Below are 72,089 nucleotides of genomic sequence, written 5' to 3' on the forward strand. Positions count from 1 at the left end.
CAGTTGGGGGTTCGGTGCCTTGCTCAAGGGTCTCACTTCATTCGTGGTATTGAGGGTGGAGAGAGTGTTGGTTATTCACTCCCCCCACCTACAATCCCTGCCTGACCTGAGACTCGAACCCACGACCTTTGGGTCACAAGTTTGACGCTCTATCCATTAGGCCATTTTGAGGCATTCTCTGATGGCTAATCAGAAACATTGGTATTAATGTGTCAACAGGATCTCAGTATGAATGGGACGGAGGACAGCACTAATGATATAGCCAATCTTCTGGGAATGCTGGATCCCTGGTATGAACGTAACACTCTGAGCCTGCTGGAGCTTCCCGTTAATGTGGTGTGCCAGGTGATTCTTTCACATCCAACACAGACTCATTCACATGAACAGAGAGTCCATGCATATCTAAATAATCAGTAAGAACAACAGTAAATCTTTTGTTATATGGCATGCTTTTGACACTGCATGCACGCACACACAAAAAACCCACATCCCATAAAACCACTCATATGAGGAACTTGAGTGTGTGAAAGTGTGTTTTGAATTGTTTTGATTATCATCATGGCCAGCAAAACAAAAAAACAAACAAAAAAATCATTTCTTATCAAATTACTGATGAAACATATATTCACACCAAATGTTCTGTCCATAACAGCAAACATCCAAGATTGAGTCAGACTTATCTGAGGGTGCTGGTGAGGAGCATTTACCGATATTTGCTGACCTGGTGCTCTATTACTGCCGTCATGCCGCCCGCCCGGCCCTCATTCAGCTGTATCAAGCAGAGGTGAATTAAAAAAACATGTCATTTCCTCAGTTTGTGGCAGTTTCGGTCATAGACTTTAAAACTGTACCTTAACAGTTACATAGACTTTGAAGTTATGAATCTGTAATGTCTTATAGCGTGCCAGGCAATATGCAGGGCACCTTTTTTCAATGTGCTATGGATTCTGTGTGCTTTTATTCAAATTTGTTACTTTAACTGCAAAAATTGTTTAAGATGGGCTGAATTCCTACAAATATAGTAGTGTAAGTTATTTTAGCACTTCATGAAATCTACAGGTTAAGGTTGCTTGGTGTTAACTAATGACACGCCAGTATTTCATTCATCTTTTCTGCACTGTTTTCTAACTTGTCTTGCATCTTATACTGCCATGATGTAATCCAGTGGTTTCACAAAAGTTTATACCTTACTCTTGGCTGTAGTTGACACTAGCTGGAGGAGAGAGACGGACTGAAGTGTTTGTTCACTCTCTGGAGCTCGGACACACAGCTGGTACAAGAGCCATCAAGGCCATGGGTGAGTGTGAACAAACACCAGCATATCAGATCAGTTATTTTTTTCAAATGTGAACGCAATCACCAGGATCATTTTACTTTTTAATGTTATATAATTGTTTTTACTGTTCACCTTGTACATGTGCCGTTTCTCTTTAAACCCTGAAAAATCACCCTTCCATGATGCTGTCTGCAGTGTTTTTATGGAGGTCAAAGCGGCACATGACACAGTACTGTGATAATTGAATTGCTGACATAAGTCTTGAAATAAGTCATGCGATAGAGCCTTTAGTGTGTGTGCATTTCTCTTCACTTTATCCTTGTGCAGCTTGCTATTATTTGCAGAATTAACTGATTTATTTATTTATTAATTAAACATTTATTTATGTTTTGGTACTAGCAGGTTTTCACTTTTCAGAAATTATTTTGGATGAACAGAAGCAGCTTTAAATTCAGACTAACAAAAATGTTTATAAAACTTTTTTTAAAAATGAAGAAGGAACAGAAGGAACATTTCAGATCCTGTTCTGTATTTTGTTTGCAGTAGTTAAGGTGACTCACTTCTTTTCTAAAAAAAAAAATTCAAATCTGTTCTTATTTTTCAGGTGCTGCAAGTAAGAGGTTTGGCATTGATGGAGACCGTGAGGCTGTTCCTTTATCACTTGAAGTTACTTACAATCGAGTAAGATTAACTATTCCAGTGTTTGGAAGGATTTTTCAATGGTGCAAGCATGCAATTCTCATTCGCCCCCTCTCTTTTTTGTCTTTATATACAGATACGAATCAGTGGCAGGAGTCAGAAGACATGGGCAGAAAAGTCATGCACCTCTATAAACCTGCTAAAAGCCTGCAGGAATCTTGAGGAACTAGGTAGAATATAGCTGTGTTCTCATTACAGACGGAACTAATGTTGATTAGGGCTGCCAGTTGTTTACATTTGAATGTAATAAATTGCATAGAAATAAATTACAAAATGGCATTGAAATTACAATCAACTTGCTCAACATTGGGCCAACGGGCTTATTATCATAAACATATTTGCACAGCCTAAAAAAAAAAGATAAATTTCAATTTCAATGTGTAGGCCTAAAATGATTTTCTTTTAAAAAACTTTTCTTTTTCTTTAGATTCTAAAATGGAGTGCCTTCATTTGACAATGACAGAAGTGCTGAAGAGACAAAACTCTAAATCAAAGAAAGGCTACAATCAGGTGAGCAGGAAGGAAGTATGGGAGAAAACTGAGATGTAGTTTAAACAGCCCCGAAACTAACTTAGCGCAAACACCTACTCTCATGTGGTTTCTGCTGCAATGTGTAGCAGTCGACAAACAACAGCATTTTTTACCAAGAGCAAACATTTTGGTTTTTATTTACCTGTTTCTGTACCAGTTTACACGAGATGGCTAATGTTTTTACACCTTGGTGTTTTTCTGTGTCTGTCGTACTTTCATTTTTACAGTGTCAGTGGTTAATCAGTTATACCACACACTGACTGTACTTCATCTTGTTATGTTGTCATTTGAAAAGAAAATATACTGTTGGTTACAAATTTGTTTAACAAGTGTTTGAAATAAATGAAGAATAGTGAAAAGCGTGAATATCATATGGAAATATGCTTATGTCCTATTGCAAGACCTATTTAAAAGACATTAACAATGTTAATATAATTGCATAGATTAAGCTCAAATGTTTACGAATATGAAAGTTTTTTTTTTTTTTTGATAATTCAAGTTGCAGTGTTTTAGCATTTATTCAGATTAATTTTTTTGCGTTTGTGTTACAGCAACTGACCACCACACAGGTAAAGGTGGATAAGGTTCAGGTTAGTGGAACTTGCAACACCACCTTCGCAGTTTGTCTGGACCAAGATGAGAAGAAAATTTTACAGAGTGTGACCAGGTACAGTTTGTATTTGTTGGCTTTTTTATGCTGATGTTTGGCTAAAAAGGACATGCAGTATATATTTCCTGCTCAGCAGTGGTAGACAGACAAGTCAGACTGGTTTTTACACCTGCTCCGTGTGAATTGAGCCCATGACCTTGGAATTGGTAGCACCATGCTCCACCAGATGAGCCATAAGAACATATTAAATTGCAAGATTATAATTAAGTACTTGTACTTAAGTAAAATTTAAAATGAGAACTTCTACTGAGTAATATGTCATTGAGTTTGTGTACTTCGACGTTCACCACTGCTATGCAGTATAAATAAATAAAAATTATTCATTATATTAATTTTATTCATTATTTCATATCGTAGCATATTTTTTAAGCGATAATGCATTAAATTGATCAAAAGGGACAGATAAAACATTGTAAAGCACACGGTTATAAAACAAATCTTCAAACAAAATGCTGTTTCTTTTGAACTTCAATTCAAAAGTCTATTCAAAAGTGCTGGAAAAGTTTATATCACTGTTTCCACAAAAATATTAAGCAGCTCAACTGTTTTCAACTTATGCATTGAGCATCAAATCATCATATTAGAATGATTTCTGAAGGGTCATTGATTCTGAAGCCTGCTGAAAATTCAGCTTTGCCATTTTCATTTACATTTGAAGTGTTTTAGCCTTAATTTTGTGTTTTAACGTGTGGAATACTCCTTGCATTAAGCCAGCAAAACAAAAAAGAGGAACAAAACCATGAAATGTCATCTTCATGTTTTACTCTGGAATTGAAACGAGACTAAAAGTGACTCAGTGACCACTGCTGTTTGTCACAATGAAATAATTCTGTCATAGAGTTGTCATAGAGACATTCAAAATATTTGTTATAAAAATAGTTTTGTGGCCAACAACCGGTAAAGTTTTTCAGTGCATTACTATTAGAATGTAAACCCAGCTGAACATTTATACAGTGACACAAACAACCCCAAACTTTTGTTTTTCTCTTTGCAGATGTGAGGTATCAGTTTGTTATAAATCAGATAGTTCGACTGACTGGACGAAAGGAAGGGTGTTCTCATCTCAAACCTTCTGTTCTCTGCTTTGTCTGCCTGTTGCTACTTTCAGTGGACCTCAGCCTTGAACCCAGAGACTAGGCTTGACCCTTAGACTTCAGCCTAATAGACGTCCATCTACGTAGTTTTCATATTTCTGAGATGAGGATAACTGGTTGTTTAGCCTGAGGTACATCCTACTGAATATATTTTAGTGGACAAGCTGAGACAAATTTTATGGACTTATGACTAACATCTGAATCAGGTTATGAAACAAAACCTGAGTCATCTATAATGAAGGTTTGGTACTTTGAAGGGGATGTTATTACTGGATTGAACTGGAACTGGGCCTGTCCTGATTCTTACAAAACCAGCGTGGATGAATACCCTTGTTAATGCGCATATTAACTACCATTTAAATAAGCACTGGACACTGTAATAATATGTTTGTATATATGACACAGATATTTTATGTAGCTATAATCGAAATTCTCAGGAAATATATCAATACTCCTTTACAGTCTTTCATTTTTAATTGTTTATTTAAACTCATTTCTGTCTGGTCAGAGAATTGAGACAGTGGTGCCTCAGATTTTAGTCCTTAAAAATCGAATGTATTCCGTGATTATTTTTGTATAGGTTTATATATCTTCTCTGCAGGATTAGTTTTGCTGTGTTGTGATCTATCTGAAACCTGTTTGCTTTGAATACCTCTTATTGTAGTTTAGTGGGTTTGCCAGCAGAGGTCCTTATAAACCATTTTATGAGTTTATCTTGTGGCTGGAGGCTGAACAGTGGTGGATAAATACCTTCATCACTGGCAGTGAAAACCCCAAACGGTTCAGTCAGTGTGCTGTAAACCTGGAACAGTTTGTAAGTGAAACTAGCTGAAATTTCTTTCTTTCTAAAATGTGTAAATCTGTTCTCTTAAATTATCAGAATAACTGTCAATTTTCTCTCTGATTGTTTTTGAAACACTTAAAAATTTTATGTGTTAGCAATATTATGGAGTATTGGAGTACAATGTACATATGTATGTGTTTTTATTAAAAAAAAGAAAATTGAGCAAGTTGAGGGATTTTACACTCAGATTGTTTTAAAATACTGTCCGTCTGTGTTTATTAAACTTTGTAAATGCATTCTATTTGCAATAATACTACATTTAATTATGTTGTGACAATATGAGTGTTGTGTACAGAGTGTTGTGGGTACAGACTAATGATCAGTGCTACTGAAATGTACTGTTCACTGTTATGCAAAATGTCTTTTTTATTATTTTGTCATCCTGGCATCCAAGAGAACTAAAGCGGTACTTTCCATGTAAATTGTATTCATAAAGTGCATTCACTGGCTTTATATTTGAACATTGTAACATGTCAAAAATATATTAAATAAAACCACTTTTTAAAATAAATTACTACTCACAAGTCAGTGTGTATGTGGTTCCATAATGACTAACAATTATATTTTTGGCTTGTGTCATCAGAATGCCCTGGTTACCTACATTTTTAACACCTTTTATGGAGGTGATTTTTTTTAACGAGACCGTCAATTCAAATGACATAGACTTTAAATGCTTGCTTTTGGTGTTCCACTACAATGGAAACTATAGTCCTACAGACTGTAGAGGCATTCTCATGATCAAATGTCAGGTTAATAACTAAACAATGACTAAACAATGACAACTCTGTCTCCTAAAACAATGTTCCCTGAGTAGGCCAGTTTTGCTGAGGGTATTTATGAACTGTTCTTCTAGGATATATAGTTCCTTTGTTAATAAAGGATCGAAATGGGATGATTCTGAAACTATTTGTATTAGAGTTGGCTCTGGATCCCTGTCTTCACCCTCACTCTCACCCTCATGTAGTTATCAGAATGTCTGTTCTTATTAACAGTAACAGTAAATTGGTACGTCTCACAAAACATGGCAAGAACATGTTCAAAATCAAAAGACAGTAATAAGACATGAGATTTTGCTTGAAGAAATTGAAGCCAATTTTATGATGAATTAGATTAAACACATTGTCCTCTCTGTTCTCATTACCTTAAAAGTGGCAGAAAGTGATTGACTTTATGAATAATGAGTCATTGAATAATCCATTCAACCATTTCTTTCAAAACATTGGATCATTCAGGAAAAAAAACACCATTTACTGCCCAGAGTCAGGCAACGGTTAATGGTAAAAATTGTTGACTTGACAGTTATTCATTCATTTTTGTAATGGCTGCCCATGCGCAACATCCTTTCATCATGTGAAAGCTCTTTACAGGAAATACTAAGTTGAACTTCAGCTGCATCTATAGGCTATAGGCTTTGATATCTATACAGTATACATAGATATCTCTTTAGCGGCTGCTTCTACGAGCTGCCATCCTCCATACTAGAAAGGTCAAAAAGGGAATGTCCTACATGATGTCCTATATGATGTTAGTTCTACATGTGGTAAATAAACAATAAAAAAGAATGTTAAAGCTCTTAAAATATTGATTTGTGAACCCCCTACCACAGATATGGGTTTTTTTTACTACTATGATTGTGGCAGTTTGTGTTAAACAGCTTCTGAAATGTTGTTTGGAACATTCAAATGCATTATCTACATATAGATATCTATGGCATATGGTCTGTACAAGAAAGAAGATGTGAATAATTGGCTTTTCAAGTGTTCTTGTCCAAGTTGGTATTCTTCTGTCATTGTGTCAACATAGACTAGGAAACAGATATAATTAAAACTCCTTAAAAACAAGCTTATTTTATTTGTATCCTTATCTTCATATGCAAATACAAAAGATTATCAGTGAAAAGAAATGTGGAAAAACATGTTCAGTTGCTAGTTTTTTTTTTGTTCATAACGTGAATACGATTTCAGAGCTTCAGTCATTTTGTAGCACAAAAATATATATATATAATCCTTAAAATGCACCATAAAAACAGTGTTCTCAGTGTTTCAATTCATTCATTTTTGTCTGTTAAAAAAGGTGTGGTTTTAGTGTTACTGTACAGCAGGAAGGCTCTTTCATAAATGCATTTGAATGGACTATGAATGGAATGGGTAACCTAGACTAATTTTCTTGCAGGAAGCTGCTCAGTGGTCTCATTCCTGCTCATGCACCACACACCCCTTCTCAGGAAGAAACAATATTTACGTGTGTTTTTTTTTTCTCTGTGTGGTCAAATAATAACAATAACATTGATGCTAAAACAAGATCCAAGTTAATAGTCTCCTCCCATGTTTTGAGCCAGTGTTTCCGGGCTTGTATTAGTGGTGTGGAAGACACAAGTCACAAGATTTGGTGCTTGTTCTGATTGCAAAAGTAGGATGTAAGGAGGATATCATATACATAATATGTTACATGACATAAGAAACATAAGAATTATTCACTGTTTTAAATATCTCTCATTTACTTGTTGCCATAAGCCCTGGTTTATTACCTGGATGTGAAGTGTAATCATCCTACAGTTTTGATGCTTGTTGGTGCATCTACAGTTTAGGATACTGTTAGAAGAGAATGAAAGGAGAAAGGTTGAAAGCAGCGGTCTGTTTTTGTGAGTGGATTTATAGGCCTACGTCATGCTTCATGCTTCAGCTGCCTGTGGTTTACTTCCCCTTCAGGTCAGGTATGTCTGTGCCAAAGTTTTGAAGTTTCAGTCTACCCAAAGGCATCGAGAGGCCAACCTCTCATAGGTGCAAGTTCACTATGTAAAAATAGAGTTTGTTTCATCTCAGAGTCTTTGTTAAACCAGATACATCATGAAATATCTTAGACCGGTACTTATTAATGCTTGATTATCTGTTGACATGCAGATTATTGTGCAAACCCTGAATGCATAACTGCATACCAATAACTGTTACTGTTTTTGTTTTAGTGGAGCAACTGTGATTCATGTATCTTTTCTGGTGCAATTCATCTGCAGTGATTTATTTTATCAGTATTCTTCAAAATATCTGCTTTTGTGTTCCGCAGAAGAAACAAAGCCATACAGGTTTGAAACAATGTAAGGGTAAATACATATTTTGAATTTCCATATATGATATATAAAGTTTTTGGTTGTGTGGCCTGTCAATTGGAAGGAACAAAAATGGAGATAAAAATAAAAATATTTTCAAATGTATTCCGAAGATGAATGAAAGTTTTATGGATTTGCAATGACATTAGGGTGAGTAAATGATGACAGAATTCAAATTTTTGGGTGAATGTCCTTTAGCCGTAATTAGGTATTAAAAGTGAAGCTGATAAACATTCCTACCAAAAAGGAATAAAATTATTATTATTATTTGGTATGCTGTCAAACAAATAATCTCAAATTCTTGTTGGATGTTTGCCAAGGTCATTCCATAATAGCAGCTTTCATGTCACTGAATACTCTATATGATCTGAGACAATAGATGACTTTAATATTGAGTGACTGACCCACTTCACACTTCCCTCTGCAGACTTGCCTGGTCTTTTGGCAGGTTTACTAAATGTTCCTGTCAGTGCATAAATCTGCCTTTGGCTCTATTGCATTTGGCCAAGATCATTTAAGGTAGGCCTCCCTCCCCCTACACAAACACATTTCCCAAGTCCAGAGAGGTATACCTAACCGCTGATGTTAGCGGCAGGCACTGATCACTGTCCACCGCTTCCTTATATTGTCTAGCAGTGAATACAGGATATCTGAGTAATTAATACTCCATAACTGTAAAACAACTTTCTGGGGACCAGTTTATTTCAATTTAATATATAGCTTTGTTTATTTGTCTTGTTTAGGTTACACTTAAAAGTTTACACTTAGTTCACCCAAAAATGGAAAACACTTTACAATATAAAGTTTAACCATAGTTAACTACATTTGTTAGCATGAAAAATGAAAATACTTCTAAAACATTTATTAGTCTTAGTTAATGTTAATTTCTAAATTACTTATGCATTATTAAAACCAAACGTTGTATCTGATATTATTTAATGAACCTAAACTAAACATTACATTTTGATTTTAAGTATAATGTTAACAAAAAATTATAAATACTGTAACAAATGTATTGCTAAATTAAAATTAACACATTAACTGATATTATATGCGTCAACTAATCGGACTTTATCTTAAAAGACTTGCCGTTTTTTTCTTTAAAAAAAAAAAAAATTGTAGAAGGTAACCGTTTAAGTGACACCATGGCCAAAAAAAAAATGTGGACAGAAGCATTTGTAAAAATATCTTCTTGTGTGTTCACAAAATAAATAAAGTCTTACAGGTTTGCAATGACATGAAGATGAGTAGATGCTGGCTAAATTTTCATTTTTGTTTGAACTTTTCTGTGTGTTTTGGTAATTATAGTTTATTATACGCACAGTGTGTGAGGAGTTGCAAAAGGTTTTCCTCAGTTCTGTTTCCCAATATCTTGCTAGCAATGAAGCCAAAGCCCAATTCTTGCTGTTCTGACAGAAAGATCATTGTCCAGTATGGTGCATGCAAATCAGAAGGGTTCTTCCTCTTGGTGAGAGTGAAGTGTGTACTGGGGAGGTGCTGCCACTGTCCCAGTGTGGGGATTTCCACAGCTCTGCAGGCTGTCTTCCCATCTGAAGGTGTTTTTCAGAGAGATATCCTGTTTTGTGAGAAGTCTGTTGTGGAGACGCACAATCGGAAGTCCCTGTTTTCTTTCCCACTGTTTATTTTTTATTTTTAAGTACATCCAGGTCTTAACTTTACAGTCATGTTAATTAATTATGAAATGTTCTACATGTATGTCTGCCATCTAGAATTTAACTTAAATGTTAATTATAATATTTTGGCCATTTATATCATATCATAGGCTTCACTTTTATGTAAAGGTTCTTAAAAGGGCAAAAAAAAAAAAAAAAAAGGCAAAAGGTCTTACAGTCTAAGATTACATTTGAATTCTTCAATTAAAGATATATTTTAAAACTGGAAATGAACAAAGTTTAAAATTGTAAAAAATACTCCACCGTTTTTAGGTCACCAAAAATAACCAAATGTATGATGTTAATCATGTGGATTCCTTTGTACAAAAAGAATATCAGATTTCCTAGTTTCCATTGAACCACACAAGTTGATCTTTGGAACACTGTCAAATGTTCATGTCAAATCAAGCCTTTCTGTCATTACAGAACTGTCTTGCTGACAGTATGAAACAATTTTATTAATTGTATTAAATTAGAAAACTGTTAAATAACAGCATTTCACTATTGGTATCAGACTTAGACTCCACTAGCAGCATCAGTTATCAGAGGCAGTACAATTAGTTAAAATGTGTCTCAGAGGAAGTTCAAACTCATGCACCACAAGCTCATCTGTTGATGTTCAAGTTCATCACAAGTTCTGGCTGTTTACTTGCCACTGACAAAATTATCATCATATGATTACTTAGCTACTTTAGGTCTGTCACAAGTATTTGTCTTTAAAATAATAGACACTATAATGGTGCGTGCTGTCTGGGATCGATTGCTTCTGTCTGTCATGCTGCTGAGAGGTTTGCGATCAACAACAGTTGTAAACGATTTTTAAACGATTCTTCAATCATGGTGAGCAATGGCTTCTTCTTCTGTTATTGTTGTTTGCACTGTTTGCCACATGTACAGTTTATCTCTCTCTGTCGGTGACGAGGGATTCACATGTGATAAATGCAGGGAAATAAATAGGCTGACAGAGAAGATTTCAGAATTAGAGACACGCATCCAAACTTTAGTTGAGGATAGTAAGAATGTGAGGGCTGTAGATACTGCGTTGGATGCGACTAGCTCAGGGAGTCCTGTACATTGTTCGGTTCAGGTAGAGCCCGTGCGGCAGGGAAACTGGGTGACTGTGAGGCCGCCTAGTCGCGGGTCAAAACACCACTCTTCTGTTCCGATCAAAACATCAAACAGGTTCTCCCCACTCAGTGATGCACCCACTGAGAAACCTGATGAAAGTGCTCTAGTTATTGGCGATTCTATTTTACGGAACGTGAAAATAGAGACACCAGCCACCAATAGTGCAATGTTTACCGGGAGCCAGAGCGCCTGACATCTTGCCAAATTTAAAAGTGCTGGCTAATGCTCCCTGCTTACCAGGGTGATGAGATACATAGCAGACTGTCGTCACTCAATGGCTGGATGTCTAAGTGGTGCCCGCAGAATAACATAGGTTTCATAGACAATTAGAAGAATTGTTGGGGCAGACCTGACCTGTTGAAAAGAGATGGTCTTCATCCCTCTTGGGGTGGTGCCGCTCTTCTCTCTAGAAATATGGCACATAGTCGTAGAGTTCGTACTTGACTAACTGGGGCCCAGGTCAGGAAGCAGACAGACTGGCTAAACCTAATTCTCAGCACATAGAGACTCTTTCAACTAGATATCACACTATAGAGACTGTGTCTGTTCCCTGAACTAGAAAATACAGAAAACATCCAAACCAAAGTAAGGGTAACAATTTAATTGATGTTCTACAAATAAAAAACAGATATAATACAGATAAACAAATGATAAAGCTTGGCTTATTGAATATTAGATCCCTTTCTACAAAAGATTTAACATCGCAGGGGATTTATTAATGATAAATCCCCTGCGATGTTTGTACTGGCTACTGTATACAGGCCACCAGGGCACCATACAGACTTTATTAAAGAATTTGCTGATTTTCTATCTGAGGGGTAGTGCTGGCTGCCGATAAAGTCCTAATTGCTGGTGATTTTAATATCCATGTTGATAATGAAAGAGATTCGTTGGGATCAGCATTTATAGACATTCTAAACTCCATTGGTGTTAAACAACAAGTTTCCGGACCTACTCATTGTCGAAATCATACTCTAGATTTAATACTGTCATATGGAATTGATGTCAGTGGCGATGAAATATTGCAGCAGAGCGATGTTATCTCATATCATTATCTAGTTTCGTGTATATTCCATATAGCTAAAGCTGTAAAGCCAACTCCTTGTTACAAATATGGTCGAACCATCACTTCTACCACAAAAGACTACTTTATAAATAATCTTCCTGATTTATCTCAGTTCCTCAGCATATCCAGTAGCTCAGAGCAACTTGATGATGTAACAGAAACTATTGACTCTCACTTTTTTAGCACTTTAGATACGGTTGCTACTTTACGCTTAAGGACGATTAAGGAAAAGAGTCCAACACTGTGAGCACACTCAGGCCCTAAAGAGAGCAGCCCGGAAAATGGAGCGCAGCTGGAGGAAAAACAAAATTAGAGGTATTTCGTATTGCTTGGCGGGAAAGTAACCTATCCTACAGAAAAGCATTAAAAACTGCTAGATCTGCTTACTTTACGTCTCCTTTAGAAGAAAACAAACACAACCCCAAGTATTTATTTAATACAGTAGCTAAATTAACAAAAATATAAAATCAGCAGGTGCAGACATTACCCAGCAGCACTGTAGTAATGACTTTATGAATTTACTTTCAAGATCGGAACTATTAGAGATAAAATTGTAACCATGCAGCTGTAAGCCACAGTATTGCATCAGATAGTGCACTATAGATCCCCTGAGGAACAATTCCACTCATTCTCTTCTATTGGAAATGAAGAATTGTATAAACTTGTTAAATCATCTAAACCAACAACCTGTATTTTAGACCCTGTTCCATCTAAGTTCCTAAAAGAGGTGCTTCCAGAAGTAATAGATCCTCTTCTGAATATTATTAACTCATCATTGTCATTAGGATATGTCCCAAAAACCTTCAGACTGGCTGTTATTAAGCCTCTCATTAAAAAAACACAACTTGACCCAAAATAATTAATTAATTACAGACCGCTCTCGAATCTGCCTTTTCTGTCAAAGATATTAGAAAAGGTAGTATATCACAACTACGTTTCTTCTTAGAGAAAAATGATATATGTGAGGATTTCCAGTCAGGTTTTAGACCATATCATACATTATTTATGTAGTACTGAGACTGCTCCCATTAGAGTTACAAACAACCTGCTTTTATCATCTGATCATGGTTGTATCTCTCTATTAGTGCTACTGGATCTTAGTGCCGCGTTTGACACTATCGACCACAACATTCTTTTAAATAGACTAGAAAATTATGTTGGCATTAGAGGAAGTGCACTGGCATGGTTCAAATCATACTTATCTGACCGCCATCAGTTTGTGGCAGTAAATGAAGAGGTATCATACCAATCACAAGTGCAGTATGGAGTACCTCAAGGCTCAGTACTTGCCCTCTTACTTTTCACGTTTTACATGTTACCCTTGGGAGATATCATTAGGAAACATGGTGCTAGCTTTCACTGTTATGCTGATGGTACCCAGCTCTATATTTCTTCGTGACCTGATGAAACTTACCAATTTGCAAAACTAACGGAATGTATAGTTGATATCAAAAACTGGATGACTAGCAATTTCTTACTGCTAAATTCTGAAAAAACAGAGGTGTTAATTATTGGACCAAAAACTTTTGCATGTAATAACCTAGATCACTGTCTAATACTTGATGGCTGCTCTGTAAATTCTTCGTCATCAGATAGGAACCTAGGCATACTTTTTGATAGCAATCTTTCCTTCGAAAAACATGTTTCTAACATTTGTAAAACTGCGTTTTTCCATCTTAAAAATATATCTAAATTATGACCTATGCTCTCAATGTCAAATGCAGAAACATTAATTCATGCATTCATGACCTCGAGGCTAGATTATTGTAATGCTTTATTGGGTGGTTGCTCTGCACGTTTAATAAACAAACTCCAGCTGGTTCAAAATGCAGCAGCTAGAATTCTTACTAGAACCAGGAAGTATGACCACATTAGCCCAGTTCTGTCAACACTGCACTGGCTCCCTATTAAATATTGTATACATTTTAAGATCTTGCTAATTACCTATAAAGCCCGGAATGGTTTGGCACCTCAGTATTTGAGTGAGCTCTTATCGCATTACAGTCCTTCACGTCCGCTGCGATCTCAAAACTCTGGCCATTTGATAATACCTAGAATTTCAAAATCAACTGCGGACGGGAGATAATTTTCCTATTTAGAGCCCAAAATCTGGAACAATCCACCTAACACTGTTTGGGAAGCAGACACACTCTGTCAGTTTAAATCTAGATTAAAGACCCATCTCTTTAACCTGGTTTACACATAATACACTATCGAATTTCTATAATTCAAATCCGTTAAAGGATTGTTAGGCTGCATTAATTAGGTCATCCGGGAACCGGGAACACTTCCCAAAACACCTGCTGTACTTGTTACATTTTTAGAAGAATGGCATCTATGCTAATATTAGTCTGTTTCTTTCTTATTCCGAGGTCACCGTAGCCACCCAGATCCAGACTGTATCAATATCAGATGGTGGATCAGCACCTAGAGATGACCTCTACAACCTAGATGAGCCCCAGAGACTGATCCCCAGTGAAGACCCTGTCTCCAAGACGGCCATCGGGACAAGACCACAGGAACCAGATGAGTCCTTTGCACAATCTGATTCTGCTTTAGCCTAGATTTAACCTGCTGATTTTGTTTGGCCAGAGGAGAATGACACTATTTCGACAAACTATTTCCCGTCTAAATACTGTAAAGCTGATATAAAGCCATCCAGCTTTATATGAAGGTGATGTAAAGCTGCTTTGACACAATTTGCATTGTTAAAAGCACTATAGAAATAATATTGATTTGACTTGACTTGATAATAAAACACAACAAATTGCTGTTCAACTATTTTACTTTACTTAACATTACACAGCTTAATCTATAGGATTTACACAGCTGGGTACAGCAACTAAAAATAGCATGCACAGGAAGTGGTTGTTGTTCCTGTTACAGTTCTTAGAACTCCGTGTGTCTAGTCCAGATGAACCCTTTAAAAGATCTAACTGCATACAGTATGTCAGCTAACTTTTAAAGCTAGGCAATGCAGGGCTGATCTTATGAGGAGTTCTGTGAGTTTTCATCTCCAGAGATTCTGAAAAGTCTGCAGCACTAAAGCTTGACTGAGTGTGCCATAATATAGTCAAGTACTGCACACACACACACACACACAAACACACAAATGAACAGTTGCAAAGAAGGACAGTGATCTTGAATTAGTCTGCCATCCATTCTCCTTCCATCTCACTAACATAGCATACACGCACACAAAACCACTGTTTCCTATTCCTATTTTCCGTTTATCTTAATTTTGTCTTGTACTCTACACGGAGTTGTTTGTTCAGATGTTCATACTGACACATAAGAGAAAAGAAACTGTTGAATAAAGTTTCTAGAGCACAACAACTATTCTTGTAGCTTCATAATATTATGGTTGAACCACTGATGTCACATGGACTATTTTAACGATGTCCTTAATACCTCTCTGGGCCTTGACATGTCAGTTGCGTTGCTGTTCATGCAGGGGCAGAAAGCTCTCGGATTTTATAAAAAATATCTTAATTTGTGTTTCGAAGGTGAACAAAGGTCTTACAGGTTTGGAACGACATGAGTAATTAATGTCAGAATGTTTGGGTGAACTATCCCTTTAAGGTCTTATGTAAAGAGGTGTGTCCTGAACAAGTGTTTGAAGGTGTTGCCAGGGTTGCCACCAGTGTTGGGGAAAGTTACTTTTAAAAGTAATGCATTACAATATTGCGTTACTCCCTAAAAAAGTAACTAATTACGTTACTTAGCTACTTTTTATGGAAAGTAATGCGTTACGTTACTTTTGCGTTACTTTTTAAATATGAGCAGGGCTTGATCGTTTTTAATACAAGAAATTACATTAATACAAATGTAAAAGCCCTGTATCTTGTGAAGGAAAAGTAAATTCACGTCTGTAAAGTAAAACTCAGGATAAGAAGGTTTAACACTCTTCGGCAATAAAAAAACAATGAAGTACAATTGTTAGTTTATCTAAATTCATTTTTGCTTATTAGTATGGTTGAACTGGATCATCAAAGGTCAACAGCAAAGACATTGGTTAATAAAATGGGATTAGATACATTTGTGTTGTTTAACATATTTAATTATTGCAGTTTGCGTCATATTCTGAGTTTGCATTTCACTGTTTTAATTCATTTTGATGAATACTAAATCTGTTTTTTGCGAGTGGGATGAATTCATGCACATTCACATTTAGATCTTAGCCATCTTGTTGGCAAAGGCTATTTACACTAACTCCGCCCACTAACGTGTGATGGAGTTAGTCAACAATAAAAAAATAAGTTAGTTCAACATCAGTTTCAGTGGTGTAGATGGTAAGGCGTAAGCTTTTTGACGCGATCGACCCGAGTTCGAGCCCACCTTTTGCCAAACATTTTTTTTCTCCCTTTTCAAATCTCATATCGCATCAGAAAGGCATTTATTTTCAATAAAAATTAAGGAAATAATCAAAAAGTTGAAAATAAAGTATCAGGTAGGGTTAGGGTAGATTTAGGGAGGGCTTTATTGTCCCAATAAGGTGACATCCATTTAATAAATTTGAATTAAAATTGTGTTTGCTATTGCGTACTGTTTTATAATGTACTACAATACTGAGGTGCGGATAATTGCTACTATTTGCAATAAGTAGTATAAATAGCAGAAATCTATAGCTATTTGCACTTAGTGTAAATAGCATATCGTTAAAAAATATTGCTATTTTCACTTGGTGTAAATAGAATCCATTGCTATTTGCACTTAGTGTAAATAGCATCTGTCACTAAAAAAATATGCTATTTGCACTTGGTGTAAATAGCCGCTGCCAAAAAGTAACTGGCATTACTTTTTTGAAAAAGTAACTCAGATATTTTCTTGTAAATTAAAAAGTAATGCGTTACTTTACTAGTTACTTGAAAAAAGTAATATTATTACGTAACTCGCGTTACTTGTAATGCGTTACCCCCAACACTGGTTGCCACAGCTATCCTATTTTGAAAATACATTAGCGGGAAACATTGTAGAGCCGCTGGTTGCATTTTTTGGGCTACTTATGTAATGTCCTGCGACCACCAACGTATCTGTAGACAAAGTAAAATGAAAATACCTGCTTTTACCAATTAGTTAATGAATACCTGGCAACCTAAGGACCAGTGTTGTACAAGTTACTTCCAAACTGTAATACATTATAGATTACTTGTTACTGTTATTTAAAAGTAATTCCTTACCTTACAATATTACTGTCTCAGAATTGTAATGCGTTACATGACTCCTGTATTACTTTTGAGTTACTTTCACCAAAATAACTACAGAAGTAGAACTTAACATTCTAAAATGACAAAATGTACTAGAGCCCTGCACACAGGGACGAATTATGATGCAGAGGTGCCCTGGGCATGGACTGATTATAGGCCCCCCTCAGTTGAAATTGCGGTCATTTTTCTTAAGTTCAAATAGCAATGGATTGTATCTACACTAAGTGAAAATAGCAGTATTTTAGCGATATGTTATTTACACTAAGTGCAAATAGCTATAGATTATATTTACACTTTGTTAAAAAACTCAGATCAAAGGAAAAGCGATCTCTGGCATTCATTTATTAAGCCAGTTTCTCTGTCAATAATGAATAAATAAATGAATTAATGAACAAATAAATAAATATATTTTACATAAATGTTTAAAAAACGGTCTGATAAAATGAAAATGACTTCAAATGTTGAGTAATATTAAATGTAGAATTTCCAAATAATATGAAAATAACCAAATAACAGCCTTTCATCAACTTGCATATAACCATATTTATCTGTAAATTCACAAAAAGAAAACTCCCTGTTTCCACAAAAAAAGTTTCACCTTTGATTAACAGTACACCACTCCAGAATGTCATTTGCACAATGTCAGGACTGTCTGATTTTCTATTACAAAATAAAAGCCCATATATGACCAGTTTTGTCTTTGATTTTAGGTAGCTCTAAAAAGGAAACTCCCTGTTTCCACAGAACAATATCAATTCAGATTGACAGTCCACTGTCCCAGGGTGTCACTCAACCAGTTTCAAGACGATCTAATGTTGCATTACATAATAAAAGCACTCCAAATCTCATATTCTACCGGATCTGCCTGTGATTTTGGATAGCTCTAAAAAAGAAACTTCCTGTTTCCACAGAAACATTTCAATTCAGATTGACAGTCCACTGTCCCAGTGTGTCCACTTTTCCTGCAGGTGGATACAGGTGGCCAGTGTAAAGGGGTCTTTAGTATAAAGGGGGATACCCGACAAAGATGTCGACAAACTTCCCCTTGTGGTCGGAGATGGTCTGCAGCTGGACTGAATGGAACAGCTTCCTGTTAAAATAGCATGGGGCGTCACTTGCTGGTGGTTTGATCCGGATGTGGTATCCGTCTATTGCACCAGCTACCAAAACTTGAGACCCAGCCCGTCTTATAACCCCCCAAAAAACTGCTCATGTTTCAGCTATTAAAATAGTTCAGTTTTGTATGTAAAGGCAAAGAGTTTATATTTCGTTTCGGTTTTTTTTATTAAGTTCATTAAGAAAAAAGCATTTTTTTGTTAATTAAATAAGTTTTTTTCTTTCTTAAAGTAACGACCAAGCGGCCAGCGGCAGACCGGCAGGCTGATCATAGCTTATGTTTGATCAATTTAGCCTTCTCAAATCATCATGACTTGCCTAAAATAAAATCTATAAATATACTAAAACAGTTCAAGCATATAACAATGTTTAAACGTTAAACCTAGATAAATGTGCGCTGCATCAGTAGTTTGTGTGGAGAGTGGAAGCTAAAGCGCAGGACATGGAGGTGTGCAATCAATTAACATTTTTTTTTTTTATGGAAACAACTTACGCCATAATTTTTGCTCATAAAGGTATGAGTAATACATCATTCATAACTGTAAAGGGTCTACTTTTATTTGTGTGCACTCACAATATCAACAAAACGTTGTGCTTTTATCTTGAACAGGAGCGCTTCACAAAAATGAACCTAAAGTCAGCGAATACATGCCTCACCGACATGATAAATATATCTATAGAAAGCTTTAAATTACTACTCAACGAAATAAATAAAAACAAAAACAAAAACTATTTAATATTATGGTTATCCGTGAAGATGCACTTCTCTCTAAAGGCGCGTCTAACGAGGAGATGGCGAATCCTTACTATTTCCCCCGGACACATTCACCGTAATTATTTTTGCTGGGGCTTTTGCTTTATTGCGTGTATTTGAATGTAGAACTCTTCAGCTGTGCTGACAGCTCGCTGCTGCTGTGGGACACTAAACACCGTCGAGCCGGTCTTGATAGTCGCGGCAGCACGGACTCATGTTATTTCATCAATAATTGATGGATGTCTAAAATATAAAGATAAGGAGAAGCCTAAAACAGGCCCGAGGCCCGGCCCGCGTCTGAACTATGATGTGAATCTTGGCTTGACGCCTGGGCCTAGGGACATAAAAAAGTCAGGTCCGACTTTAAATTAAATTTGAAAAATAAATAAATTTGGGGCTAAAAGTGTGTTGTAACGCAAGCGTTACTGAACATGTACCGAGTAAAATATTAATGAAAATTGAGTTGTAATGCCTTACACTACCTAATCCGTTACTGTAATGCATTACCTTTGTAAGTTAACGCGTTACTCCCAACACTGCTAAGGACCGCTGAACGATCGAGTGAAGGTGAGATAGTATGTATGAGGGACACATTGTTGTCACTTTTACAACCTAAGGTACGTGAGTACATAGGGAAATTTAAAGCACAATAATTGAGTTTGGCATCGTAGATTAATCACAGACAAAAAAATTGTATGTAAAGAGTATGTACACTATGAAATGGTCTTGACTGACACCAGAAAATACCAGTTTTTCATTTATTGTATGAAGATGTTTCCAGTCTACAATGTTAAAAATAATTGCAGGGGGCACAGACAATAAATTAAGGCAACATGCATTTTAATCAGCTAAATCTCTAACCTGCCAAATGCTACTAAAAGCCATAAAGGTTGGCCATATATTATGATTTGACATAATTATCTGTAAAGATGCTTTTATGGATGGCTATGTCAGCATATGACATTGTAACAATGTTTTATTACACTTTAAACAATTTATCATGCTGTGCTGAATATCAAAGAGAGAGTAAAAAAAATAATTAAAGGAATAGTTCACCCAAAAAATGAAACTTCTGTCATCATTGACTCACCCTCAAGTTTTCCAAACTTATATTAGTTTCTTTCTTTTGTTGAACTTAAAAAGAAGATAGTTTGAATAATATAGGTAACCAGACAGTGGCGACCAGCAACTGTTAGGTAAATAGCCTATTCTTCAGAATATCTTTTGTGTTCAGCAGAAGAAAGAAACGCATACAGAACAGCGGCAGAGTGAGTAAATGATGACAGACTTTTCATTTTTTGATAACACACCAAAAGGTAAAAAGTCAGTAGGAAATGGAATAAAATACAGATTAAATAATTAAATATGCAGCCTACATGTAAACATGTCTAGCTAAAATCATCTTATTAAGAGTTAAAACGTAGAATAATCAAAATTTAAATGTTTATTTAGGGCCTTTATGGGAATCCCGCAGCTGTGGACGAAGGAAAATTGGGCTGGTTTGTGTCCCTTTTGGGTGAGTTTTGAGTCAGCTTTTGGCTGGAACTTTTTCAGGGACCTGGCAACCTTGCATGTCTGTCTATCAACCACAAGAGCAATACTGCTGTTAGATAAAGATGTTGAGACTGTCAAACCTAGATGTTTTTCTGATCAAAATGATCAGTTTTACAAGTATTGAACAATGGTACAAAAAATGGTGCAAAAAAACTTCATAAACTAGCCTCGAGAAGCATAATATAAAAACCAACATATATGAGTATATCAACATATATCAGAATCAGAATCAGAATGCGTTTTATTGGCCAGGTATGTTTACACATACGAGGAATTTGTTATAGTGACAGAAGCTCCACAGTGCAACAGAAAGACAGCAACAGGACAGGACAGATCATAAAAGAAAATTATACAAATATACAAATAGGCAATGTACAAAACAGCAAAAACACAATATATAATTTAGACAATTATGTACATAAAAGTGTCCATTATAAGCAAAGGGAGGGGAAAACCCCTTTTAAAAATCTAGTTTAAATATGTGACAAGTTTATAGAAATTAAATTGTTGTACTTCATATGGTTTTGAATAACTTTACTGTTTGCATTTGATGACTAAAAATGTCATGCGGTGTAACATCAAGTAAAATTGATTTTATATTGTACTTAGCCTTCTCCCTGAATGTATGTGAACATGTATGATGTCCATTATTAAATATTCCTTATAAAAATATTTGAACAAAAAATATATATATATTTTTATTAATGTGGTGCAGAAACATGCATTAAAATGTCACATTATAAAACTTTATGAAAATAATGATTAAAATATGTTCACATACATTCAGGGAGAAGGCTAAGTACAATATAAAATCAATTTTACTTGATGTTACACCGCATGACATTTTTAGTCATCAAATGCAAACAGTAAAGTTATTCAAAACCATATGAAGTGCAAAAAATACATTTCTATAAACTTGTCACATGTTTAAACTAGATTTTAAAAAGGACTTTTCCCCTTCTTTTGCTTATAATTGACACTTTTATGTGTCATTCATCTTCTTAATAATCTCCTCACCTTTCTGTATTATAGAGGTATTATTCTCTAAGTAGAAGTAATGACATAAAGTGAGAAAGTAAAAGTTTCTAAGCATAACTTTTTCTCTCTCGACTGACACTAAATATATCTCAGCCGTGTGTGGTCCGCCCCCACATTTATGGAGACAGGATATGTGTCAGGTCCTGTCATCTACTGTCTCTTTGAGAGTAAGGGCCAAGTGAGCGACAGGAAGCCTGTGGTTCAGCGAGCTGCTTTCTGATAAAGCGCTCTTGACCCTGTTTCTCTTCACTTGTTCAATGCCTTTTTGTGCAGGATCAGGGGCTTAATCTTTGCATGCTAGTTTTTCTGGTCTGCAGATAGGCAACCACACATGAGTGTGCATCACGTTGTTTGGCTATGAACGTTCATGCTGAACTTGTCCAAAATCTGAATCAGGGTGTTGGTTATAATTAGAATGATAAATTAAACAAACATATTGAAAGGACTTTCCCTTCAGTGTGTCCACACACCCACTCTGCACACTTCGTTCACACATTCTGCCACTCTTTCTCCCCTGATCCTCCTTCTTAACTTTCCTCTGCCGTGCCTCTGTCAAACTCTCTCTCTCTCTCTCTCTCTCTCTCTCTCTCTCTCTCTCTCTCTCTCTCTTTCTCTTTCTCGTCCCTCCCTCACATTCACTCAGCTTTGAGTCAGAGTTGCTGTTGTCCTCAGTGACAGCCGCAGCAGTTAGAGGAAGTGTTACACAGTGTGCAGCTCTCACTCCGACTGTTTGGCCAGCACAAGTTTTTATACATGTGCCATATGATGTAGTAGTCTCACAAGGACGAAAGGTAAGGCAGTAGACTTATTTTTCTTCAGTAGACTTCCACATTTTATTGCACTAGCAGACAGTTGCTTACTGGAGGTAACCTGTTAAATGTACTTCTTAGCACTGAGAAACCAAGCTGTCGGAAAGTTGTATACTTACGAGCGGTCACTAAAAAGGGCCCTTTGTTTAGTTTCATTTATTTGGTGGATATGCTTTTTTGCACTCCTTCTGGCTTTTTATCGTAGTATTGGTTTTTTGTCTCCTTTTCCGTTTCCTCTTTCTAGTTTCTAGATTCTGACTTAAAAGTGTCTTGGCAACGAAGCAGTTAGTTGCATTGCGTTGCTGGTCAGTTATAAACCGTGTCTGAGTGGGTGAAATGAAGGGGAAGTTTTCTTGTGTAATCAGTACTGGGTAAAAGTGCACCTGAGGCTGTTAGCCATGGTTATGTGCGAGTGTGTTTGCTTTTTGGAAAACAACCTTAGCTATCAATTACTGTAAACAGTTTACTGTTGCATATAATCATGCCCAAAATAACTTGATATTATCTACTGTGTTTTATAAGCTCACAATTATGCAATTTAAGTAAGATTCAATTTCAGCATCATGAAGTGGAAAATAGAAAAATGAGTCAGATTAATGTGATCAGCACGTTAAATGGATAGTTCAGCAAAACATTTACTCGTGATCGTGTCATTCCAATCCTGGATGCATTTCTTTCTTCTGTGGAGCACAAAAAAAATGTATTTTGTAAAATGTTTATTTTCTTTTTTTTGTTTTCATTCAATGCAGTCCAATGTTGTTGTTCCACAAATAATGTTCTTTGGTGTTCTGCAGAAGAAATAAATGGAACAACATGAGAGTGAGTAAATGATGGCAAAATTTAGTAAATTATAAATGTAATGTGTTAATTTTCTCTTTAATTTTATTTAGTCATTTTCTGAATATTTTTTGTCTTTGTGTCAGCAGTCACAGTGGTGTTTTTTTTCCGTTTACCTCATTATGTAAGGACCAAGTCACAGCATGGCATCCTGGAGAAATTCTATCAGTATTAATGTTGGGGACTCGGCAGGTAAGATTTACACCTTTTGGAGAAACTTTAGGTAAATTATAAATAGCAAAAGTAAAAATTGTAATATTTGATTATCCATTTGATACATAAAAATGAACAGTACCATTTAAAATTTGGGGACAATAACTTTTTTTATGTTTTTGAAAGAAGTCTCATGCTTACCAAGGATATAAAACAATAATATTGTGAAATATTATTACAATTTAAAATAACTGTTTTACATTTTAATCAATTATTAAAATGTAATTTATTCCAGTGATGGCAAAGCTGATTTTCAGTAGTCATTACTCCAGTCTTCAGTGACATTATAACAGTTAAAAACAGTATTTAATGAACTTTGACCCCAAACTTTTGAACGGTAGAGTATCTTACATGTATAAATTGATTTATATCAGCGTTCAAATGCTATGTTATTGGCTTCTCTTTAAAAAGCTGAATATGCTGCCATTGAATCCGAAATCTACCGTAGCCTGCTAACCATTATGAGAGAAACGGACACCGAGCAACCGGCTGTCAACAAAGGTATGACTCACACTTAAAGATTACACCCAACAAAAGAACACACCTGAAGACCAAACCTAGATGCAGTTAATTGCCATACATGCTATGCAAAGAAAAAAAGACATGGTTTCTTTAAGAACCACAATCTGCAATCTAATCATTACTGTCATCTGTTCATGTTGCGTATAAAGGCCATGTCAAAAACTCACACTACTCTGTAAGCATCAGTATCATACAACAACTGGGGTGCCAGTTTCAAGTGGCAGTATCTATGCATAAAATTTGTTACATACATATTCTAGTTTGGTGTATATAAGAGCTGTTTATTTTTGTTCATTCTGCAGGGATGCTGAGATGGACTTTACATAAGAAAGTGCAGGACAGTTCTCTCAGAAGTCTGGCTTTGGTGAGGGTGGCCATCAAGGAACTAGAAAGAGTGAGTCAACAGTTTCTATGGCATAATGCTTGTTGAAATATAGCATTACAATTCCCATTTTAGTAGCCGACGAAATAATTCAAGCATGTTCAGTTAGAATGACCTAAATGCTATAACTATATTTAGTGTTTATTATGACAATGCTATTTGAAGGTCTTACCTGAGAAGCTTGAAATGATTATCTGTTGCTACTGTCAGTATAAAGAGTTCATTTATTATAATAATAGTTAACAATTATAGGATAATTAACTACTAATAACAGTTAATTAACACATAAATAAAGATGATTTTACTTAATTTCACAAAGAACAGCTGTGGGCTGTGAATGACTTATAGAATGATTTATATGAATTAGTGAATGATTGGATGGATAGATAATAAGCATAATTTTCCTTCTTTTCATATACAGGCTGAAAGAACTGACTGCAAGAAACATCTCATTCCTCTACTTAATACACTCATATATGCTGTTATGCAGGTAAGAGAAAGGATGGCTCCTCTTATAGCTTTTAACTGACCTTAATTTTACTTTTAGGCTAGTGATTCACAGCTGGTTTTGAATCAGGATCCAGATATTTAATCAAGTGGGGATTAAAGACAGCTCCAACATTGTTTATTGCACAACATTTCTTTGAAATCAAACACTGAAATGTGTCAACATATTGTGCTTTTTATTTTTTTATTTGAACTTATATAGCATATTTAGCAAACATATCAGAACAGACCAACCAGATGAAAAGCACTATTTTAGACATTAAGACTCATTTACCTGGTTAAAGATGTCTTGGAGGGGAGTTTGAGGGTTTGTTCACTTACACACAGAAGTGTCATTTCAAGAAAAATGTTGCTCAGTTCAATCAATTTGCACCCTCTGAAAAACATTTGTTTTAAAAATAAATGTTATCACTATCCATTCTTATCAGAATATAATTTGCTAAACAAAAACTGTAGAAGCCACCAACGTCAGGTATGACATCGCTTGTTTCTTTGCAGACAGTATACATACCTGATGACCTCTATAAAAGAGTTTATGACTTCTGCAAGAGGTTGTTGACTCTGCCTCAGCCATACTGCACCGTGGGCCTTAGTTATGCTGGGCAAATGAAAGCAGAACGACTTGCTCCAGGTTTGTTACTTTCCTCAAACAAATAAGCATCTCTCCTGATCTTAGTTTTAAGTCATTAAAGTCATAAACAAGAAAACATGATCCCTGTGATTCTAATGTGTAGTTTTTCTTTTCTCATAGGCCTTTTGTATCAGAAAATGATAATTGCAGAACAAAATCTGAAAAATGAACACTATCCTCTGCAGGAGAGGTGAGTCAATGTCTCCATTTCAATGTGATCTCAAAACGATTGAATACTTCACTAAAGTCCTATTTAAAATGTTTAAATGTTTTTTTAATCTTTATATAAAAAATAAGTGGCAAATGTAGCACACACTGTTCAGGGACCTAATCTTTCTTTTTAAAGTGTTGTTTATATTACTTTTGCATTTGACAGTATATCTTTGAGTGGAGTTTCTGTGCTTACTCATTGTTGAAACCTGTAATACCAGATTTGTCAACTTTGGAACACTTTAGAATGAGGGTTTTTAATTATTTAAAATTATAATCATAGTTAAGACTAGAAGGGAACAAGGAAACGATTGTTGCCAGGGCTTGTTATGAGACAAAAACAAATGATTTGTTTAGTTGGTCTAGGTGTGCCTTTTTTCTAATGCAACACCATAGTAATAGTAATAGTAATTATTTGTGAAGTCAACAGTTTTATTATGTTGTGAATCCAAATATTTCAAAGTCTGTAATTTTTAATGTTTTGAACTGGTAATAAATTGCTTCCAGTCTACATGAGTTTGAGGTTGATGCGGCTGCTGAAGTCAGCAGGAAGCTTTATCAAATAAACCTCATGTTAGCCAAGTTAGAAGTGTATCAGATCTATGTTTCTCTCTCTCTCTCTCTGTGAATAACTGTTCATGAGTTTTTGATGGCTGTGTTCTGTGCCATGTTCAGGGTGTTTGTGTTTGCGGATCCTGCAGTATTTTCCGAGTCTCTCAGCACTGTTATGAAGGCTGACATTGAGGCTCAAGGAATGTTCCGGAACCCGTTGAGCTTAATGCGCTGTGTAGTGCAGCACAGTCTTCAGGTGGCACTGGGAGAGGATTGTCATGGGCCTTCTCTCAATGATGCTTTGCAGGTCAGTGATGTTGTCTAGAAAAGCTAGTTGTGGACTAGCATAGCCAAGAAGTTCACTAGCAAATCTTAGATCTTGAAACTGACTAATGAATATCTAATTATCCAAGTAATGCATACAGAGTTAAAACATTATGATGCTGCATAAATCAGTTGAGAACCTTTCTGCACTTTTTTCATTGTTTGTTGAACATTACTTTTACGTAACTCTTCAAGGGACATGGTGCAACATGCAATTTGCTCTTGCCTAGTCAAAATTGTCCCTCTGCTTTTATGTTTATGTGAAGAGAAAGGATTAATTATTCTAAATGAAAGGGAAATAGTCTCTACCTACATTTAACCTGTGTATAACAGTCTAAGTACTCTATAAATGTAGTTGTGAGACTATACAATGATGGAGACAAAGGGTGAGCATTTATTGCAGGTCAGCATGTCTCTGTCTCTGTCCACACGTTAGCTGTCTGCAGTTTATTTTCAGAAAACTCAAAGCAACAGGACAGGACATCCCATGTGTGTCTGTCTGAATTATGGCTGTATGTTTGTGTGTGCATCTGCATGTGCGATTTCATGCTGTGTGGCTTTCTGTGTAAGTGTTTGTGTGTCTGATTATCTGTCTGTGTATATGTCAGAATATGGAGCAGGATGTGGAGTCGTACTTTAATGAAGTGCTTGCAACAGTAAACCAGAGTACAGACAGTAACAGAGGTGATCGGGGTCAGACTAGACAGAAACTACAAGAGTTATATAAACAGATCCTCCGTGACACCAAGAAAGGTACACTATAAAACTATTATATTCTATTCTATTCTGCACTCTTTCTATATTCTTATCTACACTCTCTCACAAACACAAACAAACACTCTTGACCAACTCCATCTGTACCAAAATAACATTTTTTCTTTAATAATAGATCTAGATATTTTTTATTTTTCCCTCCTTTTTTGATATCCAACTTGTGTAGCCGGATCAGGAAGCAGGATTTGTTTGTGGTGTCATTATGACCGTTTTGGGTTTCAGGTCTATTGTGCAGCGGCTCCCTGTGCAATGTTCCGCTTCCCAATCCGGAGATGAGTTTCCATCAGTGGTGGGAAGAGGAGGAGCTTTGTAAGTGGGATTCATTTACTAAAATGTTTTGGCAGGGGCTAATTGTACTAATAGTGTTGCAACATAATTATAATTAACAAGTAATAATTAAAATTAGTTGCTATTTACAAAAAGTTCCAGATACTATTTGCACCTCAGTGTACTTAAAGTAAAACAGTAAACAGTATGCAGTAATAACATATTTATTGCATAATGATTAAAATCATAAATGAATGCTTCCTTGTTGGGGCCTTACTTATCCCTATCCCTAAAGCCTCCCTATACATACCCCTAACCTGCAGATCAGTAAAGGTGTCCTCAGAGGACAATTAAACAAGCTAATATGTGATAGGAACAAGTTTGGAATTGGAAAAAAGTGGATTCGAACTTGTGCCAAATGTGAAATTGAGTGTCCTTAACTCTCCATGCCTTTGTCCCAGCTACTGATTTGCTTTCTTTTGTTAGTGTGTCTGTTAGTGTTAATAGCAACCTGGTCTCATGGCATAAACGTACCTGGGGGCACTTTTTAGCAAGACCGTTTTTATGTTCCTTACTGCACCTTTCGCCACAGTTTCAAAGAGAAATGTCCACTGAATGGCGCAAAAACATGGGTTCAAGACGTAAACCCTGGCACATTTTTATTACGTTGATTTGGGTACGTATTGCTGTGTTTTTATTACGTTGCTTCAGGTAGGTATTGCGGTAGGTATTAATGCTCTATCCTGTTGGAAATATGCCCTACACCAAACCCAACCCTAAACCTACACGATAGTGTTGACAAATGCAAAACTGATATAAAAACGCATTTGTGGATGCAACCATGCTGTGTGAACTTCCTTATATGCAGATTTGAACTGTTTTGTCGAACCGTGGTTACATGGGATTCGAACCGGAGCTCCTCACCTCTCAAGTATGTCTCCATCTATGAAAACCCATAGATATGAAGCTGGATATGTGGGATGCTAACGTTCAAAAGCATCAGTTTTCAAATCTCCCAGCATATTAATATTGTTTTGAAGCCATAACATGATGTTCTTCAATTGTGTGAAAATTACGCTTTATTAATCGAAACTCTGTAAATTTGTGTGAAAAGGAGTTTTACTGCCTCTAGTGTTCATTTCTTTTGGAAACTGCAGATATGTACTTATTGGTACGTATTTCACATCTCGCTAAAAAGTGCCCCCAGGTACGCCATGCCATGAGACCAGGTAGGTTAATAGCCTTTGACAAAGATTGATTGATTGATTGATTGCATTGAATGCATTGATTAAATGACTGCAGACTTTGGTATCTTGGTAAATCTGAGCATAGTTTGTGACATTGTTGAGATCTCATACTCTAAAGAAGATACCAATGAGACTACTTAACAGTGAAATATATGTTTGTTTGTTTTTTTTCAGGAAATATAAGTACTTTTAAAGTCAGAGATAAGACATTAGAGTACAGCAAAAAAAAAAAAAAAAATTATAGACTAGATTATATAGAAATAGATTTCAGCATACATGAACTCATCTAAACCCAAGAGAGTTGAGGCTATTCACTAAAATACAACATTTCTTTTCATCCTGTCTGCCCACAGGGAGAGAACTGGCCAAATTCATCCGTTCTGGATACTTCAGTGAAAGCCTGATGAGTTCAGAGGACTTCTATATGTCTGACTTACCCACAGACCTCAACTCAAACATGCCACGGTACTCTGTCATGTCTACGGACAGTGGTATAGAGCGTGACATGCAGGGAACTGAGGCATCTGACATGGAATTTCCTGGTGGAAGAACCTTAAAGCCTGAAATTACCAGTGGACGACTCTCACGGCGTGGAGGAATTAAGGTGAAACCGTCTGTCACCGACAGCATGGCTCTGATGCAAGACGCACTGGAGGAGACAGGCACCGCTGGCAGCAGTGGCACACTGCAGAGGAGAGCGGGAAATAGTAATACCACCTTGCCCAAGGAAGAACGGGACTACACTGCTAAAATAGTGGTGATGGGAGATGATCGGGCAATGGGAAGGCTAGCCAGAGCATACTACTGGTTAAGGTATGAGACATTATGTCATCTGTGATATTTGATATTTCACTCAAAGAGAAATGAGAGTGCTAATGATGTGATATAACCATCAAGTAAAAAGTAATAACATATTTTTACAATATATATATTTTTTTTAAAAAGCACATTACCAGTATTGTAAATTAATTCAGAAATGTCATTATATTTTCGGGAGTTGCATCTCATGACATTTTTTAACATGAACTAACCTTGCCATATCACAATCATGTAAAAGATCTGATATTTTAAGAGACTTATTGAATTTAACACATAATCATGGGGGTCTGAAGTGGTCCTTTTCATATCATTTTCTTGTTTTATGCTTTTTTGCATGTGTTCTGCACCACATTATTTTGTTGGTTATACCAAATTATATTTTTATATATCAATAAGAGTGATGTTTTTTTCTTCTTAGAAATAATGATAAAAGATATCACTGAACTACTTAAAGGGTTAGTTCTCCCAAAAATGAAAATTAGCCCATGATTTACTCACCCTCAAGGTGTACATGACTTTATTATTAAATTCCTGACTCTTCCAAGCTTTATAATGGCAGTGGGTGGGTGTTTTCGTTCAACAGTCCAATAAAGTCCATCCATCCATAATAAAAAGTGCCTCATATGGCTCTGGCGGGTGAATAAAGGCCTCCTGTAACGAATCGATGTGTTTTTTAAAGAAAATTATCCATATTTAAAACGCTGTAAACCGTTTTCTCTAACTGTCGTACGAAAGAATCTGTAGTCTGAAAGAAGAAAGTCATATACACCATAGATGCCTGAGAGTGAGTAAATCATACGCTAATTTTAATTTTTGGGTGTACTAACCCTTTAATAAGGTTTCTCTCTTCAGTTATTTCATCCTTTTAATGAGGCTTATTCATCATAATTTTATACAGTTGTTTGGACAGTTGTTCCTGACATTTTTGGAGTTACTTGACTTGAAGGGGACTATTAATAAGGGGAATATTAATAAGCCTAATATAGGGGAATATTAATAAGTTAATATTCCTGAAAAAGGCTTAAAACGGGAACAACATTCAAATGAACTGTCGATTATATGTAACTTGGCTTGTGGGGTTGGTATAGAGTAAACAAACTGTACAGACCCTACAAACTGATCACTTCAGTTATTGTCTGTCTATTGAAGAAGCCTCTTATTTCTCTGTAATTAGGAAGTTTTCTGTATGTTTCCTTGTTCTAAGACCATCAGATCCCTAAATGCTTTCACACCTTTGCGTTTAGGGTTCTGTTATGATTTATTATTTAAGGTTCGACAGCAACATTTTGGCTTTGCTTCACAGGAAACGGGAAGCCAGGAGACGATTTCTAACTATGAAAGTCAACATACAGATGTACTACATCCCTGTTACTCGCCAGTCATCTACAGCCTCTCCTGTGAAAGTAAATACCCTTTCCTTCCCTTTACGTGGAAACTTCAGCTAGTGTACTGAGATGAATACTTGTGCATTGTGCAGTGTATTACTTTCATTTAAAAAAGTGTCTTCCATTTTAGCAGAACTAGCATTATTTTACAGAATATCTGTTTTAGGAGAATGTGGCCTCTACAAGCAATAACATCTGTGCTCTGGGCTCTTATCTTGGAATGGTGGATCTGTGGTACGATTGCAATGTCTGTAGTCTTGGCCAGATGATTCCTGATCTTGCAAGAACGGTATGTCAAAAGATGGGTAAATATTTAGCATATTTGCCTTACTTGGGTAAGAAATATGACCATACATGTACAGTATTTTTTGCAGATTAAGACAGTCAGTATGGAATGAGGAAGTTTGAAAGTTTCTCTTTCAGGTTTTTTTTTTTTTTTTTGTTGAGCATTTCCTTGTGTAAATGCAAAACTAGCAACTGTTCATTGTGAAAAACATGTCTCTCTTGCCAATTTGGCTTACACGTTCCTTTTTTCAAATTTGTTAGGCTGTGTAGTGATTTATATATTAAGAAGTTTGTGAATAAATGCCAGAGTTTAATCCCAAATATATTTACATTAGCATGCTCATGACATATCTGCAGATAAGCAGATTTTTTAAATACTTAAGAGTACACATTACAGAAAAAATACTCTAAAAAACTATACTTAAGTGCAAATTTAATGTAATGTTTTTGTCGTAATTGCAAGTAAATGAAAACATTATGGTTATACATTATAGTTATATTAATTAGTTTAATTATAAATTATCGTTTATATTAAATGCTGAACTTAAGCATGCTTTTTTGAGCCACTTAAGTAGGATTTAAGTACATCTTTATTTGTAATTACATAATTACTTCTATTGTCCTGGGAATATGGCTAAATTGTACTGCCTAACGTGATGACAAGCATTTATGGTAAAGTAAAATATATTTTAATGTAATTTCTATTTAAACTTTTACGCCATGTACTTAAATTTGTAATTACACATTTGTAATGATGAATGGTTTGACTTTATAACAGTGCACTTTGTAAAATTGTACTTTAGTGGGTTACGAAAGTCACGAAGGTGTATTCTCTTTAAGTACACTTAAGTGGCCTTTTATTTCTTTAGTGTATTTTATCTGCAAGTACAGTTTTTTATTTTAAATACATAAGTACACTATTCAAGAGTCATCAAACATCACTCCCAAATGAATGATGTCATTATAACTTTAAATTATAATTAACTTAAAATGCAAATGGTTTTGCTTTGTTTTGTTTTTAATCTTCCAGTCCAGCACTGGCAAACCACAAGAATCTGACCTTTTCTTAGCAGACATCATCTCGTATTACGTGCGTATGGGACAGCAGCCGGTGCACTTCAACATTTACTACATTAAGGTGAGAATGAATGCCCTTTTGTACTGTTTTACGTAGTTAGTTTTTTTTTCACCTATGATGGCACGAGTTTCAGGTAAACTTTAGTCGCCAAGTAAGTTTGCATGTAGAAGAAACATGTTTTTTTAATTTACTCTGAAGTTTGTAGCAAATATTTTATGTACAAAACAAGCATAAAGGTTGTTTAAGCAATAGAAAAAGAAGAGAAAGTACTGAGCCACAGTTGAAGCTCAGAAGGTCAAGCTGTTTAGGTCCTTATTTAAGCTGTTGAATTATCTACAGAACACTTTCTGATATATATCATACCATTCTTGTTTATGCATTCCATTTTTGCAGATTTACTTTTCCAAAAAGTCCCATGAACCTGTGGAAGACGTTTTTGTCACAGAGCTGGAAGTGGATTTTCCAGAGTTTAGAAAGGCCCAAGCTACACATAAAGGTATTCAATAACCAAATTTGGGATAAGTACAGTCATTGACACCCCAAATTTAGGCCAGCGGTTCATTCATCCAGTATTGACAGCCAACATTCTTTCCTTAGACCCTGTCAAACAGAGGAAGATGCCTGCCGAGCTGTGTGGGGCACTGATCTCGTTTAGCTATTTAAAAGTGAGTATCACTTATGCTGTCTTTGTTGTTATTTTTCATGTACCTAGTCACATACAATATGACTGGTGTTGCTGATTGGTCGGATTCCAGTCAGTAACGTTCTTAAGTCACAAAGAAACATTCAGGATTTTTTCTAGAATTAAAAATGAAGTGACCAGCAAATCTTAGTTGACCTCATATGGCCCTTCACATTCCTTTTAGGTGTCGCTAAGCAACAGGGAGGTTGAGAGAGGGTTCTCAGTCAGAACCACAGGCGTCCAGATTTCAGCAATACCACAAAACAAAACTGAAGGTAAAGTTACATGATTTGACTGAAAATGTATTTGTTTTTGTTAATCAATTTATATAAACATGAACTTCAACCTGAACAATTTTTTAATAAATGACTATTTTACTTCCCACTTTGTAGATCTCAACTGTCTCACAGTCACTTTCAATGACACAAAGCCAAAGAGTATCACGGTAGGTCTGGCTAAGCCAAAACTGCACAAACCGAGAAAACTACATGCTTTTCTTTCTTTCTTTTTTTTTTCTTATTTTGGAAACGGTATACATATACATGCAAGACATTGACAAATATGGACAGAGCAAGAGCAGAGGATCTGTAGACACTGTGATCTACAGCAAATAGAGAACAAGAAACACTTTCTGCTGATTTGTCCTAAATATCACAATGTGAGGGAAACATTTCTCCCAAGATTTGAAGCCCTGATCTTGCATTTACTGAACTTAGTGATACTGAGAAAATGCCCTTCTTACTTGGAGAAGATGAGAACACAGCTGCACTAGCTGCAAAATATGTATTATCCATTCACAATGTTAGATGTTAAACATGATTAACTTGAAACTGACTTACTTTATCTTGTCATTTATTTAGATAGATTTTATTTATTATTATTTATGTTGTTATATATATATATATATATATATATATATATATATATATATATATATATATATATATATATATATATATATATATATATATATGTTAATGCTTTGGCAACATTGTGTTACACAGTCATGCTAATAAAGCCTAATTGAATTGAAATAGATAGATAGATAGATAGATAGATAGATAGATAGATAGATAGATAGATAGATAGATAGATAGATAGATAGATAGATAGATAGATAGATAGATAGATAGATAGAAAGACTGACAGACAGAGATAAATAATCTGTATGATTTTTTTAACTCTCTAGTTTTATGTTGTTGGACTGTAACCGTGAAGTGTTTTAGCTTGGCTGTCATGAGAAGTAAATGCAACTTATATCATATTAAGTTCAGATATTTATGCTGTGATTTGTTTCTTTTTTTAGGAGACAAAGATCAGAACATGCAATTTTAAATTGAAGATACCAGACAAATCAACTTTCACAGTACGTTTGGACAAAGACTTTCGAAGGACATTTATGAACGTTGAGAGGTGAGAAATCAGTGCTTTTCCTGCTCATGTTATCATTTTAATTAAGAGGTCCATTGCTTACACTACCATTCAAAAGTGTGAGGTTATTTGGGAAAAAAGTCTCTTATGCAGCCCTATACCAAGGCTGCATTTATTTGTTAAAAATACAATAAAAACAGTAGTATTGTAAAATATTATTGTTATTTTAAATAACTGTTTTTTTATTTATTTTCATATATTTAAAAATGTTATTTATTCCTGTGATGGCAAAGCCAAATTGTCAGCAGCCATTACTCCAATCTTCAATGTGACATGTTCCTTCATAAATCATTAAAATATGTTAATTTGGTGCTCAAGTAACAGTTTTTATTAGTGACACATTTCAAAAGTACAGCATATTATTTGTAATACAATTGTTTGTAACAGCAAAAAAAACAATTGCTGACACTATGGATTAATTTAATGCATCTTTGCAAAATAAAAGTAAAAACCTCTTACTGACCCCAAACTTTCGAACAGTAGTGTATTCTTAAAAAAATAGATTAACTTGATATAATAATAGAATAATTAAGACATAGAATTAGAAGAAAGAATAAAAAATGCCGCCTTCTGGTCTTAGAGGGATACAGATTAGGTGAAACATTGATTTCTTTGCATTGTACTATATTTTCTAACACAGCATTGAGGTTGCTCCATGTCGAGACCCTGGATATTACATTCAAAAATCCTTGATGTCAGAAGGCAACAGTGATGCTGGACTGAGCAAATACATGAGCAAAGGATTGACTCTGCCCATTAACACATTTGCTGGAATAATCGACTAAACGAACAAGGATCGGCTTGCTGTCAACATAAAGGCCAGTTCTGGACTCTTGAAGTATGTGTATTGTGTTTTAAACAAAGCACTGTGCAGTAGTGTCACCATGTGATCAAATGATCAGCTAAGACACTTCAAGCAGGTTTTACTGCAATATATAGTTTTATCTGTGAATCACAATTTGATCGGTCCAGGAAGTATTTTAATGTTTAACACAGCTAACTCACAAACACTAATGCAGTCATGGTATTGAGTTTCTCAAAGACGTAGGATTTACTTGAACTTGTTTTCTGCTTTAACAATCAACCTGTTCCTTAATATGAACGCATTAAGTGCATGTGAAGAAGACAATCCTCTACACGCTGCCAGTCTTTCATCTGGATTTTCCAACAGAAAAACAGAGTAACTGTTTATTACAGTATAATGCAGGTGCAGTGTATGTCTGTATAACATAAAATATATGCCATTTGACCAAGTGTTTCAGAGAAACTGACATTACCTTAATGATTTGCACTTCTTTGATACATTCATTGTTTTATGCTTTTATTTTTATCCCACTATACATGTTTACAAATTTAGGACCATCTATAAGAAGGTTTTATAGCATCAAAAACATGTTTAAAATTAAAAAGCATAAATGATATGTATTTTAATTATTATCTATGTGATTGATATGTGGATTGTTACACAAAAGGTTCAAGCTTTGAAAGGTTGTGTTGTGCATGTGTTGAGGTCAAGAGTCAAAGTCTTTCTTTAACACAATAATTAGTGGTGCCAGTATTTTAATGTTCTTCACATCAATCTCTGTACAGTCTGAATTATATTTTGGGGTTCTTTTCCAGCAGTTCTGATCTGATGCCAATAATCCCAGTCTTCCAGTTATGTCAAGCATTTATTTTAAAGAACAAACATATAATCACAATAATATGATTAGCCAACCTAACTGAGTTCTATTTCTTTTAAATGTATGGCATTAATTTGCACAATTGTTGATTTGATCTGTGGTTTTGTATATATTGTGATTTTGTAAATACATATGCTAAATAAATGTAGCATTTTCAAATTATTGCAAAAACTTGGGTCCGGTTTTATTAACACAGATGTTTAAAACTTTTACATTTTTTAAGAAGAAGAAGAAGAGCATTAGGAAGTAAACTTGGAGGAACCTTGACGGCACAAAAATGTTGTTGTTGTCGTTGTTTTTGATGACCACAAGATGTCGCCAAGGAGTCGGGAATAGCAGGTAACTGCTGCCGCTGCGTAATGATGTCTAGTTATCCACAGCCGTCGCTGTTTTCCTCAGCAACGAGAACCGCTGGATCCGCTGCATTATTTTAGCAAGCTCTCTTGCTTTGCCTTTCTCAAATAAGTCAGGATATTTGTATAAGATTAGGCTTCAGTGGAGTGTGATGGATGAAAAGCGCAGAGCATCCTGTCAGTATGGATCCCTGGAATGCACGAAATGGAAAACAGATGTGGACCAAACAGGTATCCCTACACCTGTCTCTGTTTCAAAACTTGTCAAAACGTATTGGTTAAAGGTATAGTAGGCTATCACACACTTGCAGTCTCTTCTCCATTGGGGTTTATGCAGACTGAATGCCAGGTGGAACTTCTGTTGTAAAGAATGAGTTCAGGTTGATAAGTGTTATGCTGAGATCTGAAAAAAGCTGTCTCGTAATTTAGCCATTAATCACTTAAATGCTCTACATGGAGATATATTTTGTGTAGACTGCATGCTGTGGTGACTTTGAAATGGAAAGGAGATTCGGGATAGAAGAACATGCCTTTTCCAGAGCTCTTGTTGAGTTTACAGTGTCATACTGGCTTTATTACATTTGCTAAAATGTGTGCACCCCTCTGCTCTCGCACCACAGCACCTTCTGCTGCTTTCAGAAGCTGGGTTACTGAACCTTACTAATAAAGTTTTGCAAAATAAACTTATGGAGATCATCAGGGTAAAGCAAATGTGGTCCATAAAAATCAATTCCAGGACTTCGTTATCAACTGTATAATTAAAAAAAAAAGCAACTGTAGGCCTAATAGTTAATAATATTGTTTTTTACAGAAAAAGACTAAAAAATGCTATAGTAAAAACCTGTCAATGTGTTAACCGTTACCACATGGTGAAAAATTGTACTGTATTTTATGTAATTTTATGTAAATCGCTGAAAATTTGCGTTTTTGGAAATAAGAACTATGAGTTTATATGTAATTTATGGTGAAAAGGAAGGACATTCCTGGAAGTCCCTGCGTGACACATCACAAATTTTATTTAAATGTTTTTTTTATTTTTTATTATTCTTTGACTTGTTTTTATTGCATGTCTAACCAAGAGATTCATTTTGCAGTACTTCTTGAGTTCTTATATGCACTGTACTGTACCACATTAATTCTACTGCTTTCTTACTCATTCGAGCACATTTGAAGGATTTTCCTTTAAGAATGTCTAACCTGACATAAAAAAGCCTCAGTGCTTGAATGGAGTTATTTAACTTGAACATGAAGGAGCAACTTGCCTCTTGGCACTGATTTTTGAACAACTCTTTTCGCAAGAATATTTGATTTAAATGTTCTAGTGTCATCTTAGTTCAGTACTTGTCCTGAAGAGACCTATTGCTCCCATTCAGTCGGTCACGTTCGACGTACGTCGGACTGACCGACGAATAGAAATCTCGCTAGAGAGGTCAATCTGCTTCGAGTGTAACTAAAACGAGCCAATGCACATTGGCATGCAATCATATGCAGCAGCTGCTCACCTCGCAGCGCGGGTATATAATGAGCAGCAGGTGCGTTGCATCTTCAGCTTTTCGCTTCGGAGCCAAACAGTTGTTCTCTGCGGGAAGTGATCTAAAAGAGTCTCTACAGGACGATCTCTTTTGTGTGTAGTGCGGGCGTACAGCACAGCAGCGGGGTCGAATTCTCTCTGTTTGTTTTTCTTCCCTTTTTTTGCCTTTTGGAGCAGCAAGAGCTGAAAAGCCGTTCTCACGGCTGGTAAACGTTGTGCTTAGAGAGTGCGTAAAAGCTGTTTTTACAGCTGGTAAGAGAGCGCAATTCTTCGAGAGACCGAGCACACGACAGGCTGCACAATCCCTTGGCTGTCTGTGTTGCCGCGGCCGTTCCCCTGCGTGCTTCAGCACTGATTAAAAGAGCAAAGTCCCTAAAAGAGCTTACACAAGTAGAGCTTGCTTTTTAAAGATGACATTCTAATTGTATGTTTCTGGATGCAGTCGTTACCTGGCGCCGGGGGATGGTCACGAGCGCTGCATCGCGTGTCTGGGCTTAGCGCACGCTGAGGCAGCATTGGTGGATGAGTCATGTACCCATTGTGGGAAGATGACCATCTTGGAGTTGCGGTCGAGACTCCAGTTCCTGCAAAGGGGCGGAGTCCCAGTGCCGCTGCCTCGTTCCAATCCTCCTCAGAGGGTTGCTACGAGTGGTGGCACTGGTGATCTGAGGAATCCCCCTAGGAATCCTCATTCCTCCTGCATTCCGCAGCCAGTAGAGCTGCCGGGGGAGCACGGTAGGCCATCTCAAAGGTGTGCACCATCCGTGTCCTTCGTCGCTCCTCCCGATGACTGGATGCCGATAGCTGCATCGGAGGGTGAGTCCGACTTTTCTGGAGATGACGCGTCGGCACAGTTGCCTCCTTCGGGTTCGGTAGCTGTGTCCGATATGGATCTGGAAATGATGGCTATGCTTTCCCGGGCTGCCAACAGGGTCGGGCTCGTGTGGAATCCTCCACCGTGTCCCAAGCCCTCCACCCACCGCGGTTCCTTTCTTCCCAGAGGTGCGTGGAAGGCACCTTTTACTGCCTGAAACCGTGCCGGTGGGTCCTCCTGCCTCACCACCCTTGATGGCAGTGTGGTGAAGGGTTACATGTGCATCCCCCCTGTGGAGCGGGCTGTTGCTATGCAGCTGTGCCCTAACTCCACCTGGCGGGGGGAGCAGTCTCTCCCTTCCCGGGCCTGTGAGCACTCGTCGGACCTTACCGGCAAGGCTTACCAGGCCTGTGGGGAAGCCGCTTCCACCTTACAAGCTATGCCGTTGTTGCAGGTCCATCAGGACAAGCCACTGAGGGGCCTGCACGAGGGTGGTCATGACCCGCAAGTTCTTCAGGAACTTCGTGCCACAACGGACCTCGTGCTTCGGGCGACAAAGGTTACGGATCAGTGGATCAGTGGGTCGTGCGATGTCCACTTTGGTGGTCCAGGAACGCCATCTCTGACTGTGTCTGGCCGACATGAGGGATACCGACAAAGTCAGGTTCCTTAATTCCTCCGTGTCCCAGACCGGCCTCTTCGGCGACGCGGTTGAGAACTTCGCCCAGCAGTTCTCGGCTGTACAGAAGCAGTCTGAGGCGATCAGTCACATCTGGCCACAGCGGTCCACTGCTGCATCCACTCCACCGCCGGCAGCACCTCAGCCTGCTCGTCGCCTAGGGCGACTCGAGATGGGCACCCAAGCCTCTCCTGCACCCCCTGTCCAATCGTGGAACCAGGTAAGTGTTGCACAGCACACACAGACCCCGCTATGGGCTGCCTCCCAAAGAGAGCCCCCCGAGCCGCGTCCCTAAGTTCCACCTCGCTGCCCCACTGCGGGTACGCCTACGGTCCCGCTTGTGCAGTCTCTGCGAGCCTGGTTAGCGCTCCCAGTGAAAGCTGTCGATGCCCACGTCTTGTGTGCAGAGATCGTGGTCCTACTGGCGAAGGATGCGATAGAGCCGGTCCCTTTCGGGCTGGCCCTGTCTCCCCACGTCTTCACGAAAGTCGTGGAGGGAGCCCTTGTTCCCATGAGAGAACAGGGTGTTCGCATCCTCAACTATCTTGACGACTGGCTCATTCTTGCTCAGTCTAGGGAGCGGTTATGCGAACACAGGGATTTGGTGCTCAGTCACCTCAGCCAGTTGGGCCTTCAGGTCAACTGGGAAAAGAGCAAACTCATCCCAGTGCAGAGGATCTCTTTTCTCGGAATGGAGTTGGATTCGGTCGAACAGTCAGCACGCCTCACAAAGGAACGTGCTCAGTCTGTGTTGAAGTGCCTGAATATATTCAGGAGCAGGACAGCGGTCCCACTGAAACTTTTCCAGAGGCTCCTGGGGCATATGGCAGCCGCAGCGGCAGTAACCCCGCTCGGTTTGCTTCATATGAGACCGCTTCAGCACTGGCTTCACGGCCGAGTCCCGAGATGGGCATGGCAATGCGGCAATGTGGCCGAGTGGCAATCACTCCGGAATGCCGCCAAACCTTCAGCCCGTGGTCAGACTCCTTGTTTCTTCGGGCAGGAGTGCCCCTAGAGCAGGTGTCCCGGCATGCGGTGGTCTTCACGGATGCCTCTGCCACCGGCTGGGGTGCCACGTACAACGGGCATGCAGTGTCAGGGGTGTGGACGGGCCCCCAACTGCATTGGCACATCAACTGCTTAGAGTTGCTTGCAGTACGCCTTGCCTTGGGCCACCTGAAAGGGCCGCTACGGGGCAAGTATGTGCTGGTCCGTACGGACAATACTGTGACCGTGGCGTATATCAACTGTCAAGGGGGTCTGCGCTCTTGTCGCATGTCGCAACTCGCCAGCCATCTCCTCCTTTGGAGTCAGAAGCATCTGAGGTCGCCATTCATGTCCATGGTGTGCTCAACCATGTGGCAGACGAGCTCTCACGAGCTGCGCTGCCCAGGAGAGTGGCGACTCCACCCCCAGGTGGTCCAGCTGATTTGGGGAGAGTTCGGCGAAGTTCAGGTAGACCTGTTTGCCTCGCCAGAAACCTCTCACTGCCAGTTGTTCTACTCCCTGTCCGGGGGAACACTCGGTACAGATGCACTGGCGCACAGCTGGGCCCGGGGCCTTCGCAAATATGCGTTTCCCCCAGTGAGCCTACTTGCACAGACCTTGTGCACAGTCAGGAAGTGACGAGGAGCAGGTCCTGCTAGTTGCGCCCTATTGGCCCAACCGGACCTGATTCCCGGAACTCACGCTCCTCGAGACAGCCCCTCCCTGGCGAATTCCTCTGAGGAAGGATCTTCTTTCTCAGAGACGGGGCACCCTTTGGCACCCGCGTCCAGACCTCTGCAAACTCCATGTCTGGTCCCTGGACGGGACGCGGAGGTTCTAGGTGAGTTACCCCCTGAGGTACTTAACACCATCGCTTCGGCACGTGCACCGTCTACGAGACACAATTATACAGAGTATAACCAGCAGTGAAATGTAGGATAACCAGCAGTGAAATGTAGGGTTATCCTACCAAGCACAAGGCGTGCCCTGCCCACTCAGGTTGTATGCCCACTCTATGAGAGGTGTGGCATCCTCCTGGGCGCTGGCTCATGGCGCCTCGCTGACAGATTCTATAGCTTTCGTGTCAAGCCGGTCTCCTCCCGTGTTCTCACCTCAGGTCAGAGGCACGGAGAGGTCCCGGCTTAGTGTCGGCTTGCTGCGTTACATGCGCTTATTGCTCCAGAGAGTCCCTACAAGGCAGACCCTCTTGAGTCCTCCGATCACCCTTCGGCAGCCAGACGTGGCAGAGCGTTTGGCGCCAGGCGTTTACTCCATTGTATCCTTGAGAACTGGATTTAGGCTGGGTTCCATATGTATGACCTTACAGGGATCCCATATGTGTTATTCCACAGGTTGCTCCTAAACTAAGCCCGTGTCTTTCCCTCTGGGAGAACCCACCGCTCGTCAGGTTGGAGTCACCCCAGTACTTCCATATGTAGTACAGCCCTACGGGGTTAGTCCATATGTACTTCTCCACATAACTCCTTCGGGGACGGATGTGGCTTCAGCAGTGGTTCTTTCCAGTGAAAGGGTACGCTTTCCCAGTGTTATCCAATAGTCTCACTGAATGGGTTTTGGCGAACAGCAGTGATCGACACTCTCTGTGTTTGCCCTGTCCCATCGTCCTTAAGCAAGGGGGTACAGGAGGCTTGCTACAGAGCGCTGGAAGGGGGCAGCTCCTGTGGCGCTTTGGTAGGGATTCCTATTCGTCCGTCAGTTCAACGTACTTCGAACGTGACCGACTGAATGGGAATGTCTCGGTTACATGGGTAACCCTCTTTCCCTGAAGGAGGGAACGGAGACGTACGTCCCGTCGCCACAGTCGCTGGACCCCGCTGATGCTGCCGCCTTACCTGTTCGGCTCCTCAGCGAAAAAACCTGAAGATGCAAAGCACCTGCTGCTTATTAGATACCCGCGCTGCAAGGTGAGCATCTGCTGCATATGATTGCATGCCAATGTGCATTGGCTCGTTGGTCAAATTCATAAATCTATCAGAGAAGATATTTTTTGCATGTTGTTCCCATTTTTCTCTTTTAGATAATTTAGTAATCCCAAAAACTCTAATTTAGATTAAAATGTCCTGCTGCAATAGGAAAAATAGGGGTCAAGCAACCTGTTATTGTTAACTAAAAATGAAATAAAAATACATTTAAAAGTTAAATAGATATATAAAACAACTTTAAAAAAATGGCAAAAGAACATAACAAAATTACTTAAATTATATATAAAAATAAAAGCTAATTAAAAAATATTAATAAATACTAAAATAGTATATAAAAATTACACTGAACAATATTTTTTTTTTTCTGCTGATGGCCACGTATATAATTCCCATTGTCAATAAAAACTTATTTAATTAAGATCAATATTAGTTTTAAATTTAGGTTAAATATATATGAAAGTATAAAGGAAAGTATGTATTTTAGGTGCTGGTCACCATTTTTTCAACAATTTTTATTTAAAATTGTTAAATGGTGTGACCAATTGAATTTTTTATAGTATATACATTTTATGCAAGATGATTACATTTTAGAATACATATAGCATGCATAGGATTATTCAACCTCCCAAAAGTGTTTCATATCAAATGCAAAAAGAAAGAAAGAAAGAGAAAGCAAGCTGCTGGAACAGAGAAAACAGGTCCAAATGGCCGAATTTTGGTTGATTAATTAGTCAATACAGTGGTTTGTTATTAAATAACAAATGAAGACACATTTTATTGTTTGAAACAACAAAAGGCTTTATACAAATTAAATATTTTCTCTGAATATTGCCTTATTGAGTGACCACTCAGCCGAGTAAAGCTGACAGAACGTATTAGCCTCTGCCTAGCATAACGGTTACCATGCCACTCATGAGAAAGAGACAGTGCACAATGCCACTGGAGACATCAGCAGTGACATAACCAATTGTAGAATCAGGGGAAGAGTTATGCTAGGCCTCCTAAACCCTTGCAAGTAATAATTTGTTGTCTGACAGCCGAGGCGGGTAACCAGGACATGCTGCAATTTTCTGCTGCTGCTAAAGCTTTGATTTATTGGTACTGGAGGAATACGGAGGAAGTCACTGAAGAGGTTTTGAGAACTTCTTCAAGAATAGGAAGAAGGTAGTAACGATAGACCTGAAGGAATTGTAGAGGTTTAGTTTTTGCTTCCTTTAATCGTGATATATAAAGAAGGTGGTTCTTCAGTGGTTGTTTAGCTATTTTTAAATTTGCTACAGGAAGGAGGTGTAACGATGGTGAATTGATTTCAACAGACTGGTGCATCTTGAAATGTACCTCACTTTTCGGAAATCCTCCACAAGCACTGCTAATCTTGAGAGAGATGTTGCATTAAATTTGATATTTTCTGTAGAAGGCAATCTGAGCTGTATTCAGCTATTTGTGGTCGTAATCAGTGTGGCTTCAGTCCAGATCTTCTTGTTTTCTGTGTTTTCAGAGGCAGATGTGGTCTCAATGGCAGACTCTACTATCACAGTGGGGGACATAGAGGGGGAACTCTATAAGATTGAACGGATCAGAGACATTTTGATCAGAAGGGAATCTGAGCTAAGATACATGTGAGTAAACTGATTTTTACATGTTAATATTTATGATATATACCAGTCGTGTATGGTGGTGTTCTGAAATGTTCCGATTTTTTTTTTTTAAATCAATATAAATTCATGTCCAAGTCACATTTTCTTGGTTAAATAATCATTACTTACACTATCAGAAAAAGGAAAACAAAAATCAATTATATTTTATATTTTTACATTAACATTGTCATCAATATTCTATTTATTAAAGCCAAGTATGAATCGTCTCGGTTACGTACGTAACCCTCGTTCCCTGATGGAGGGAACGGAGACGTTATGTCGTGACGACATAGGGGATTTACTTGGAAGCCCCAATCATCTCTGACTTAAGAGAAAACGCCAATGAAATTGGCTAGTGGATTTTGCATACCTGAGCCACTCCCCGTGCATACGGGTATAAAAGGGCGACAGGTGCATCCACTCATCCGGTTTTACCCGCTGAGGAGCCGAGAACGTGTCCCTGGCAACCAGCGATGGTTCAAGATTGTGGCATGGGGACATAACGTCTCCGTTCCCTCCATCAGGGAACGAGGGTTACGTACGTAACCGAGACGTTCCCTATCTGTCGGTCACTACGAGTTATGTCGTGACGACATAGGGGTCATATGGAAAGCGCCACAACCTGAACCCCGTCACGACCTTGTGCATGCAAATGTTGACAAGCTAGTGCGTGACAGACAAATGCCATGCGAAGGTCGCAACCTTCCCATCGCCCCAGCGCAAATTCGCTAACCTTGGTGCCCGCAGGGACCACTGAGTACATTGCTGCTGGAGATAGCCAAGCCGCTGTTCCTTTCCCCAAGAAATCGGAAGGGATTTCGACCTTCTATGAAAGACTGCTTCAAGTCTTTCCTATTTGTTGTTACAGCTTGGCGGTAACGACGGGGAAGCGAGCCTTCCGGAGAAGGGCGCTACGGAGGCCACATCCTGCCCGAAGGGAGGTAACATGTGGAGACACTGATATGGACTGACCCAGGCCTGGGGCAGTACTACATACGACTGGACCCTGGGGCAGATCCTACCTAGGAGTAGGGAGGAGGGCTGCCAGCAGGGCCTGACAGAGCTCTGCCAAAGGGAAGACACGGGTTTACCGTGAGGGAAACCGTACCGTGGATGAATACACGTGTGGGATTACCCGAAGGGAATCAGGCCATACGGACACCTAGCCGAGTACAGGGGCTGACCGGAGACCCGGGCGAGCTAGCACCAGTACTGGGCCTGGCGTCAGACTGCTCCGCCCAGTCTGACTGCCGGGGGTGCTGGAGGTCTCCACCAGGGTTCGCCGTCCGGGGAACTGAACTGGAGGAGGAAAACAGGCGCTCGTATCCCCGGGTGAGGGGGAATGGCGCAGCAAGCGTGACACCGGCCAACTCTTCCCGCCACTTACCTGTTACCCAACACACGGGAAGAGACTGGCTCCACGCGGAGACTGTAAAATCTCGCGAAGGTGTTCGGTGTCGCCCAGCCCGCAGCTCTACAGCTGTCTGCCAAAGAGGCGCCGTGCGACAACGCATAGGAGGAGGCAACACTCCGTGTGGAGTGAGCCCTCACCCCAAGGGGGCACGGCTCGCCTTGGGATTGGTACGCCAAGGCGATGGCCTCCACTATCCAGTGGGCCAACCTCTGCTTGGAGACAGCCTTCCCTTTCTGCTGACCTCCGTGGCAGACAAAGAGCTGCTCAGAGCTTCTGAAGCTCCGGGTGCGGTCCACGTATATGCGCAATGCTCTTACGGGACACAGCAACGCCAAGACTGGATCTGCCTCCTCCGAAGGCAGTGCTTGCAGGTTCACCACCTGATCACGGAAGGGCGTGGTGGGAACCTTGGGCACGTATCCCGGCCGGGGTCTCAGGACAACGTGAGAGTAGTCCGGCCCGAACACAAGGCACTCTTCGCTCACCGAAAATGCTTGGAGGTCCCCGACCCTCTTGATGGAAGTGAGCGCGGTCAGGAGCGCTGTCTTAGCCGACAGGAATTTCAGCTCGACTGAGTCCAGCGGCTCAAAGGGACCCCTCTGAAGTCCCGCCAGGACGATAGAGAGGTCCCAGGAGGGCATCAGGGGTGGCCTAGGCGGATTCAACCTCCTGGCACCCCTCAGGAACCTCACGATGAGATCATGCTTTCCCACGGACCGGCCGTCCACTGCATCGTGATGGGCCGCGATAGCAGCCACATACACCTTCAAGGTGGAGGGTGACAGCCTACGCTCCAACCTTTCTTGCAGGAAAGAAAGCACTACTCCAATCGTGCATCTTCGGGGGTCTTCCCGGCGAGAAGAACACCAGTTCGCGAACAGACTCCACTTCAGAGCATAGGCTTGCCTTGTTGAAGGAGCTCTAGCCTGAGTGATGGTGTCTACCACGGCCTGTGGTAGACCACTTAAGTCTGCCGCGTCCCGTCCAGGAGCCACACCTGGAGGTTCCACAGATCTGGACGCGGGTGCCATATGGTGCCGAGCCCCTGAGAAAGGAGTTCCTTCCTCAGAGGGATACGCCAGGGAGGGGCTGTCGCGAGGAGAATGAGTTCCGGAAACCAGGTCCGGGTGGGCCAATACGGCGCGACCAGCAGGACCTGCTCCTCGTCCTCCCTGACCTTGCACAGTGTCTGTGCGAGTAGGCTCACTGGGGGAAATGCATACTTGCGTAAAGCCCGAGGCCAGCTGTGTGCCAGTGCGTCCGTGCCGCGGGGCCCCTCGGTCAGGGAGAATATAGCTGGCAGTGGGAGGACTCGCGGGAAGCAAACAGGTCTACCTGAGCTTCCCCGAATCGACTCCAGATCAGCCGGATCGTCTCGGGATGGAGTCGCCACTCTCCGAGAAAGTGAGCTGTCGTGAGAGCGCATCGGCCGCACGATTGAGCTCCCCCGGAATGTGGACAGCGCGCAGCGACCTGAGCTGCGTGTGACTCCAGAGGAGGAGATGGCGGGCGAGCTGTGACATGCGGCGTGATCGTACACCTCCCGGCCGGTTGATGTACGACACAGCCGCAGTGTTGTCCATGCGGACCAACACATGCTTGCCTAGCAGCAGTGGCCGAAACTGCCGCAAGGCCAGATGCACTGCCAACAGCTCCAGGCAATTGATATGCCAAAGCAGTCGAGGCCCTGTCCAGAGCCCCGAGGCTGCCTGCCCGTTGCATGTAGCGCCCTAGCCCGTACTGGAGGCATCTGTTGTGACAACAACATGCCAGGACACTTGTTCTAAGGGCACCCCGGCCCGTAGAAAAGCACGGTCCGTCCAGGGGCTGAAGGAGCGGCAACACTCGCGCGTGATACTCACCCGAAGTGAACCGCGGCGCCATGCCCACCTCAGGACTCGGGAGTGCAACCAGTGCTGAAGTGGTCTCATATGAAGCAATCCGAGCGGCGTGACCGCAGCTGCGGATGCCATATGCCCCAGGAGCCTCTGAAACTGTTTCAGTGGCACCACAGTCCTGCCTCTGAAGGAACTCAGGCAGTTCAGCACTGATTGGGCGCGCTCGTCCATGAGGCGCGCCGTCCTACTCACCGAGTCTAACTCCACACCGAGAAAAGAGATTCTCTGCCCAGGGGAGAGCTTGCTCCTTTCCCAGTTGACCCGAAGCCCCAACTGGCTGAGGTGCCGTAACACCAGCTCCCTGTGATCGCACAACTGCTCTCGGGACTGGGCCAGAATGAGCCAGTCGTCGAGGTAGTTGAGGACCCTGACGCCCACTTCCCGTAGCGGGGCAAGGGCGCCTTCAACGCCCTTCGTGAAGACACGGGGAGACAGGGAGAGCCCGAAGGGGAGGACCTTGTACTGCCATGCCCGACCTTCGGACGCAAACCGTAGGAACGGTCTGTGTCGCGGAAGGATCGAAACATGAAAGTAAGCATCCTTCAGGTCAATCGCTGCAAACCAATCCTGGGGATTGCACCCCAGGATTGGTCGAAGACCACCGCCTTTCTTGGGTACGATGAAGTAAGGGCTGTAAAACCCCTGCCTCATCTCGGCTGGAGGGACCGGCTGGATTGCATCCTTTGCCAGGAGGACAGCAATCTCCTCGCGCAAGACAGGAACGTTCCGAGCTACCACTGAGGTCTCGAGAACGCGGCTGAACTTGGGAGGTCGCCTGGCGAACTGAGTCGCATAGCCGAGTCGAATTGTGCGCGTGAGCCACCGAGACGGGCTGGGCAGCGCAAGCCACGCTTCCAGACGCCATGCAAGGGGCTCCAACGGCACAATCGACGTACCTGCGGTGGTGCAGCGCAGAGGAGTAGGGCTGGATAGTACAGAAGGCAGCGCGTTCTGAAGCATCCTTACCGAACTCCCTAGGTCCCAAAGGGGACTGGCTAGAGGTGCGTGGGGAGGCACTGCGTCCCCGAACCGCACTCTCTTGGCCGCTGGCAAGATGGGTCGCGGGCGAGAGTGAGGAGGCAGTGCGTCGCGCACTGTCAACCCGCGAACCTGATAACCCGGGGAAAAAGGAAATTGCTCTTCTTTTGACAAAGTGGGTACCGCTGGCTTTCTTGAGCCAGCGGCGGAACAGAATGAATGATTCTCCCCCCAACCCTCCTTCGGGGGAAGGAGCGGCGCTGATCCCGCCATCTCCTGAGATAGAGCAGCTTCCCACACCTCCGGGTTGCCCGTGTCAGGGCCGTTTTATCGCCTCCTTGGACGATATCGGGGCCAGTTGGAACACGGGGGGGGGGGCGCCACGCTCCTGCAAGAGGCTCGACGCCCCAGCACAAGGCGGAGCAGCTCAAAGGGACACAGGAGGGCGCCCACGGTGACCAGCAGACTGGGGCTTGCCCTGTGGCGGAGCGGTGCATCACGCCGGGGCAAGATGTGCTGGACAGCCTCGGTCTGCTGCAGTACTGCCGAGAACTGCTGGGCACAGTCCTCGACAGTGTCGCCGAACGGTCCAGCCTGGGAGACAAGAGCGTTCGAGAAAGTGTACTTTGTCGACTTCGCCCCTCTCCACAGGCTGAGCCACAGACGGCACTCTTGGACCACAAGTGTGTGCACATCGCCTTCCCGAGGCACTGCGCTGTGACTTCCGTTGCCCGTAGGGCAAGGCCAGTCGCTGAGCGCAGCTCCTGCGTCAACCTCGGGTTGGTACTACCCTCGTGCATTTAATGCCTTGGCCTGTGTACTCGCAGGATAGCCGTGGCATGCAGGGCAGGGGCGGCCTGGCCCGCAGCACTATAAGCTTTGGCCGAGAACGGCCATCAGCCTATAGGCTTTGGACGGGAGGCGCGAACGACTCCCCTAAGTGGCGGCGTTTCGCGGGCACAAGTGCACCGCGACCGCTCTCTCCACCTGGGGAATGTCAGCGTCACCCTTAGCCGCCCCGCCATCGAGGGTAGCGAGGATGGAGGAGGCAGACGCGCCGCTTCTGGCCGTAAAAAGGGGCCGTCCACGACTTCATCAGCTCCTCGTGCACTTCCGGGAAGAAAGGAACCAGGGCAGGGCGTGGTCGCGAGCCACAGCCTCTGCCGAGGAGCCAATCATCTCACCGCGAGGGCTCAGGACTGAGAGGTGTGCACGCCTCCAGCCCGATCTCGCGGCGGCCCGGGAAAGCACGGCCGTCAACTCTGGGTCCGATTCGGCGGCGGCCGCGAACCCCGCAGCTGCGCCGAACCTTCATCCTCAGAGGACGATTGCCCATCCCCCGATGCCGCGATCGACATCTAATCCTCTATCGGCGCGCCGAATGAAACTGCTGGGCACGCCGTGAGACGGCACAGCAGAATCACCGGGGAGCCGCACAGAACAGCTGCTGCAGGAGGAGTGAAAGGTCCGTGGGGACTGGCCCGGCGGAAGGCTCTCACTGTAACCCTCAGATCGCCCAGAGCACTAGCCGATGGTTCTCTGCTCGTGGCAGAGAAGCCAGCGCGGGTAGTGACAGAGGGGGCCCCTCCCATCCCCGTGAGGAGAGAGAGGCGCGATCGCAGCGCTGCTATGGTTACACGCTCAATGAACGCATAAACCATCCACGAACGCAGCTTCAGCGTGCTGGAGCCCCAGACACTGAAGACAACGATCGTGGCTGTTTACGGAGGACAGGAAACGACCGCAACCAAGAGGACACGGCCGGAACAGCGTCTTTAAAAAGACGTGAACCGACCATGATTTGCTCTTTTAGGAAATTTGCTCTTTCAGTTGAAGTGCCCAGGGGAATCGCTGCAGACAGGACACCGCTGTTCGCACCGTAACGCCAACCAGAACAGCTTCCAGACAGATGATGAATGGCTTTGTGGAGATCAACACGTTCATCCACTCGGCTCCGAAGCAAAAATCGGATGAGTGGATGCACCTGTCGCCCTTTTATACCCGTATGCACGGGGAGTGGCTCAGGTATGCAAAATCCACTAGCCAATTTCATTGGCGTTTTCTCTTAAGTCAGAGATGATTGGGGCTTCCAAGTAAATCCCCTATGTCGTCACGACATAACTCGTAGTGACCGACAGATAGGGAACTTAAGTTAGTGTATTTAAGCATTTTACATTTATTCCAAAATAATAACTCAAGGCAGTAACAATTTAAACAATATATTTTATTTGTGAACTTATGTTGAGTTATTCTTTTTAATAGTTAACTTTTAACACATTTTGAATTTTTCAGATCAACAGTCATCAAAGCTTGTTAAAAATTGGTCACAGACATCAAGATTTACTTTAAATTCCACCAAGCTAATTACTCACTAAATCCCACAGATCATGTGTTCATCAAAACAGTTCAAATTCAGTGGGCTTAGGGGAAGCAAGAGACACGTGGACTCCTGCTGTAACTTTACCTGCTGGTGTCACTGTTGCACAGTGTTTCTTTAGAAAAAAAGTTTATTAGATCCATGTCTACAGTGATCTTATAGGATTGCTAAAATTGTGCAGTGTGTCTCGGGCTTAACTTGAGTTCTTTGGTGAATTCTGATTGGCTATCAATGTTTTTTTTTTTATCATTCATCAGCTGACGAAAATCATTCTAAAAGTAATTCCAACAATATCAGACCTCATTATCATTACAGCTGTGGACTTCCCTATACTTATAGAATTTGAACAATTATTAAAACTTTATAGTTGCAGTTATCATCCATGGTTAGAATAGCCATTTTGCCTATATAACCTACCATTGTCCCAGGCAACAGATTTCCTACATTTACTTTCATGAATCACTCTACAGTCTGTTTCTTTGCATGTGATAAAAAGAAGTTAAACTCAAATCAATTATTCATTATTATTTTGTAGGTAGCAATGCAATAGGTGTCAGGGAACTGTCGTGTGTGTCATGTGTTCCTGCCTCTTGTGCCCATATTTGGTTTGTTTTCTGTCATGTCATTAGTAGTTCATTCTGTTCAGCGGTGTTTGTCTCGTTAGCTATGATTTACCTGTGTATATTAGTCCTGTCTGTTTAGTTAGATTTCGTCTGGTCTACTCGTTATCCCCGGTGTTGGATGTCTGTGTCTTACCCTGCCTTGCCTTGTCTTGCCCTGCCTTGATGTCAGTAAAGTGTGTTATTTGAGTTTATATCCTCGTCTGCGTGTTCCTGGTTCCTCCCTCGTGTTTGACAATAGGTGGGTCCTAATCACCCCTTCTGGGTTTATTTAGCAGTAATAACCTGCAGACTGTAAATTATCATTTACATATTAATATTTATGTTTTGGTTTTGTCAAACACTTCTAAATTAGTTCAAAGTGTATCCATGTCATTAATGTTTAAAAGAAGTGTTTTCTTTCATTTCATTTTCACACTACTATATGAATGTAATAACCAATTTTGTCAATTATAATTGACAGTCAACAGCCAAACCCACAAGCCATGAGCAGTTCATAAAGTTGATCTGAGATCCTTCTCATCATCATCACATCTGCAGTCATCTGTCCTTCCTGTTCCCATTACCAAGAGCTACAATCAGCCAGCTGCCCCTCATTAAGATGTTAATGCTTTGCTTTTGATGCTGCCAGAGTGTCTTATGCATGGATATTGGTTTCCCCTCACAATTGTTTGGGGAAGAGCTTTGCCTATCACAAAATCAGTGGGGCATTTCTTCCCAAGTGTTTGATTGGTGCTCAGCCTCCACTGTCTGTCTCAACTGAACCGGAGAGATACAGAGAGAAATCCAATGGTGCAGCTTCATCATTAAACTGCGTATTTGGTTTAAAATTCAGGGACTGAATGCACTCTAAATACTATCTGATACAATTAGCATGCAAAAATGGTAACATCTTAATTAACTGGTTTTATTAAAGTCAGAAATATGAATTTATACCACAAAAACTAAATTGCTGTAAGGTAACATTTTCAGGTTATCACTTTTTACAGTGAGTTAAAAAGCTGCCATGTGTAATTCTTTGAATATCATGATTTAAGTGGTTCAAATAATTTAATGTAATAACCAATGATATCATTAGAAAGCTTGGTACATGAGTACATTATCATTTGTTTTTGTTTGTATATACATTGAAATATTAAATACAGAGCAAATATATTGACAGCATCTTTGCTTGCGTTTAGACGTCAAAAAAAGACAAATATATAATATTTAAACATTGTAATGTTTAACATTTTTACTTGCATTAAATTTAATTGCCATATAAAAATATCTATTTGCATCCAAATTGTCACTGTGTAGCAGCTATCCAGATGTTCAACATACACTTGTTTATGTAAGTTTTAGCTGGTATTCCATTCCAAATATTCCAAAGTAAACACTGACTCACGCTGTGATGCTTTTTACATGCTCAACACTGTAAAACATGTGACCCTGCAACTATTATTTTAAAAAAGCTGTTTTTATCTGATCCTATACATACATTTAGTTTTGTTAGTGTAACACATTTTAGTTGGCTCAGTAATGTTGCTCATGAAGCAGAATTTGTGCAGTGAAGACTGTAAATGCTTCTGCATGCTTTAGAACAATGTGGTGGTATCATATTTGTCTGTCCTTTTGTTTTGCAGGATGGATGATATCCAATTATGTAAAGAAATTACAAGACTGAAGAAAGAGCTTCAAAAGCTTTTGTCTATCCCAGGTGAGATCTGGGAAAGCCTCTGGAATAAATAACAGTAAAGAAATTCAAGAAATACTGTTTTAGCTCTTTATGTTTTTTACAGTACAGCTGTAAAAGTTCCTTCTCCTGTACCTTTACTGAGGTTACTGATAAAAAATGAGATTTTTCAATTGCTTTTACATTTGTTTTTTTTTAAAGTAGCACAACATGCACTACTAATAAAGTCAATACATTAAGTCCAACCTTGTTTTGCAGAAATTAGTCTTAATTAGTAAATAGTCTATAATAGAAATAGAAAATAGAAAATAATTAATAAGCATGACAATGGAAGCTGTTGTTTGGTAAAATATAAAAATCCATTTTTAGATAATGACAAGTCTAACGAAGACAAACAGAAGGAGGAAGAGCTTCTGAAACAGATTCATAAATTAGTGGAGGCCAGAGACTTCTTAGTAGATGACGTGGAGTTTGAGCGTCTCAGGTAAGCTGATTTTAGCATGCTGGGAAATGAAGGAGGCTGACACACTATTCATTTGCACCCTTTATTAAATCTCTGACTGGGCTCAATTCTGTGGCAAAAAGGCCTGAGGAAAAAAAAAAACATAACTCACCCTCTAAGTACAGAAGTAATAGGATTGTATTTGTAATAAAGCCATGCTGCCACATTCTGTCTCAGCAATTTCAGGAATTTAATTCAGGACAAGTCTGCTCAGTGCTTGTGGCATCTGCACAATTTTGCGATTGAATCTAGACTTTGAATCCAGTGTTTATTTGTTGATGTTTTGCCTTGTGTATAACAATGTAATTATATTAACATAATGTACATTTATTTAACCCCGAAAACTCTTTCAGTTTTTGTGCATTTGTATAATAATTACTATATTGGAGCTCCACGTTAATAATTATCAGCTGAGGAAAAACTGGATGTATTTTTAGTCCAGCTGCTGTGAAACATGTGGTGCACATCACAGTGTAGGTCCATTTCCATCCAGTTCTCAAAGGCTGGAATGGAAGTCATGTGACATGTTGCAAACCATTCACTTCCACTGAGCAGAAGTCTTTTGTAAAGCCAGCAGAATACCACAAACAAATAAAGAAAGAGAAATGCATGACACATGAACACAAATTATATTTTCAGATTACATTTCCCAGCAATAACACAAAAACCTTGAGCTAATTGAAGGACATGCATAAATAGCAAATTATACAGTCAGTCCTCCCATAATGCATTGCCTCATAATCACCATAGTTACTTCTGCTGTACAGGGAACGGGAGGAGGACAAAGAGATGGCTGAATTCCTTAAGTCCAAACTACCAAAAACCAAGAGTAAGTCATTCTTTTATGGTTGGTAGAACATGTTTATAATTTTATTGGTCATGCAGTTGAAATATGAAATTTCTTTATTACATATAAGGTTAATTAAATACAAAAAAATGTGGGATATTTTGTAAACATTAGTCACTGGCTAGGTTTCAAATGGTTTAGGCCCTCACACAACCCTAATTAACTCTTAAGGCTGTACAGTACATGATTTCTGCTCAGAATTTTGCCCCAATTTACAGTCTGGACAAGCTGACACTAGTTGCCAAAATTTAGAACTAGTCTGCAGATTTGAGTTGAAAGATTTCAAAGAAAATTGCATAGTGTATGATGGTTACAGTCTCATATTTTTTAGCTTCAGACTTAATGATATTTTGAATAGAATATCGAGACACAAACATGTACATAATCAATCACGTTTGCTTCCATTTACTTTTGATCAGTGCTTTGCTACACAACATACAAATTTTTACTCCAAAAGTGCGCAAATTATGTTTTCACACATTTACTTATTTTCTTTAAATAGAACAGAACCATAATTTCTTAATGACTCGCAGAAAGACAATTCTCTGCTGATCCATCAATCAGTATTGGGTGATCATAATTCCAGCATTGTGTAATTGTAAATGATGGTAAACTTTTGTGTTCTGTCTCATAATACATTTATGCATCAGTTTATTATATACAATGTCTGCATTAGGTCTGTAATGTAGGAGGCATGACAATGGAGTGGAGATCCATTTGCAGGCTTTATTAAAAGAGAGCGTTGAAACAGGCAGGGTCAAGAAACGGCAAACGGTAACAGCAGAGACAAGGCAAAAGAGTTATCCAGATAAACAAGCGATAGTCAGGGCAGGCAGCAAATGAACAAAAACAAGGAAATAGTCCAGGATCAAAACACAATAATCAGGAAACCAGGAAACACGGAAGGCAAGACAACGGGAGGCTAAACATTCAATCCCCAGAAACGTCAGAGAGTGTGTATGCTACTTTTAAATTCCTTGTGAGACAACTGTGAACTGATGATGAGATCTGATGAAAGACAGGTGATTGCAATTGATGATGTGTACAGGCAGAGGATTATGGGAAATGGAGTCCGGGGGGAGTGGTAAAGGGTACAGGATGGGGCGACACCTAGCGGAGCTCATGGGCACTCCAGCTAGAGATCGTGACATCCCCAGAATCCCCAGAGCAGAACATACCCACGGTGGAGCAGAAGACCACCATGGCAGAGCAGAAGACCACCGCAGCAGAGTAGAGGGCCACAAGAGCAATGCAGAAGACCACCACAGTGGAGCAGACAAATGAGGAAACCAGGGCTGAGACTGAGACCTCGGAGGAACTGAAACATAGGAAACGGTGTACTTAAGGCCCCAAAGACTGAGGTAGAAAGCACAGAGAGTCAATAGTCTCCTTGGCCGTGATCGTCATCTTCATTCCGTTCAAAAGCTCTTAATGCATGGCTTTTTCTTCTGGAGCATCAGTGAGCGTTTGAACCTTCTGTAATAGTTGCATATGAGTCCCTCAGTTGTCCTCAGTGTGGAAAGATGAATCTCAAAATCATACAGTCATTGTTGGAAAGGGTTCAAATACACAAAAATGCTGAATTTTATAAATTCAACTATTATTTTCTCTTGTGGACTATATGTAAACATCTTTTATGTGAAATATCTTATTCAGGTCCGTACTAAATAAACAATATCATGCATTTTGCAGATTCTGAAAGGTGTATGTAAAGTTTTGACTTCAACTGTATATATATATATTGGTATTTTATATGCTCTGTTGGTGGTTGATGGAGTAGCATCACCCGGCGGATATTGTTTTCTCACCGGGCTTAAAAATATTTCAGCAGAGGCAGGGATACCAGAAAGGGGGAAACCCCCACCTCCCCCTACAAATCGCACCCTGGATGTGTGTGTATGTGTGTATATATATATATATATATATATATATATATATATATATATACTGTATATTAGTGTTGTCAAAATTAGCGCATTAGCGCATGCGATTATTTTTTTCCGGTTTAGCGCGTTAAAAATATATGACGGCATTAACGTAGGGGCGGGGCTAGTGTTGGCCACCCCACTCACAACTGCTGCCTCTGTCCCTTTTTTCTTGTAATTTAGTCTCAGAACATCTTTACGAGCACATCAAACAGGAGACGTTTCAGACCTCAGCGTCAGGTGCGAGTCAAACGAGTGCGGAAACGGTACTGTAGGCTACTCAGCGCGCGCTCTTGAATTGCACGCACAAAGGCGCCAGCGCCCGCTGTAACCTTTATCATTTCATATCAAAGCACGAAAGAAACGATGCGCATGCAGTGTCGCGGTCAGTTAAGTCATGAAGGCGATTAAAGCTGCCTTAAAACTGTGCATGCATGTGCTAGGCTATATGTTATATATGGGTCATTTAAGAACTCTGAAATGGATTTCAAAACTGTCCTGGCGCAACCCAGCACGGTCTCCCTCATCTAACACACCCGATTCAACTCATCAGCTCATTAATAGAGACTTTAAGACCTGAAGTTAGTTAGAAAAGGTAAAGAAAGTTGAGAGAAAACACGATGCGTGTCAGATCCGTGACATGTTCAGCAGCGGCAGCTCTTAAAGAAACAGCACCCAAAATTACCTATTAAGCCAGCTGCTGTGATGTCTGTTCATCAAAGAACAAAAGAAAAAAAGAGGAAATCAATAACTTTTATAGCTTTAAGGATTCATCTATATTTAATTTAGTGTTTGATAACTTTATTCAATTTCTGTACATGTCCTACTTGCTGAAGGGCACAGGTAGCTAAATATGACATTGGTTATAATGGGTTTATGTGAAGATAGTTTAAAGTTTACTTAAATTAGAAGTTACTTTATTAAAGTCTAATAAATATTAAAATTGATAGCTCTCAATTATACTGTAATGTTGAATGGCTATAGTCAATATTGGGGGGGGGGGGGCAATTTTATAGAGGCATCAGTAGTATTGGTGTCAGTGATACTGACCTTCAGTCATAAAAAAATATGCCATTAAACAAATATTAAAAATATACTGTATGTTCTTTGTACATTAATTTAAAGATTAAATGTGAAATTATTGCAATATAAAAGTATATTGAAAAAGTTTAATGTTAGGTGGGATTAATTGCAATGAATTTCAGAAAAAACGTGATTAATTAGTTGTTTTGTTTTTTATCGATTGACAGCACTAACATATAAATAAAATATTATATTCTTAAAAACTCCTGCTTAAACTAATAGAGAATGTGTCAAAGTATTAGATAGATCTATGGTGGGAAAATGTTCCTGTTACCTTGTTAAACTCAGTTAAAATGGTTTACTGTAAGTCATTACATCTTTGTGTATAAAACAATTCTTTGTCTATGAAACACTTCTGTGTAGGTGTTGCTCGCAGTGGGAGAAGGCCGCCCAGAGACCAGCAGAACTCTACTCCCTTTGTAACCAAGACAGGCCTCACTTTGCTGAAAGAGTGCTGTGGATTCACCTGCTCTATAATGTAAAAGACACACTTTCGGCAGTGGCAGCAGGAACACAATGCAATTCTGGAGCCTTGGACAAGGATGACCATTTAATGACACCAGGAGACTCAAAGAATATGATGTGAACCAACACTAGAGGTTTCTGAAAGACAAAGTTATGAAGTTGTCTGTTAAGGAATAGCAGTTTATGCGTAACTCTTATATATTTGTTTTCCTATTTTTCCACACCCATTTGCTCACTTTCTACCAAACTCTTTCTTTGAAATATCCTGTTTTTTTGCTAATGCAATGCTGTACCAGGTGAGATAATGAGCAAGTTTACTATGCCAGAAAAGCCATACATATGGAGCTGATTATATGATGCATACATCAAAATGTATTACTTTACACAGTATTGTTCAAGGAACCTTGCACAAGACTTTATTAATCAATAATCTGCCCCCTTAATCATAATTGAAAAATTATGTAAAAAGGAAAAAAAAATTGTGTAAAAGGGAATTAAATGTTTCTGTGTTTTACTGCTTTATATTTCTGCCGGAAACTGCAGTGCATTTTCCAACGAGCCTGGGTTGGTCTTAGTCGTACAGTGGTTAATAAGATATTTGAGCCACTGGTTGAACAATTAAGCTAATTTAGTTATTTTATTGTGTTACAACAATTTCCATAATTGACAATATAAGAGTTTTCTCAGCAAATATATTCACGGGAGCACAGGCGCTTGCACAAAAAAAATGAATTAAATGAAGAACATTTAATTCAGATGAACATCATCTAATAGAGCCACACGCCAGGAGCCTGTCCTTTCCACAGCTTGAAGTCCAGCATGTCTCACAGTGCCAAAGCATGTTGTTTATGTTCTCTGGTGAAGTGCTTTCAACAATGTCAAGGGCTCTTCTCTGTGGAGACAAGGTTCCATAGCAACCAGCGCTTTGGACAATTAATCTTTAGTCACTTTTAGTGGCTTTTTAGTAGTTAAAAATGTCATTAATCAGGAGTCAATTCACACATTTATAGAGTGCATCTGTAGATGATAATGGAAAAGATCAACATGGCATTATGGCTAGGTGAATCTATGAATTATACTAAACATTTTGGATTTTGTTTGCATAAGTGCAGGACTCTACTAACATTTATCAATAATTCAACTAATCAGCTTTGACCCTGAATGTAATTATGCTTATCGGTTTATTCATTTTATGTTGCAGGATTAATTACGGTATTAAGCATCATGAGGCATTGTGGTAAGGAGCATTTTAATTAGTATGTTAGACTGCTGTGGCCCACGGCTCTCAGCGGTGAGCATTGTGAGTGGAAACCCCTGTTGACTCTAGTCTTAGTGAGTATTTATCGCTAGTTAAAGGTCGTTCCTGTCACTCATACGTTAATCACCTGACTGCAGTCTGTCTCTTCTGAGTGGACTGCTAACATCTGCTCATTAATCTGAAGGGTATGTTTCTCAAACATGAAATGAGCTGATTTTGTTTGCTGAACTTGAAAATTTCAATGTGCTTGTATCTTGCACTTTTTAGTTTACATATGAATATGATCAAATGTGCCATTGGGGTATTATTAGGGGAGGAAGTCGTGGCCTAATGGTTAGAGAGTCGGACTCGTAATCCAAAGGTTGTGGGTTCGAGTCTCGGGCCGGCAGGGATTGTAGGTGGGGGGAGTGAATGTCCAGCGCTCTCTCCACCCTCAATACCACGACTGAGGTGCTCTTGAGCAAGCCAACTGCTCCCCGGGCGCCGCAGCATAAATGGGGGAATTAAGGGGGAAAAACCTATCACCTAAACCTAAAATAATCTGTATATAAATGAGATTTATATAAATGAAAAAACTGAGTGTGTTTTGTCGTCAGTGTTTTAGTATCATTTAAAGGTTATTTCTACTATTACAGTTTTTATTAATATTTTTTAATTAGATTTTATTTTTATACTTTCCATAGTTTTAGTTTCAGTATATTTTTTGTATTTTTGTTCTGCCATTTGTCAGTTTTTAAAATACATTTCTTCAGTTTTATTTTATTTTTATTTTATTTTTATTTAGCTGCCATGGCAAAATTTCTCATTTCCATTTAGATTAAGTTTTTCATCTAAAATTTATATTTTAATTTGTTTCAAATTTATAATAGTTGTATTATCGTTTTAGCTAACAATAACAGCACTGGTTGTCATTTCAGTTGTTCCATAAACAACAGATAACCATTTCCAATGCAACTGTAACCCAAAGGGATTTTCCTTTAAATGTCATCTGGAAAACATCTGCTGCCTTTAGTAGCTGCTGACTAGATGTAAAACATAAAAGCTGGGTATGATGTGAATTAATATAGAACACTGCAGCTACAATTAGAGAAACTGTTTCCCCTGAGGTTGTCTGCTTTATGAAAGGATAAAACAGTTCCTTTATGAAAGGATAAAACAGTCAGGTTACACTCCGATGAGTTCTTTCATATCGCTCTCATCTCTCTTTTGCTTTTTCTTTGGTTATACATTGATGTAGTCCAGGTTCAAGAGTTATTTTCAGCACTGAGTTATGTGTCTTGCTATGCTACACTGTCAAATTACTTTCTACAAAACTGGTGGAGCAAACTTGTGTAGCTATTTAGTTGTCTGTAGAAGCTACTTTATTGTCTCAGGTGTCTTTATACAGTCTATTGACATGACAGCTACCAACATGATTGGTAATTTATAATAATACAGTATTTACGTAATCTGCTAAATCACAATATAAGTTGATGCTGTAATGATATTAAAGCATCACTGAAGCAGTCTTAGCATTTCCAGGGTTTAAATTTTAACTTTAATTTTAAAACAAGATACATTTGACTTGTAATTTCTTTATGCTATTGATGAATATATACAGACCTTTATGTCTGTATGTACTTATTTATTTACATATTTACACTACCATTCAAACGTTTGGGGTCAGTAGGATTCATATATATATATATATATTTATGCATCAAATTAATCTGTAAAGACTTAAAAAGTAAAATAAGCAAAAATGAATTTAAAATAAATGTTGTTCTTTTGAAGTTTGTATTTAAACAAATCTAATCAAAGAATCATAGGGGAAAAAATCCACAAAAATATTAAGTAACTGTTTTCAACTTTGATAACAATAAGAATTGTTTATCGGCATATTAGAAAGATTTCTTAAAGGGATAGCTCACCTAAAAATTTTAATTATCTCATTAATTACTCACCCTCATGTCGTTCCAAACCCGTAAGACCTTCGTTCTTCTTAGGAAACACAAATTAAGATATTTTTGATGAAATCTGAGAGCTTTCTGACCCTGTATAGAGAGCAAGGGTCCTACCACGTTCAAGTCAAGTCAAGTCAAGTCAAGTCTGCTTTATTGTCAATTCTTCCACATGTACAGCACATACATACAGAGAATTGAAATTGCGTTACCCTCAGACCCTTGGTGTAAACAGTTAACATTAAACACGTTCAAATACAGATAATACGGTTTAAACATATGTACATACAACTCTATAGCTATACAAGTAAGGACATTGTAGAAAAAAAAATAAAGAAATGGATAAAGTGGCATAAGGCGCATGGCAGATAGTGCAAACCAGTTAAATAAAAACAAAACTGTGCAGATATATTTGTAGTGCAAAAAGAGCTTATCAATCTGAGAACATTGTAGAAAAATAAAAATAAAGAAAAGATAGATAAAGTGACATAAGGCACATGGTAGAATAGATGGAGTGCAAACCAGTTAAATAAACCAAAACTGTGCAGATATATGCATAGTGCAAAAAGAGCTTGTCAGTCTGAGGACATTGTAGAAAAATAAAAAAGATAGATAAAGTGACATGGCAGAATAGATAGAGTGCAAACCAGTTAAATAAAACAAACACTGTGCAGATATGCGTGTAGTGCAAAAAGAGCTTGTCAGTCTGTTAAATTGACAGGAGAACAGTCTTTTTATGAGACTATCCGAGGAGGTAGTTTGCAGTCAATGCTGGATGAGGTAGTGATCAGTCCAATGCTGCACAAGTGAGAGGTGCTGGTCACAGTTTGTAAGTAGGTGGCTGGTCCTGGGGGTGTGGGGGGGGGGGGGATTCTCATAGTGTCAGAGTTCAGTGTTGTGTGGGGTAAGAAGAGGGGAGGGGGGGCAGGGACGGGAGGGAGTTCAGCTTCCTGACAGCCTGATGTATGAAGCTGTCCTTCAGTCTGCTGGTCCTCGCCTGGAGACTCCGCAGTCTCCTCCCTGATGGCAGCAGACTGAAGAAGCTGTGTGTCGGGTGGGTGGGATAACCTGCAATGCGGAGGGCTTTGCGGGTGAGACGGGTGCTGTAGATGTCCTGGAGGGAGGGGAGAGAGACACCAATGATCTTCTCAGCTGCTCTCACTATTCGCTGAAGTGACTTGCGGCAGGATGCGTTGCAAGCGCCATACCACACAGTGATGCAGCTGGTTAGGATGCTCTCGATGGTGCCTCTGTAGAAGGTGCACATGATGGGGGTCGGGGCTCTGGCTCTTCTGAGTTTGCGGAGGAAGTAGAGACGCTGCTGTGCTTTCTTGGCCAGTGCTACAGTGTTGTTAGTCCAGGAGAGGTCCTCTGTGATGTGCACACCCAGGAACTTGGTGCTGCTCACTCTCTCCACAGTCGCACCGTTGATGGTCAGAGGGGCATGCTGAGTGTGTACTCTCCTGAAGTCAACAACAATCTCCTTCGTCTTCTCCACATTCAGAGAGAGATTGTTGTCACTGCACCACCCGGCCAGGCGGCTCACCTCGCTCCTGTAGTTTGTCTCATCTCTGTTGCTGATGAGACCCACCACAGTTGTGTCATCCGCAAACTTAATGATCAGGTTAGAGTTGTGTGACGGTGTGCAGTCGTGGGTCAGCAGAGTGAAGAGGAGGGGGCTCAGCACACATCCTTGGGGGGCCCCAGTGTTCAGTGTGATGGTGCTGGATGTGTTACTGCCAACCCGTACTGCTTGAGGTCTCCCGGTCAGGAAGTCCAACAGCCAGTTGCACAGAGAGGTGTTGAGCCCCAGCTGGACCAGTTTGTGTGTGAGCTGTTGAGGGATGATTGTGTTGAATGCTGAACTGAAGTCTATGAACAGCATCCTGACATATGAGTCTTTTTTGTCCAGATGTGTGAGGGCTGGGTGGAGGGCAGTGGCGATGGCATCATCGGTCGAGCGGTTGGACCTATATGCAAACTGGAAGGGGTCAAGTGAGGGGGGGAGGACAGACTTGATGTGGTGCATGACTAGCCGTTCAAAGCACTTCATGAGAATAGGAGTGAGTGCTATTGGACGGTAGTCATTGAAACAGGATGGAGATGACTTCTTCGGGACTGGAATGATGGTGGTAGCTTTGAAGCATGTGGGGACAACGGCCTGATTTAGCGAGATGTTGAAGATGTCTGTGAAGACATCAGTGAGTTCCACTGCACAGTCTCTCAGTACACGCCCAGGAATGTTGTCAGGACCCGGAGCTTTGCATGCATTGATCCTGCTGAGGGACCTCCTCACGCTGTCCGGGGACAGCGTCATCACCTGGTTGCCGGGAGGAGGTGGAGTCTTCTGTGCAGTGGTGCTGTTTTGTGCCTCAAAGCGAGCAAAGAAGGCATTCAGCTCGTTCAGCAGGGGGATGGTGCTGTCACAGGTCTGTGGTGGGGGCTTGTAATGTCCAGAAATGTCCAGAAAGTCCCTTCAATGTCCAGAAAGGTACTAAGAACATTGATAAAATAGTCCATGTGACATCAGTGGTTCAACCATAATTTTATGAAGCTATGAGAATAGTTTCTGTGTGCAAAAAAACTCAAATAAAAACCTAATTCAACAATTCTTCTCCTCCGTGTCACCCTAGTGCCATTTTGGAGAGTATCACGACGCATGCGCATTTTCGTTTTTGGGTGAACTGTCCCTTTAAGGATCATGTGACACTAAAGACTGGAGTAATGGCTGATAAAAATTAATGTAGCCTCGGTGAGCATAATAGACTTCTTTCAAAAGTATCAAAACATCTTATTGACCCCAAACTTTTGAATGGTATAGAGTGAATATATAAAAAATTAAGCTGCCATGGTAGTTTTTTATGTTCTTATAATTTTTTTTTACCTCAGAAATATAAATTATATTGCTATCAGTTGCTTGAGGAAAAACAATTACATCAATCTCAAATAATCAATCTCTTAAATGTTCTACTTTTTAGATTTTCCAATTGATTGTCTTCTTAGATCAGACATTGATTCTGATATTTATATTTTAATTAGGAAAAGAGGACAACATGTTGATGACAAATTATGCTTTGCACACTGAAAATAATGTGCATATAGTTTACTAGATGGCTTCGTCTCTTGTTTTAGAATGGCACACGTTTATCTTTGCACAGGACAGGCTACATTCCAATAAATCCAGTCCCTCTATTCCATGGAATATGCATGCTAATAACCCAAGAGTGTCTGTCTCCCAAATTAATGACCCCTGCACGTCTGTCAGTCTTATTCACTTGTGCTGTTTGTGAAATCTCATTTTAAATCACTTGATATTCTATTCACAGATCTATACAAACCCACCTGGACCAGTCAGATGTACCCTCCAGATATCCTTAGTGAAGTAGGACAGTGGCTAATCTGTAAAATATCTATGAATATGTTTAAAGGAAAGAGTTTCTATTAAACTTCAGCTGTTCAGAGATTTGTTCTGAGCGTTTCAACAAAGTACCAAATCTCAGGCTCCTGTACTCGGGGCTAAAACAAACCTTAGATTCACCATGATAAAAGTGATTTATGCAGAAAATAAATGAATCCTTCCAATTAATTATTTTATATTTTTATTTTTTAGGGTGCTTCCAGCCAATGAGGAACCCCAGAGTCCAACATGACCAGTGTGATAATCCATTCATTTAGATTCAGGGTGATGTCAGACACTAATCTATCTCACTGCTTATCTTACTCACATTTGGTATACCAGAATGACATGCAAATGCTATCCTGATTATGCAAAATATATATATGCATATGCATATTCAATACTATACTAGAATACAGAAGACCTGGGTCTGAGACATAAAGTTGTTTTGGATGCAACAAGAAGGTTGCCATGGTAGTCTGAGTACTCCATATTTTGACTATGTCATATTTAACATGTGCAATGTATTGTAATTGCCTAAATAACATTTTATTTTCATTCTTCTATACATCCACATAAAGTAAATAAATAGAAAATAGATAAAAGACATAAATCGCACTACAATGAATAAATAAATAAATAATGTTTGCTTTCTAGACAAATATCTGTTAAATGTTAATATAAGATATATTTGCTTGAGAAGCAACATTTTAAAGCAGAGATGCAAAACTAAGACCTGTCTTATGAAAATATTGAGATTTTTATTTTTTTTAAATCAGAAACCTCTCTAAATTTACGTGTAAAATAGGAATATAAAATATTCTTATTTTAATATTTAACATAGGATATTTTTCAACAAAACAAGATATATTTTTCTCTAAAAAATTGTCTGAATATCCTTCAATCACATAAATGGAACTTGTTTGAGCTACTTTTTGTTTGTTTTTTTTGCATTCAATGTAACTTAGAGAGTCCCTTGATGAATTTCACATGGAAACTGGGAAACTGGCATCACGGAAAAAATAGTACCTCATTCCTCATCAGACTGCCACTTTCTTTCTCTGTCATCATGTAACAGTAAAGCAACCAGTTGCAGTGATGATCTGATTTCTCAATAGTATTATCATGTACAAAGAGCTAGAAGAGAGTGAGATAAACTCCTCTTTGATTTCAGGTCAAGCTTCCAACCTGCTCTGGGCAATTTCATTGCCACGAGAGTCTACTCATCCAGTGTGTATTGTGTGCAACAGCAGAACAAACAAGAAAACACACTAAAAATGCCCAGTATTCAGTCAACACCATCTGGGTCTATGTCTGAGCTTAGTTTGTGTCTGTTTTTGAATCAAAGCTCTCATGGGAAGCTTCTGTCAGACTCCACCCTCCCTCAGTATAGGTTACTGTGGTGCATTGCAGAGTCTGATGATGACTCACCCACAGGTTTCACTGATCACAGGAAATTGAAGGGTGTGAGAACATTACTTATTAACATTAGCATTTAAAACCAGTTCAGGAAATTGATGTTCCAAGTCATGCAGCACTGTGAGCTTATTCAAAATCTGCCAAATACATATTTTTATAGCTATACACAATTATGAACCATCTTCAACTGAAGATGACTGCCAATGGCCATCCTGGACCCCGAAAAGACCCCCGACAGACCGCCACAACTCCCACCCCTTGAATCATGTCTAACACCTTTAATTTGTTTAGATTGTTACCATGACACTGAGGCTGTGGTTAACTGCACTTGAATGCTTCAGTAAGTTTACAATATGTGCAACCGCACTGCATTGACAGCTCTGTGTAACCACTGCAATATTCATATTCATATTCAAGCCCAACTGAGTAATTATCTCACAGAGGAGAATCAGAAAACTGGCCTGTCTACTGGGCTCTAACCGCCTGGCTCATTAGTCTCTGTGCATTAATTAAGGAAACATATTCCTCACACTTCTGCCTGGGTGACAGGGTAATGCCATTATGTGATTAACTCCCTGCTGTATTCCAAACTGTGGTTTTTTCGGCATCTTTAGAAGGTTGTTAAATCTAAAAAGTTGTCTAGAGCAAAAGTTAAAGCTTATTAGGTTTTGAAACAACAGAGTGGTCTTTGTGACTATGAAAGCCCGTGTTAAAATTCACATTACACACCACTTGTCTTGGTATTTATGCAAGAGTCCTGTCAGAATGGCATGATGAGGGTTTGGTGTGACTGAAGGAGACGCTTACGTTGTGGGAGGTTAGAGCATTGGGTCAGAGGAGAGACGATGTCTCATTTTTTCTGATGGGCAATGAGTCATCCAGCTCTGCTTCACTGGACAGTGGCTTAGACTCCACGTGCATGTGAATGAGAGAGAGAGAGTCTTGTAAATGTGTTTGTATTATGATAGTGTTATGTACATTCTGAATTCATTAAGGCACTCAATGCTGTGCTTAAATTAGTCAAACTCTTTAGTTGAATAAAAACGAACGTTCTCTGTAGCTCTTTGATAAACAACAATAGAAATATTTCTAGAACAAATATAGATATTTTTCACTGTGTGCGTGCATGTTTGCAGACTTCACAGTAAAGCTGAATCTCAGGTGTTAGTCTTGAAAGCATGAAATAAATAAAGCATAGAGCGACACCTTGTGGACATAACTCTCAGTTGTTTGAGTTTTGGTTCATGTTAATCACTCCATCTGTATTTTGTTTATCTCTAGGCCTATTTAACTAAATTAATGATTTACTGTTAATTATATAGTATTAGTATAATTCATTAGTTAGTATTATTATTATTGTAAGTCAGTTTGATGCTGGAGAGTGGCTAAACATCTGCAGCTATTTCTGACTCTTGTGTAAATTACTTACAGTAGGCTGTACGTGACCCGGCCTGGACCACAAAACCAGTCATAATTTTCGATCATAACCAGTCTATTTAAAGAAAAAAAAAAGTGAGATTCATCTAAAAGCTGAATAGAAAAAGCTTTCCATTGGTGTATGGTTTGTTAGGATAGAACAATATTTGGCCGAGATACAACTATTTGTAAATCTGAAAATCAAAATAACGAGAAAATCACCTTTAAAGTTGTCCAAATGAAGTTCTTAGCAATGCATGTTACTAATCAAAAATTAAGTTTTGATTTATTTACAGTAGGAAATTTACAAAATATCTTCATGGAACATGATCTTTAATATCCAAATGATTTTTGGCATAAAAGAAAAATGTATCATTTTGACCCATACAGTGTATTATTGGCTATTTCTACAAATATACCTGTGCTACTTATGACTGGTTTTGTGGTCCAGGGTCATATACGTAACATTTTTAGTTATAATAGTGTGTAATAATTATTTGCAATACAGATTGTTTTAAAATAGCTTCAAAGTAGCCTAATAAGTTTTCCTTTAAGTTTGTTTATTTTGTACATCCAACATTGCTACATTACACCTTCATGCATGCATTTCACTTTACATTACTGATTCCAGACTGCTACATTCTATATTGTTTTTCTTTTTGTTGTAGCTTGATTTTGTTAATAGATTTTGTGTTTTACTTTGGCTTTCTTGTGTGTCCCAGTTTTTGTTGTCCCTTTTGAGCCACAGGGCATAACAATGTTGCAAATGTCATCAAATATGAAATAAATGTAAAGTCTGCTTTAAAGTCAGTTCAGTGTTCAGTTCAGTTCAGTTTAAATGTGTATAGTTCATTAATTATGAAATGAGTTAAGTTTAGCTATAAGCAGCTCTACAGAAGACAATATTGTTAGTCAACTCGAGTGAGTTTATTGTTTATTAATTTCAGTTTAATAAATCAATATTGCAAAATTCATCACATTTTTTAAAAGATGATGATTAAAGGCAAGGCTAGGCAAGGCAAGTTTATTTATATAGCACATTTCATACACAGTGGTAATTCAAAGTGCTTTACATAAAAGAAAGTGAAATAGTCATTAAAAATAATAAGCACAGCAATAAAAACGGAATTAAAAAATAATAATAAAAACAAGGAATTTTAAAATGATATAGAAATTGATTTAAAATGAATTTAAAACAGTTAAGAATAGATAATGATTACATAGAATACAGTGCAGTCAGTTCGGACGTAGCGCAGTGCTCATTCAACAAATGCACAGCTAAATAGATGAGTTTTGAGTCTGGATTTAAATGTGGCTATTGTTTTAGCACATCTGATCTTCCAACTGTGGGCAGCATAATAGCTAAAAGCGGACTCCCCTTGTTTTGTGTGAACCCATGGTATTTCTAACTGGCTCGATCCTAATGATCTGAGTGATCTGTTAGGTTTATATTCAGTGAGTATATCTGCAATGTATTTAGGTCCTAGGCCATTGAGTGGCTTATAAACGAGTAAAAGTACTTTAAAACAATTCTAAATGTAACTGGAAGCCAGTGTAAGGACCTGAGGACTGGTGTGATATGCTCAGATTTTCTGGTTCTAGTCAGAATCCTGGCAGCAGCGTTCTCTATGAGCTGCAGCTGTCTAATGGTCTTCTTGTGAAGGCCGGTGAGGAGACCATTACAAAATCCACCCTGCTGGTGATAAAGGCATGAACAAGTTTCTCCAAGTCTTGACTGGAAACAAAACATCTAATTCTTCCAATGTTTTTGAGATGATAGTATGCTGATTTAGTTACTTCTTTGACATGACTACTAAAACTAAGGTCTGCCTCCAGAATCACCCCAAGATTTCTGACTTGATTTTTAGTTGTTTGACCCCTAGAGTCAAGGTATTTATTCACCTTGAAAACTTCATCTTTGTTTCCAAATGCAATGACTTCAGTTTTCTCCTTGTTTAACTGAAGATAGTTTTGGCACATCCAACTGTTAATTTCATCAATGCATTGGCAGAGGGAGTCAATGGGGCTATAGTCATTTGGAGATAAGGCTAGGTAAATCTGGGTATCATCAGCATAGCTGTGATAGGCAATTTGGTTCTTTCTCATTATCTGACTTAGTGGGAGCATATACAGGCTAAACAAGAGCGGTGCAAGAATTGAGCCTTGTGGGACTCCGCATGTCATGGCCGTCCACTTAGACTTATGCTCTACTATACTCACATAATAACCTCTCCCTTCTATATGACCTGAACCATTTGAGTGCCATCCCAGAAAGCCCGACCCAGTTTTCCAGTCTCTCTAGAAGTATGTTATGATCGACAGTGTCAAACGCAGCACTAAGATCTAATAGTACCAGCACTGAGATTTTTCCTGAATCAGAATTTAAGCGTATATCATTTATTATCTTAATGAGTGCTGTCTCTGTGCTGTAATGCGCTCGGAAACCAGATTATAAATTGTCCAGGTATCCATTTGAGTTTAAGTAGTTGTTCAGCTGATTAAAAACTACCTTTTCAAGAATCTTACCTATGAAAGGAAGATTTGATATTGGTCTATAGTTGCTCAACATGGTGTTATCAAGATTGCATTTTTTCAGAAGGGGCTTAACAACTGCAGTTTTAAGGGAGTTTGGAAAAGTCCCAGAAACACAAAAAAACTACTTAAAAGAAGACATATGCAACAAGTCAGTTCAAGTTTTGGTCTCATTCAGCAGTGTAAGCAGTCAATTTGATAATGCAATCTTTTTAATAGGCCTATAGCATTTTATCCTTCATCTCATGTAAATGTAGCCTACATGATGTTAAACATATTTTAATATTTATGTAAAACTGTTTAATGAACAAAAATGTTGGCACCTTTAAATAATTGAGCTAAAAGATCCGACAGGTTTACTCAAATTGCTGGGAGAACTGCAGATATAGAGTTGCTCCGACCAAACTGGACATGTAGCCTAAATTAACAACAGGTAGGAGGAGGGGTTATTTCCCCTTTAACTAATGGCAGCGGCTATTTGCACTAAGTGTAAATAGCGATAGAGGCTATTTACACTAAGTGTAAACAGCAATTAGATTCTATTTACACTCAGTGAAAATAGCATATTTTCTTGGCAGCGGCTATTTGCACTAAGTGTAATTAGGGATAGATGCTATTTACACTGTTAAAATAGCAATTTTATCTGCCCCTCAGTATTGTAGTACATTATAAAACAGTACACAACAATAACGTATTGAGTGTAAATTATAGTTTTAATTCAAATTAGGCTATTAAATGGATGCCACATAAAGACCTCCCTACACCCCTAACCCTACCCGATACTTTATTTTCCACTTTTTGATTATTATCAAAATAAATGCCTTTCCGATGCGATATGAGATTTGAAATGGAAGAAAAAAAGTTAGGCAAAAGGCGGGTTCGAAGAGATGGTCCTCACTGCAGAACACAAGATCCAGGGGGCGGGGTTGGATCTAGATCCAACTCCTCCCACCTTAAATATACCTGAACCTATCCGTCTCCAACCCCTGATGCCTAAACCCACCCATCTCCACCCCTAAACCTACCAATCTCCACCCCCTAGATGTGGATCCAACCCCGCCCCTTGGATCTTTGTTCTGCAGTAAGGGGCTACTGTGTTCGAACTCGGGTCGATCGCGTCAAAAAATACGCACCTTACCATCTACACCACTGAAACTGATGTTGAATAAGTGAAGCCCAAAATAAAGTAAAGTGAAAAAGTGAAGTGACATACGGCCAAGTATGGTGATCCATACTCAGAATTTGTGCTCTGCAATTAACCCATCCAAAGTGCACACACACAGCAGTGAACACATAACCCCGAGCAGTGGGTTCACTATTGTGTGTACACTTGGATGCAGAGCACAAATGGGTCACCATGCTTGGCCACACACCATTTCCCTTTCCCTTTTATGCTGCGGCACCCAGGGAGCAGTTGGGGGTTCAAGGGCACCTCAGTCGTGGTATTGAGGGTGGAAAGAGCGCTGTAAAATTCACTCCCCCCACCTACAATTCCCACCGGCCCGAGACTCGAACTCGCACCCTTTGGATTACGAGTCCGACTCTCTAACCATTAGACCACGACTTCCCACAACTTAGGCTAAAGTTTCAAATCACTATGATACTCTCTTTGTCCAGTTGCATCTAGATGCAAGAGGGGATTATTACCACTTCGACATGATTTTCACACACAAGACTTTGTTGAGCCAGTATTATTTAAAATAATGATAAAAATGAATTTAAAAATTTTAAATTTGAGTAATTTAATAATAATAATTATTATTATTATTGCAGTAATAAAGTAGTAATAATAATAATTAATTAATATCATAACATAAAAACTGTGTTTTAAAATGTGTAAAACTTAATTTACTTATTATTCATTCATTCTTGTCGATCTGTGTATGTGTCTGAAGACAGCATTTTCTCACACAAACCTTTGAGTTTGAGTTTCCACACAACCAACAGGGGGCGTGATGGGCCAGTGTTTGGTTTTGTCTGTTTTCCTTGAAATTTCTGGCAGCAAGTGT

General features: G+C 39.4%; 4 protein-coding genes across 12 annotated transcripts in view; all 4 read left to right on the plus strand.

Moving 5' to 3' along the window:
• LOC306878697 (phosphoinositide 3-kinase regulatory subunit 5-like) overlaps positions 1-5,641 on the plus strand; it is a 23,270-nt gene extending 17,629 nt beyond the window's left edge. For both annotated transcript variants that reach the window (XM_079431189.1, XM_079431188.1), the window contains exons 11-18: positions 220-345; positions 653-784; positions 1,204-1,297; positions 1,881-1,957; positions 2,052-2,145; positions 2,403-2,485; positions 3,058-3,173; positions 4,171-5,641. In XM_079431189.1, the coding sequence (XP_079287315.1) occupies positions 220-345; positions 653-784; positions 1,204-1,297; positions 1,881-1,957; positions 2,052-2,145; positions 2,403-2,485; positions 3,058-3,173; positions 4,171-4,300 (852 nt within the window). In that variant the 3' untranslated portion in view covers positions 4,301-5,641. The remainder of the gene's footprint in view (positions 1-219; positions 346-652; positions 785-1,203; positions 1,298-1,880; positions 1,958-2,051; positions 2,146-2,402; positions 2,486-3,057; positions 3,174-4,170) is intronic.
• A 14,979-nt stretch (positions 5,642-20,620) lies between these two features.
• Positions 20,621-36,556, plus strand: LOC306879507 (phosphoinositide 3-kinase regulatory subunit 6-like). Of its 8 annotated transcripts, none has more exons than XM_079432501.1 (21): positions 20,621-20,677; positions 23,312-23,381; positions 23,529-23,591; positions 24,024-24,113; positions 24,437-24,528; positions 24,938-25,006; positions 25,522-25,654; positions 25,775-25,844; positions 26,540-26,723; positions 27,349-27,493; positions 27,737-27,823; positions 29,382-29,841; positions 31,151-31,250; positions 31,399-31,521; positions 32,548-32,655; positions 32,989-33,091; positions 33,193-33,260; positions 33,462-33,552; positions 33,670-33,722; positions 34,584-34,690; positions 35,349-36,556. In XM_079432501.1, exons 2-21 carry the CDS (start codon positions 23,366-23,368, stop codon positions 35,491-35,493), a joined length of 2,307 nt encoding a protein of 768 aa, XP_079288627.1. In that variant the 5' UTR covers positions 20,621-20,677; positions 23,312-23,365; the 3' UTR covers positions 35,494-36,556. The 8 variants fall into 8 exon arrangements, with proteins under 8 accessions (XP_079288627.1, XP_079288629.1, XP_079288626.1 ...); XM_079432503.1 differs by lacking the exon at positions 20,621-20,677 and adding an exon at positions 22,424-22,544 and having other exon boundaries at positions 23,486-23,591; XM_079432500.1 differs by lacking the exon at positions 20,621-20,677 and adding an exon at positions 22,424-22,544.
• Positions 36,557-36,895: 339 nt separating this feature from the next.
• On the plus strand, positions 36,896-58,151 carry LOC306879709 (bMERB domain-containing protein 1-like; the record flags this gene model as incomplete). The annotated part of the gene is made up of 6 exons (XM_079432852.1): positions 36,896-36,974; positions 44,196-44,316; positions 53,247-53,320; positions 53,666-53,780; positions 54,566-54,627; positions 58,017-58,151. 6 exons carry the CDS (start codon positions 36,896-36,898, stop codon positions 58,133-58,135), a joined length of 570 nt encoding a protein of 189 aa, XP_079288978.1. The 3' UTR covers positions 58,136-58,151.
• Positions 58,152-72,087: 13,936 nt separating this feature from the next.
• Positions 72,088-72,089, plus strand: part of LOC306879504 (glutamine synthetase) — a 4,111-nt gene continuing 4,109 nt past the window's right edge. The window contains exon 1 of the mRNA XM_079432497.1: positions 72,088-72,089. This exon is cut by the window's right edge and continues 353 nt beyond it. The gene's annotated coding sequence lies outside the window, so the exon portion shown is untranslated.

This window comes from Barbus barbus (assembly GCF_936440315.1).
Source record: "Barbus barbus genome assembly, chromosome: 13".
NCBI classification, from domain to species: domain Eukaryota; kingdom Metazoa; phylum Chordata; class Actinopteri; order Cypriniformes; family Cyprinidae; genus Barbus; species Barbus barbus.

Coding starts and splice junctions, on each gene's coding strand:
- LOC306879507 (XM_079432501.1), top strand. Junction 25,655..25,774: donor AGCAGAACGACTTGCTCCAG/GTTTGTTACTTT, acceptor CTTTTCTCATAG/GCCTTTTGTATCAGAAAATG. Junction 27,824..29,381: donor GTGGGAAGAGGAGGAGCTTT/GTAAGTGGGATT, acceptor GTCTGCCCACAG/GGAGAGAACTGGCCAAATTC.